At 45.9% G+C, this 72,089-nt stretch overlaps 1 protein-coding gene across 1 annotated transcript; it reads right to left on the bottom strand.

Annotated features, from left to right (window-relative positions):
• Positions 1 to 5,805: 5,805 nt before the first annotated feature.
• On the bottom strand, positions 5,806 to 33,694 carry LOC147712843 (hatching enzyme 1.2-like). The gene is made up of 9 exons (XM_086920383.1): positions 33,502 to 33,694; positions 29,412 to 29,475; positions 29,208 to 29,294; positions 25,624 to 25,776; positions 24,373 to 24,490; positions 23,288 to 23,466; positions 22,502 to 22,583; positions 10,127 to 10,248; positions 5,806 to 6,517 (listed from the first exon to the last, which is right to left on the bottom strand). The coding sequence occupies exons 1-9, from the start codon at positions 33,583 to 33,585 to the stop codon at positions 6,486 to 6,488; spliced, it is 921 nt and encodes a 306-aa protein (XP_086776509.1). The 5' UTR covers positions 33,586 to 33,694; the 3' UTR covers positions 5,806 to 6,485.
• Positions 33,695 to 72,089: the final 38,395 nt, after the last annotated feature.

Raw genomic sequence — 72,089 nt, forward strand, 5'->3', positions numbered from 1 at the left:
TCAGAGAATCGGATTCATCAGATGTGGAGGGGCCTGCTCCAGGACGTATGCCATCTGGTGTAGCTGGTGCAGCTGCTGGGCGCCAGAGGTGAGATGAGATTACACACAACTATTTCTAGGTAAGAAAATATGACACATTGCTAAATATCATTTGTTAGACTGTGTTTTATTCCTTAACTTCAGGATGAATGATGTCACAAAGCCTGAATGACACCCAAGGTCTCTCCCAATGTCCAGCACATGTTATCGTCACAGTGCAAGTCTTACATCAGGAGCAAGTGTACATGTAAGTGGGTAGCTGCACCCATCCAGTTGTCACATTTGGTACACCTCAAATGCGGCGCTATCGTGAGGAAGCCCCTGTTTGAGGTTGCACAGTGCCCTCCTCACTAGGCCTACTGGTACGGCCACCATGGCGCCTATCCATGGTGGGCGGGGGGTGATGATGCTCCTTCCTGACTGTGGATCCTCATCTGTGGGAGTCAGGACTCCTGGCCCAGTAGTGCGAACTGCCCGCAGCTCGTCTACTGCAGATGTTATTTGGACCAGTGCCCTTGCAACGTCCTGGCTGCTGTGTGCCACCTCGCGCTGCATGCAGATACTGCGCCTTGATAGGACATTGGTGGTAGAGGACAGGCGGTTCACCGCTCGTGTGTACAGGTCTAGGCGCTGCATCTCTCTGCGCCTAGCAGCACGGTCAGCCTTAAGTTCCGCACAGAGTGCCTCCAGGGCACCCGTCATGCCCCTGAAGCCTGCCATGACTTCCCTCTGTAACAATATTATATTTTTTGCCTGCAGGCGCTTAACCTGCAACATGTGCATCTCCAGTCCGCCAAACACTGTGTCATCCCCTGGATCTGCAGCACTGCTGGATGTACGAGACCTGCGCCTGGTTGGGACTGTTGGGATTGGATCAGCACGTGCACAGTGTTGTCGCTCTGGCTGTGTTGGTTCAGGTTGCACATCGCCATCGCTGTCCTGGCCCTCGTCCTCCAATGGGGTAGTGGTGGGACTACATGTCTCCTGCGGCACTTTGGAGGGTTGACTGGGCTGTCCTCCTCCTCTGTGTCCTCCTCTTGCCCTGCTGCTTCTCTGTTTGGGGAATCACCCTGTCTTCCACTGCCTATTGGCTGTGTTCTAGATGGTGCTATGGACTTAAATGCACACATCTATTTACTGTTCTGACTTGGACTTGTCAATTATTAAATATCACTGTTTGGGATTACATGTGTCTTGTATTTGCCTTTCCTGATGTGCACATGCTATTGGGGACTGGCTGGGTGTAAATGCACCACTGTAATGTGCATGCAACTTCATCTCCCATAATGCATTGCAGTGTGTGCTTGTGTACCTGCACTGGACTACTAGTTTTGTCCTGCCCCCGGGTCGCTGCTAGGTGTGTGGGGGTGGTTGGGGGGTTTCAGGGGTGTGATGGCATGATTCTTACCTTGTCCTGGTACCGGGGGGTTGGAGCTGTCTAGGTCAGCCACGCCCATTACCCTTTCAGGAAGCAGGGTCCCCTTCACCAGTTCCTCAAGAGGTGTGGAGTCAGTGGCTGTGGAGGTCCCTCCACCGGGCTTCCTGGCCTGTTCCAACCTGGCAGCCACTTTCTCCTGGAGCTCTGGCGCATATCGTACCAGCGCTTTCTTAAGTCTTCCACACTCCTGTGTGTAACACCAACAGCGTTCACTTTCTGCTGGATTTATGCCCATATACGCCGCTTGCGTGTCTCAGGCACCCGGAGTGAGTTTTTGCCAAATAGGTGCTTATGGCTGACCATCATTTCTTGGATGAGCACCTCCAACTCTACCTCAGAAAACGTGTGCTTCCTTTTCCTCTGGCCTTCCCCCCTGCTGCTGCTGCTGTGTGTTCTGGCTGGCCATGTCTCCAGTGTCTGCCATTCTTTTCACCACTGCAGAGTTCCCTCTCCACCACTCCTTCTCTCTGACTGTGCTCCAGAAACTCATGTGCAGCATGGGTAGTCACACTTCCTTGTTGTGATGTCATCAAGCTGCACCTGAGTTTCCGATTAGCAGATTTGGGAAATTCGCAAAATTGCGATTTTTTACGTTAAGGAATCGCAAATTTGCGATTTTTTTACCTTAAGAAATCGCTATTGGGGATATCGCAATAAAAATAGCGATTTTTACAGAATCGCTATTTTATTGCGATTTTTTTACATACATACCATTTTGAGATTCTGAATTTGCGATTCCCGAAAAATCGTAAATTCAGAATCGCAAAAGGAGAGCTTGATACATATGGCCCATAGTTAACCTCATTCATTTCCAACAGCCCCAAGCTGGAGATAACTGAACACATGGGTCTACAATTCTGTCATTTTATAATGGGCCTCTGGAGAAGCCAAAAGCTGGTGGTGAATCGCCCCACTGATTGTGAACCAAGCCAGCAGGCTTGTCATTTAAAGAGCAAACCCCGGACACACCCCTGCTATCAAAAATTCTAATTTTAACATATGGATTACCTATAATACCCCTATGGGGGGCATATTATCAAGTAAGGGCGTTACATTATCGCCGCTTTTATCGTCAGGAAACTGCCGATAAAGCGGCGATAATGGGCTTGATAATATGCTCTATGAATTCCAATCGAAGCCCATGTTGGTTTGTTTCTGGATTTTTTCATTGTAATAATAGAATTCAGATGGATACAGGCAAAGCACTGTCCAGCTCCGAAGGCAATTAAACAGGTATAAACATTTCTAGGGTTTGCGAAGTCAGATTAATAAAAAATTATAACTACGTTACACAGCAAATTTGTAAGCAGAGTTCCACATAAAATATCCACATTATGGCGAGAATTGCCATCATTATGTCAGAAGTGCACTTCATCAAGCCAGAGATGGTTCAAAACTAACTGCCACCCACCTGCCTGGAGATTCCACTGGGCAATGATAAAGCCAGGAGTGCTAAAGACCTGAGATAAGGAGGGCGACAGGGATAGGGAGGGATTGATGACATGGATGGGGTGGTGACAGACACAGGGACAGTGAAAGTGATTGTGAGTGTCACAGGCAGGGAGTGGGTGATAATGATTGGAAATATGATAGACGTGGGGATGGTGACAAGGACTGGGAGTGGGACATGGTGTCAGGGACGGGGAAGGTGTTACCTATGGGTAGAGTTAAAGGTAATAGGGATACTTAAGCTAAAACTGGAATGTAAGTGTGACAGTGATAGGGAGCAACAGGGAAGATGGGGTGGTGGGGAAGAGGAAGGTGCTAGGGATGTGCCAGGTGACACGGAAGGGACGGGTAATAGAGTTTGTGAGTGGGAGAGGAATTGGCATGGTGCTAGGGACTGGTAATGTTGTGAGTGTGACAGTGACTTGATTGGCGAAAGGGCCTGTGAGGGTCAGAGGATGGGAATAGTTACAGGGTGTGGGGGGTTGATAGGGACTGGGTTCAGACAGTGATAAGGAGGGCGGCAGTGATGAGGAGTATAAGCACCTGTCACTACCCAGGGAGACACAGGTGGCAGTGATAGGGAGGGCGACAAAGTTGAAGAGAGTGACATGGATGGCAAGGGTGATGGGGAATAGGAGTGTGACAATATTTGGATGGTGACAAGGAGGGAAGGGGTGACTGGAAGAAATTGGAATTGTGCAGAGATGGGAGCGTGACAGTTACTGTAAAATGACAGGGACTGGTAAAGTGATAGTGACTCAGAGGGCGACAGGGACGTGATGGGCGACAGGGACTGTGACAGCACGAGGGACTAAAAGTGTAGGATGGACAAGGAAGGGAACAGAGAGGGAGAGACACAAGGGGGCTGGCAAGGATAAGGTGGGTGATGGGGACTGGTGGGTGTGAGATGGGGAGGGTGGCAGTGATATGATTGTGATTGGCCTGAAGACCTGGCTTTTTGATAAATAAACTTTTTCTTTTTTCTAGCTATGCATTAGGGAGAAGTTACTAGTGCCTGGACACCTCCAGGTAATCGTGCGCTTTAAAATTTGCCATAACATAACATAACATTGGGTTGCCTAGGAGTGTGACAGGTATTGGGATGACAAAAGGGACTGGGAAAGTGATAAAGTAAAATGAAAAGGGTTACAAGGATTGCAAGAGTGGCAGGGATTGCAGGTGTCAAAGACAGATAAAGGAACAGGGAGAATGGCACGATTTGCGGTGAGATTGGGACTGGGACTGTGAATGAGGGAAGGTGATAATGGTAGCGAGAGAGGTAGGAACTGTGTGCAGAGATGGGGAAGAGTGTCAGTGATGTGTTATGACAGCGTTTGGGACGGCAAAGTGACAGGGACTTGGAGGTGACCGGGATGTAGAGAGTGGCAGGGACGGGGAGGGTAAGAAGATCCAGTAGGGTGATAAGGAGGACAACAAATCCTGAGAGCATTAGAGGTGGGGATGGTGACAGGGATGTGACTGTGATAGGGTTCGAGAGCGAGGCGGGTATTGGGATGGTGACACAGGATTGGGAGTGCGATAGGACTCAGGAAAATCCACCTGATCCCACTGCAGATGTATCAGCCAAGCTAGCCACACGCTCCCTAAAGCCCCCCTACTTATTAGCGAAATCTTTTTCCCCTACCCCCAATCAAAACCTACCTGCACCCAGCTCCGTCACCAGCCACCTTGTTACTTACCTGAGCCATTTCCCTCCACACACCCCATCCCACCCACTAGTAGCTGACTGGAACAACTCCCTCCACAACCCGGCCCACACCTCATTCACTAACCTCAAGCTCCTACACCCTTGGCTTTACTTTAGCCACTCGCCTACCTCACTCGTCACTCACAACCTACTTGCTTCCACATCCTCTACCAGCCTTACCTCTACACCCCTGCCTCACCTCAGTAACAATCCACCAGACTCGCTTCAGTCACTACTCACCTGTACCAAAATGTATTGCTAGCCACCTCTTACTTGGTGACTGGCTGTCACAGCTCTATCCCATATCAGTCACGACCCAGTTGCCACCACACCCCCTGCCACCACCTCAGGCACTGCCCACTCCAAGCCCCTACCCTACCAACATAACCACCACACACCAATCCCACCTGGCCGCCTGCACTCCTTCCCCCACCAAGGCTGCAATATAGCTGCCCCCAGTGGGGTAACATAGGCCCTTGCAGCCCCAGTAGTGCGGGAGAGTGTGGGGTGGGAGCTCCAGGCCCCCCTTCAGTGCAGTATCCTGGCCTGAGATCTCCTGAGTAAGTCCGGAAGGGTGCCCCTCCATTCACTTTGCAGTGGGGCCCCCTCAAGTTTCCTTACGGCACTGCTTTCCAGACAAAGAGAGAAAAACACCCCAGCCCTGCTGGCCCCAGAGACACCATACAGCAGTGTACAGCTACACTTCTCCCTCGCTGTGCCCCTGGAGATGCCAACACATGTTCCCATCCATCCCCAAAACCCGAGATATCACCTTATTTCCACTTTTCTTAAGCCCCTCTAACCCAGAGGCCCTCAGATCACTGAACATCCAGCATTACCCCCATGCACCGAGCCAGCCTGCTGTGTTCTCCTTATAACTTACACAAAAGGATATTTGCCTGACCCCTTTCCTAGGGGTCTCTGTTTGCCTGTCGGTAGCAGCCCAGCCCCAGAGACACTGCACCTGATGCTCTATCGTCTTCTGGATGACAGTACCTAGCCGTGCCCTGGTAGATCACGATGCGGCATGCACCCGCACATGCTGGGGTAACCCAATAAGACGACCCACACATGCTGAGGTAACGCAAGAAGACAAAACCATGAATTGCACAGCATTTCCTTTAATGCACAAGTAATAAATTTGCAAAATGTAAGGCAGAAAGATAAGGACTGGGTCCACTTTTGCAAGCTAATTGCTGACATTTTAGTCTTACATGCAATTTATGTTTGTGTGAATTTTCACAACCCCTCCCTTCTTCCCACATACTTCAAAGGACACAAGGTTATGGTAAAAGAAAAGGCTGCAATTTATTGCGTATCACATAAAGCATGGATCAACATCTCACAACGTTCATGGTTGGTCATCCGGGACCCGTTCATGGTTGGTCATCTGGGACCCATGCTTTGCCATAAATTTGCATCTCTTGGTAATCATGTCCCACTAGTCATGTTTCGTTTTAGCAGACAGTCTTTGCAGACAGTCTCACAGGCTTTGCCCCACGGGTTCCCGGTGGTCCCCAATTGGTCAGCTGCAGTTCCAAACCACGCTACTTCACACCAGCCCACAGGGGAGACACCAAAAACAAAATGTAAGCTGCAGATGAGGGGGAGAGGGCGTGGCATCTTTGATCTCCTTTTAAATCTGCCACTGACGTGACACTAAAATAAGTGGTGCAAGCATGCCTAAAACACAGGGCAGTAGACACACACATTCTTTCCAAGAACCGGAAGGCAGATGTCCATATAGGTTTATTATTTAGGAATGTTGAGTATGTGCTGAACAAAGACAACGTGTTATCAGATGCACAGTCCAGTTCTTTGAAGCACTTTTCATCTTCACACCCGCAGGCTTTAGAGTAGAGTTCTTGAATGCGTCCCTCTCGCTGCAAGAGGGAAGAAGAAGGCGGATTATTAGGTTTTACCAGTACATTGTTTGTGACAATTGTATAGTGAAAAGATTTTACCAAGCTTCAAGTCACAGTATGGGCAGCAGCCGCAGGGCAAGCTTCCTTCATACACAGACAGTATAGTACAGCACCAGTACTGCAGACTTCCCCTGTGCATACCGAACAAGTACAACGGGTGCAATGGCAGTACATGCCTTCCTCCTGCTCACTGCACAGTAATTAAACAACAGGGGGTGAATCTTGAATCCTGATGGTGCAAAGAGCAAGGGACTCACGTCTGAGTATACCCTTCCACGCTTATGGTGGACGAAATAATTAAACAACAGGGGGTGGTGATGGACAGAGTTTCTGAATTAAGCAGAATACTCTCACCCAGTCAAGAGATCAGGGCTTAATCCAACACCGTTTTTTAGCTCACTGCACCATCCCAGCTCAGAACCTGGCTATATGCAAATTAGTCTGTCCCTGGCCCAGTGTATCATGGGAACAGGGCAAACCAAACTACCAAGACAATTCTCTCACTGGGAAGGAAACAAGCTACCGGGGAGAGGTGTGCTACATCCAGGAGATCTGCACTGCACAAGAGGAGAGGAGGTAAAGTATGAGCAGCAGCCATCCAAGCATCCATCACAGGAGGAGAACAGTCCCAGTACAAGCAGCAGCTGCGCAAGCTTCTAGCAGACAGACAGACGACAGAGAGCACAGGCAACATGTGCTATCTTCCCTTGCGCTAATTCAGAACAGTCTCAGAACAAGCAGCATTTGTGCAAGCTTCTGTTAAACAGAGACAAGACTGAGAGCACAGGCAACAGTGCCAGTTATGCTTGCGCACACTCATAACAGTCACAGTACCACCAGCATGTGTGCAAGCTTCTGTTAGACAGACACAAGAGTGAGAGAACAGGCAACAGTGCTAGCTTCCTCTGCGAACACTCATAACAGTCACAGTACCAGCAGCATTTTTGCAAGTTTTTGTTAGACAGACACAAGAGTGAGAGCATAGGCAGCAGTGCTAGGTTTCCCTGCACTCACATAGATCAGTCACAGAACAAGCAGCATATGTGCAAGCTTCTGTTAGACAGACAGAAGACAAAGCACAGGCATACACAGAACAGTCACAGTACAAACACCATTTGTGCAAGCTTCTGTTAGACAGACAGAAGACTCATGGCACAGGCAACAGGGCTAGCTTCCCTTGCGCACACATAGAACAGTTGCAGTGCAATGAGCAGCTGCGCAAGCTTCTGTTAGACAGACACAAGAGTGAGGGCAAAGGCAACAAGTGCTAGCTTCAATTGTGCTCAGATAGAACAGTCACAGTTCAAGCAGCAGCTGTGCAAGCTTCTGTTAGACTGACCCAAGAGTGAGAGCACAGGCAACAGTGTTAGCTTCCCCTCTGCTCACACAGAACAGTCACAGCACAAGCAGCAGCTGTGCAAGCTTCTGTTAGACGGACACAAGAGTGAGAGCACAGGCAACAGGGCTAGCTTCCCTTACACTCACAATGAACAGTCACAGTACAAGCAGCATTTGTGCAAGCTTCTGTTAGACAGACACAAGAGTGAGAGCACAGGCAACAGGGCTAGCTTCCCTTGCACTCACAATGAACAGTCACAGTACAAGCAGCATTTGTGCAAGCTTCTGTTAGACAGACACAAGAGTGAGAGCACAGGCAACAGGGCTAGCTTCCCTTGCACTCACAAAGAACAGTCACAGTACAAGCAGCATTTGTGCAAGCTTCTGATAAACAGAAGACAGAGAGCACAAGCAACTGGGCTAGCTTCCCTTGCACTCACAAAGAACAGTCACAGAACAATCAGCATTTGTGCAAGCTTCTGTTAAACATAAGACAGAGAGCACAGGCAACATTGCGAGCTTCTCTTGCGCTCACACAGAACAGTTATAGCACGCTAAGTGACAGTGCACACCCCCACGCAAAGACCAGTCACATCACAGGCAGCAGCACTGCAAGATTTCCTTGCTTTTGAATATTTTCAAGATTGAATGTAGGATGACCTCAAAGCAGGTAAACAATATGACAAGACCTTGTGGAAAGTAGAAGGAATGTTAAAATGTAAAGGGAGAGAACAAAACCTGCAGAAAAGGGAGGATGCGTTACAGCTGTTCAGTGTACAACACAATATACCTAGCTATGAAATAGACAGGGATGTGGAAGGTTTTCTATACTCTAACGAGAACATTAAAGGTCATATTTACAAGGGCTTATCGCCACAGGAACATGACTTTTAGTGACGTTCCTGTGGCGATAATCCCTTCACTTTCTTTACAAGGCGGCGTTAAACTACATTAAGTGGCTTAACACCACCTTGTAAATAAGGCCCCCTTCCATGCTACACTTTGCGTGAAAGGGGCGGGTAATGGGCATTGTGGTGGGAATCCCACTGCAACACTAATTGATTTTGACGCTGCCCCCTACTAATGTGGTGTAAATATAGGGCAGCTCCAAAATTAAGACCAAGAAAAACTTGGTGAACAGCCTTTACGACGCAGCTGTTACACCGCCGTGCCGTTACAACACGGTCTTTTCAACGCAAGTCGTTTCCACGACTTGCGCTGGAGGGCGCTGCAGGACAAGGAATTATTTAATTTACTATCCAACACATTCCCTACTGTACGTAGGCTGGTGTTGGAATAGTACATTAAAAAATTCCTAACTCCGCACCCTCTCCAACGCAAGTCGTGTTGCGTTGAAAAAAACGCGTTCTAACGGCACGCGATGTAAATGTACGCGTTGTAAAGCCGTAGATCCGAAAAACTTGGTCTTAACATGGCGAATTGAGGTAAAAAGTTTAATTTCTCCCCTTTTTTACTGTTTCTATGTGTGCTGCATTGTGCAGCACACATAGAAGCAGCAAATAGCCATGAATGAGTGTTTATGTGCAGGAAGGTGTCCTTTCCTGCACATAAACAATCATTAAAAAAATGACGATTTGCAACTTCTATGTGTGCTGCACAATGCAGGACAGATAGGAGTTACATATCACCATTAGTGATTGTTTATGTGCAGGACAGAGCACCTTCCTGCACATAAACAATCATTCCCTCAACGCAGACACCCTTGCACTATGGTGCAAGGGTGCAAGGGTGCGGGCGTTGGCGATAGGCAGCTGAGTTTAGTGCCAGCACTAGGGAAAACGCAGGGATGTGTTGTAACATTGTAAATAAGGCACGTCCCTGCATTTTCGGAATGGTGGAGCATGGCGTTAGCAATTTTTGCTTAATGCCACGCTTCGTCATTCACTTGTAAATATGTCCCAAAAACTCATGAATGCAGAGGGAAGCAAAGCATACATTTCAAGTAGGATCAGCATTGAGTTAGTACAGATCTGAAAAGTCATGCAAAATGTGAACACTGCTTTACCGATAAACCATAAAATAACATGACATATATTATTAGCACCAAGTGACAATGCTGGGTACACTAATAGTATAATACTGAGGTATAAAGAAGGCACACTCCCTGGGTGCCTCTGGGTATTACAGTAGTCCCCACACCATTCCATAAATTACAAAGCATCATAAACTACATGAAGTGAGTCGCTTATGACGTACTTGTATACTTACAGCAATACAACCTGTTGATCTTTGTGATGTCAGTTTCAGTGAACTGTCGAGATTGCCCAATAGGGACATTAGGATCAGGCTTGGGCAAAATGGTGGGCCTCCCATTGCGTGAGAAAGCATCCCTGTAACAAGACACAAGTATGAGCAGATGCAACAAAATCTTCTACTATTGTGCCTTGTCAACCTAGAGGCAATGACCCCTCTGAGAACACTCTAAGTGAAAAGGCTAGTCAACTTGCACATACATTGTAGGAGTATTTGATAATACTGCATGTTGATGTCAGCATGTGAGCTGGAGTCAATGTTAGTTTCCATTAATCATGAACACCAATTGTGTTAAATCTTAAGAGCTGAGTACATTTCCATAAACTATAGCAAACTCATTGATTTCAAGATGGGGTACAACCTTCTACATCCAGTAGCGAGGGTTTCCAATAACCTGATCTCAGATATGTTAGCTTTAGACAGAACTTGATGTCTTTTTGGTAAAGCATAATATTGACCACTCTTTCTAGTAGGATTTTCCTTGATTTCATCTTCGATTTACCTAAGTGAGATTGCATTTCCTGCACCATTTTCTGTACCGCTTCAGAAGACAATGCAATAGTTTGTGACTCAAAGTCAAAGAAAGCTTTATTCGATTGCTATATCAGACAATCATAAAAGCACATGAAAAAGCATTAAAAAACATATCAACGAGTACATAAGTTAATAATATCCTACAAATGTACACATAGTCTCTGGTATGGTACATGGTTAAAAAGAAGCAGTTAAAATGAAAATATTAAAAAACATATCAGGCAATACATTATTTACAAAATAAATGAACCTACACATAACCAATAGTATAATACAACATTTAAGAAACAGTATTTAATTAAGACAATATTAAATTGAAATCTTTATCTGATTAGAATCGATTAAATATGCATGCTTTTCCTTTGACTCGGAACTTCCTTCAGAAAGATTACAATTCGAAAAACACTATGCTCGTTATCTAGGTGTTGTAGTGCAAGAAGAGCAGGTCGACATTGGCGGAGCCAAAACAGTTGTAAAACTGGTACTAAGTACATTTTCCTTACATGGGTATAGAATCTACAAAAAAGAACCACATGTATTGTAGATTGGCTGGAGTTATTGTCACAGGGGAAGGGTCGAAGGTTACGAGTCCAATCATTTATTATGGGTAAAGTAACTAGTCTGTGAAATACCTCCATCCTGAATCTGGTTAATAAAAACCTATTATATACTCCAGGTACGAAAGTCAAATAAGGTTAAAGGCTAAAAGTGGATAAAATCAGCTAGTGGTGCAGGACTGTTGATTTCAGTATCTCGGAGGACAATCTAATAGAGTCCAGCAACACAAGGCCTTCCTTTCGTAATTCTTTTCTTGGTATTGTCCCAATAGTTTGGGGTTTTTTAAAGCAGTCTATAAGATCAAGATCTTGTAAGAAGTTGCGGACCTACCGTATCCATGGGATCATTAAGACCCCTTCTAGTTTCAGAATATCTAGTAAAATGTCTCCGTTTAATTTAGTCTCATCTTTGGCCCAAAGCCTGTGCCATAAAAGCACAGTCTCAAGCTTTATCAAATCAGAGATGAAGGGTAGTTCCAGCTCTGGGTGACATATACAAGATGATATACTGTTTGGGACAGATAAAATGAACCTTAGAAAATGATTTTCAATACTTTGGATAGACAGCAAGTCAGGGAACCCCCAGGCCCCTGCGCCATACACTGCTGAAGAGACACACTTTGCCTTATTTTAACAAGCTTCTCAGGTGGCCTTTTTTCAAAGTTTCCTGGCAAAGTTAGTAAGGGCAGATGTTGTTCTAAGGAGTACCAATTTTTTCGTTCCCAAAGTTTGTGCCCAAATATCATTATGAGCAAGAAGGATTCCCAGATTTGAGAACCTTTTGGTTACCCGATCTTCTGACCTGCCACAAACATATCTTTAGAATTCTTAACACCAGATCCACATTGCATAATAAAAGTCTTAGAGGAGTTTACTCTTTACCCTAGATCTTTCATAAAATGGTAAAAACTGTCTAGCACTCTCTATAGACCTACTTGTGGGCGGGACATCAGCACCGCGTCATCTGCATAAAGAAGGGCTGGAATTGGACTTGCTGCTACCTGAGGAAAATCATTATTATCCTTCAGGAGGGCCTCTTCCAGGCCATTGGTATAAAGATTAAAAAGGAAAAGAGCCAGGACGCAACCTTGTCTGACTCCGCTCCAGATCGGGAATGCAGCCGAACACTCAGCCCATTGCAGACGCGCGCATCACAATAAAAACGGTTAAGAAAATCAATGATCTGGACATCAACCCCAATAACTTTTAAAATAGACCAGAGTTTGCTGTGGATGACACAGTTGAAAGCAGCCGTGAGATCCACAAATGCTAAAAATAGGTTCCCCTTCTTTGCCCTTGTGTACTTCCCCACCAGTATAGACAGATTTAAACCGAGTTCCACCGTCCCTAATCCTGCTCGAAATCCGTATTGCAGGCTGGTTAGGACAGAGTTATCCTCTGCCCTGTCCTGGAGGCATTCTAAAATAATCCTACCTATAACTTTAGTTACTGCGTCCAGCAGAGAGATTAGACTGTAACAGCCAGGGTCCTGTCTGTACCCCTTTTTAAAGATGGGGACAATTGTAGATTCTACCCAAGTTGATGGGAAGGTGGTGCTGCAGCTTGCGGTAATAGCCTGAATCAGAATGGGTCCCCACAAGGAAATGTTTGATTTGAATAGATCTATGGGGGCCCCATCTGGTCCAGGAGCCTAACTACCCCTGCTTAAGGATAAGGCCCGCTCCACCTCGTCCAGGGTAAATAACAGGCCAGAATAGGGTGGAGGGGACTTCAAGTTACAATCTTCCAAAGTAAAAAACAAATCACACCAGGGTTATTCTCGCCACTGTATACTCTAGAGAAATATTTGATCCATTCTTCATCAGCGATTGCAATTTCAATAGAAGGACCAGCCTCACTTTACAAGACAGGAACTTTAACTACCTTTCAAAAAGCTGAACTGTCATTCGTTATTGAGGCCTTATGTAAGGTCTCCCAGGCCTAATTTTTCAGGTTAGTTTTTCTGGCCTTTATAGCTTTTTTATATCCCACTCTAGCACTCCTCACATCATTTAGATTTCTGCGAGTTTTATGTAACGCCTTTTTTTAAGAGGGAGTCTGGCCGGGTACACCTGGAATCAAACCATCCATTTGAGTGTCTCCTGCTGCTTGTACGTTTTAGAAGGGATTCTTTTATTTCGTTGGATATCACTTGGAATGAGGCCATAATATTATCTAGGGCAGCTGACTCATTCAAACAAGTCCCGATGCCAGATCTACATCTGTCCACCACTATCTTTGTTGTTGCAACCTGGTCCACCATAGCCCATCGCAGGGAATATCCATTCGATCTTCTGATCGCTATGTTTTCTAAAAGCTGGTCATTTTTATCAAATCTAAGTGCTCTACTCTAGGGTAATATGATATCACTGACAAACACAGTGGAAAATGATCGCTGAGAGAGTTATCTGAGACCGTAAATGAGTGCAACCTATGCGCATCATTACATGATGTTAAATTGTAATCTATAGTGGTGGGAACACCCCTACCATTAAATGTCCAAGGCATGGGGATGGATGGCTGACATCATTCGTTTACACAGCCCAAGTTAAGGCTAAAAATGAATTCATTAAGTTGCTCTTCCAACACAGAATGTCGAAAGTGGGATGAGCATGCCCCTTCTTCAATCAGAACACCACATAATTTATCATTGTTGATGCACAGTTAAAATCCCCAGCCAGTATTACCATCAAATCTTTTGCCTTATTTTTACAAGCAGATTTCAACGATTTGATCATACCTTTTACTACATTTCCAATGTTATCAGATGGAATATTATTGTAAAAGTTGGTCAGAACTATACAGTGATTTGTGTCCAATTCTAGAATGACCATTTGGTAGTAAGGATCACTAACAAACATCGTTATTACCTCTACTTTTAAGTGCATGATATGTAGTTGCATAGCCCACCCTTAGCCCTACCACTTACACTATCTATGGCTGGAGTGTGGTACGTCCTATAACCATTCATATGTGTCGCCTCCCTTGACCAGGTTTCTTGAAAGCATAAAACTTTGAATTGCAACATAAAGTCTCACCACAAAGAATTATTTAGCTTGAAAGTGTTGCCCACAATGTTCCATGAAGCAATATTACAAAAAAATAGTCTACCAATGTCGGGATGTTAGTAGGGGTTTATAGCCTCTGTGATTCCGTAGGTGTGTTACTATGTAGATGGAAGTTATCTGTACAACCCACTGGATCCATTAGGACTACCGATTTCGGAACTGTTGTCCCTAGGTCCTCATCTGTATGGCCTTCACCAGTGAAAGTGGGCAAGTGAACAACATTTCTTGCCTTAGCTAACCCGCCATTGCCCCTAACTTCAGACCAAACGGGTAGGGTTTTGGATTGACCATACTCCATTGGGCCCAGTCAATCAATCTCTTCCAGTGAGCTCAAGAAATTAAAATGGTTGCTTACTGGTACCAAATATCTGGGTTCCCTGTTACCCGTAAAGTTTTCACCTACAGGCGCACGCCATCGTGGTTTGAAATGGTTGGGCGGTTGGTAGTAAAAGCCCAATGGTAGGATGTTGATGTCATTAGGATTCACAGACCCATTACCTCCCCTCTCCAGAATTGTATATACCAGAGCTGGCAAACCAAAACTTAGAACAACACAGTTTCCCTTGAAAGTTTTTGCCGAGGTGCCCACCCACCCTATTCTCCGTACCATTTTAAATTTTTGAGAAAAGGGTATTACTAATGCCAGTCCTTGAACTTAGGAAGTGCAATAATTTATTTTTTAAAGTTGAACAGTGTTTGTGACTCAATTGAATGGTCAAAAGTCAGAAAGGTAGCTAATTAATTATCCGGTGGCCACCTGAGGTCTAACAAAACCAAGATTTTAGGAAAATAAATGCAGAATGAGTTTTTAGCCCTGAGAGAAAATTCTATTTTTCAGTGTCCTGAGTACTGAGGAATTTTAAGAGGAATGTTTTCAGTGTTCTTTCTTGTCCTTAGGAGCCTGTGGGCTACACTGGGGATGTGGAATGATACATGACACTATTCTCATTTGTTCACTGTTTACCCTTATACACGCTTGGTATAGCAGTTGCACCAGAGCGAAAGTGGCAGATACCCCAAGCCCGCTTTTTGTAAAACCCCGTAGTGAGATTTAAGAAGCTTGCTTTACATCTCATTTCCATACTTTATCTGTGCCGTCTAGAATTTTTAGAATGACAGTGAATAATAGGTGTATCGGTTTAGGCGAGTCGGTGAAGGCATATGCAAGTGATATTAAGAGTAGCTCTGATGTTGAGAGAAATTTCTTAACCAACGCGGATTCGAACACACCAGCCATCACCACGCCACTAAGGCTCTCTCCACAATGCCGATGTGACGGTCTACAATGTATACAACCGTTTCATATATCTTCATGAGCTGCTGGCGTGATAGTACAGCTTAAGCAAAACTACCATAAAAAAGTCCCCTGATGAAGCGTTAAGCCCGAAATGCATTGGGCAGAAATGAATGAATAATTATGAAAGATGTGCATACTATGGAAAGAATAGTATCAATTTGAAACCAATAAAAAAACACAACTTCATGAACAAAGCACACAGAAACTTGGAATTTATTTGAAATGTATTGAAAGGTGTGGCAGTTGGGGACGCTTCTCCTACAGGAGATACCATTTTTCGCGGGTAGCTATCAGGAGCCATATTACACCAAGTGCATTGGGTGTGCAACGGGCGTTTGCGCCTGCTTTGCAAGCCCTGGGGCACTTTGGTATTACATAAGGGGGCGCAGATGCTTGTGCAGCCCATTGTAATACCAATAGCACTGGCACTTGTTGGTGTACATAAAACACCAGCGCTATCTTCAGGGGGCCTTCCCTGATTTGCCTGGGGGCGTGCCCCATGCAAATGAAAAAATCAATTTGCCTCTGTGCCTGTGTTGTATTACAAACGCGAGCACAGAGACAAATAAGCTGTCAGGAGGCAAACTGACAGTGTCCCCCCAAAGAGAAGCTCTCTGGAGCAGCAAAGGGGGTCCTATGGACCCCTAGACATCCCCTTTGAAAGTACAGGAGGGTGCCGCCTGCACTCAAAAAACACGAAGCGGCTTCAAAGCAGACTCTTGGTTTTTCACTTGAATGCACTGCCCCCAGGGCATCACAAGTTTGTGGCTGCCCAGGGGCGACCCCATTAATCACAATTAAGGCTCCCGGTTTTCCGTTTAAACGGATTTTTACATATAAATACAGACAGAAACCTTTTTTGTTTTTGTCTGTATTTATATATAGAAACGGGAAAATTCTTACAACATAATCCTGCCGCCTCTGTGCTCACTATGAAATCTGATGCAGAGGTGCACAGGGGCTGTCAAAAGAGATGGGAAACTGCTGAATAAGTGCAGCTGAGAGTGCCTTGTCTGCAGAGACCCTCCAACACCCCTCACAGCGGGGTTTTAATTGTTCGAGCAATGCAAGCAGCGATGTCCATTAAGAGGTGTGAAAACACCTCAGGACATCGGCTGCAGGCTCAGCAACCTTTTGTTTTGTTTTGGGAGGGAGACGGAGGTTATGTGGCAGGATGGGGGTCCGTACTAGGGTGGAGAGACGCACTTGAACTGCGGCGTTCAGAACAGAGGGCTAACTTTCTGTGCCAAGAGCTAGGTCCACATCGGGTGTAAAAATATATGAAAAATTAACAGTAGTCTTTTTATAAAAATAATTTTGCGGCCCAATGCATTCTGAAATGAAAAAACACCTGAGCTAAGTGTGTACTAAGAAATCCAGGCATGGCTCGGATGACTCTGCAACCCTGACTTCTCCCCTTCCCCTGCCAGGATCCATGTGTAAACCGTTTGAACCCCCCAGAGAAGTGGTAGCATTTTTACAGCGTGAAATATCATTAAATGATGTGAACACGTCCATTGTGTCGAAGCTGCCAATCACCTGAGCGGAGATGCAACACAGCCGCGGCTGATGGCAGCAGAAACCGATGAGTGATGAGGCATGCAGGTAGGGAGCAAGCAAACTAGTGAAATGCCTGGACTGAGACACAAAAGCTTACATCAAACGCAAGCATTAACAGATTGTGGAACTACTCATTCATGACACAGATGAAGACACGATCTGGTCTGTGAAAGGGAAACTCGGAGTCAGAGAACCATGGAGGTGACGTCACTTACACAGCAAAGGCTCCATGGCCCCTGGTGAAAGTGAAGCAAATTGGTCCCTCCCATCCACTGGCAGAACAGTAAAATATAGAGCCAAAATGGGGTGTATCTTGCTCTCATCTGCCCTGGCGCTACTGCACCTGCTGCACCCTGTGAACCATTGCAACACTGTGAGAAGAGCAGACATAATTTCCAAGTCTTATACTTCTCTTTAACAGGTGTCCATAACTTTGTATTTAATGGGATCCTGGTCTACCGTCCCCCTGGCCCCAGAGCAGGCTTCGGACAGCAGCTGCTCCATGTCCTAGAACCCTATTTTGGCCGTGACAATCTTACTATATTGGGAGATTTTAATTTTCATCTGGAGCTGTCGGAGACCGATGACACTCTCTCCCTGTTGGATGCTATGTCTGCCTGTGGACTCACCCAACTGGTGAAAGGGGCCACCCATCAAGCGGGACATACGCTTGATGGGATTTTCTCTAATGATCAGAGGTTGATGGTGAAAGACCCCTTTTTCCTCTCATGGTCAGATCATCTAGCCGTTCCTTTCAATGTGTTCTGACCTATCTCGGGGAGAACTAGTAAAAATCCGAGCAAAATGGAATCTCGTAGGAATTTTAAGAACATCACGGAAAGTTCCTTTGCTCCCTGAATATCGAGTCTGTCCATATCCCAGGAGGACAATGTCCAGTCAGCGGTCTCACAATACGAAAAGACCGTAACCGAGGCTCTGGAAGAACTGGCCCCCATCCGCCAGTGTTACTCAGCCAGGAAAAGACCATCGGCCCCATGGTTCTCGGAGCGCTTAAGACTCCTTAGACAGGAAGCTAGAAGACGGGAGCGTCTCTGGCACTCCAGCTGGGATCTAAAGGACAAGGAAGTCCATAAGATCCTGATAAGGAAGTACAAGCTGGAAGTAATAAGAACAAAACAAGAATATTTTACGGCTCTCACTACCTCTCTCTCTTCTCCAAAAGAGCTATTTAGGATAGTGGACTCCCTCACTACCCTTCAGACTCCGGACCCGGTTATTGCATCACAGGAGCTTTGTGACAGTATAGCCTCTTTCTTTCAGACCAAAATCTCGGACATCTACACCGCCTTGGAATTGCAGAGATCTTTTACCTCTGAGCCTCCTGCCCCCGCTGACTTGGTCCCTGCTCCTTCGGAGAAACTCTCGTTGGGAAGCTTGGAATTTTTCCCTCCTCTCTCTTTACAGGATCTAGAGACTCTCCTTAATAAAACCAAATCCGGCTCCCCCCTAGATGCCTGTCCGCTCAAGTTCCTGAAGAAGTGTAGAGAATCCCTCTTGCCCCCCCTTGTTGACATCATGAATAGGGCCATGAGGGATGGCATTTTTCCTCAACAGTGGAAAAATGTGGTTGTAAAACCCTTACTCAAGAAACCCTCTCTTGATCCTGGGGTATTAAAGAACTTTTGCCCCATCTCACTGCTCCCGGCTCCTGCGAAGATGTTAGAAACTCATCTAAATAAACATCTCGCTGCCTTCGTGGAAAGCTCGGGTTGTCTGGATCTTTCCCAGCACGGTTTCAGGAGGGAGCACAGTACTGAGTCTGCCCTGACCATAGTGCTGGACAATATCCGCACATGTGTGGATAAGGGTCAGACCTCCCTCCTGATCCTTTTAGACCTTACGGCGGCCTTTGACACCTTTTCTCCCTCAGTTTTAACATCTCGTCTGGGGGAGATCGGAGTTCAGGGGGCGGCCCTTAGGCTACTCACCTCTTTCCTCGATCAACGAGAGCAAAGAGTGATGCTGGGCAAATTTCTATCTCCATCTCTGTCTGTGCAATGTGGGGTCCCTCAGGGGTCGGCGTTAAGTCCGACCCTCTTTAACATTTATGTGACCCCCCTTGCCAGACTAATTAGATCTTTCGGGATGGAGGTAGTCTCATACGCGGATGACACGCAGATCCTCATCTCTCTCTCCCAGTCAGTAACCTCGACTGCCTCCAACTTTAGATCTTGCATGGAGGCAGTCGGGCAATGGATGATATATAATTTGTTGAAACTGAATGGGGAGAAGACTGAGGTGATGGTGTTCGGAGGTAAGGAGGAGATATGGTCAGCCGATTGGTGGCCAAACTCACTGGGTGCCTGCCCGGTTCCTGCCTCTTCCGCTAAAAACCTTGGGGTCGTTATTGATCCCACCCTCACTATGTGCCAACAGGTTAACAGAACTGTTTCTACCTGTTGGGGTATCATTCACATACTGAGGAGGATCAGGTACTACCTCTCACAGCAGGCAAGGAAACAACTTGCTGTTGCCCTTGTTGGTTCATGTCTGGACTACTGCAATGCGCTGTATGCGGGTCTGAATAAAAGCCTGCTGCAGCGCTTGCAGGTGGTCCAGAACGCAGCGGCGAGGTTTGTACTTGATCTACCACGGCGCACCTCGGCCAGAAAATCACTTCACTGGCTTCCTATAGAGGACCGAATAGTGTTCAAGACCATGTGCATGACCTATAGGGCCTTAGCAAAAAGCAGCCCCACTGGAATAGGTTCCATTCTGTCCCGCTATAGCCCCGGCAAGGACCTGCGCTCCTCGAACAGACTCCTTCTTTCAGTCCCCCGTATTCGGAGAACCAGATGGGGTGGTAAAGCTTTCTCTAATCTGGCTCCCAAGTGGTGGAATGCCCTCCCCCCTGGAACTAAGGTCCCTTCCTACTCTTCAGCTTTTTAGGAATGCTCTTAAAACCCATCTCTTTGTGCGGACATACCTATAGTTGTGCCCTGCCCTTTTTTTTTAATCTGTTTTGGTAGGCGCCTTGACACCTTCGGGTTTTAGTAGCGCAATACAAATTGCTTTTCATTCATTCATTCATTCATCACGGCGGGCAGTGATTGGCATTGGGGTGTGGGGGCATACCTATCAATCCGCACGGTGCCGCTGGGTGACCCACAATAACTGCTCCCATCACACGGTCACCCGGTGAGGAGCCGACATCACACTGTAGAATGAAAAAAACGAGCTTAAAACCACTGGAAATAGTGGATTTACAGCTCATTTCCGGAGGCTTTAAACTGCTGATGCCATTAAGGGAAAAACAACACAGGACATCGGCACCAACCTCTGTACGTTTTTCTGTTTTAGGAGGAGGGGGCTTGGGCGAGATTGGGTTCAAAAGTGCCTCCTAGGTACTTCCCGGCACGAGGCCCCGCCCCCTCCTCACACTGAGGTTGTTCTTCAAGTTGGCAGGTATGTGCTGGTGAAGTCCCCAGGAAAAAGGAGCCACTTGTTCAGCTCTCGAGTTGTTTTCTGATACTGTGGTAACGGACGTTTGCACCATACATCATCCTATCCTGTGTAAACCTTCCTTCCACAGTAGACAGTTTCTGGCACATCCAACACGCATGGCTGGTCGACGAGGGAAATTGCATCCCTTGATCTATTGAGCCATTGGGAGGCAAATGCCCGGTTAGCGACAATATAATTTTATTTACCACTACAATCCTTTTTGTTGTACTCCTGAGCAAGGTCTGTTGATGCCACTGGGAAAATCCATGCAGCCCCTTGCAACGGCGACGGTGCATGGTAACTGCGCATCAATTTAGGTGGTGCAAAAAATGCCTTGGACACCGGAGGGCCAGCTCAGTGCAGAAAACTGTTTACAGGATGCTTCTTTACCACTTCCTTCCGGACAGCAATCCACCTGTTACTTTTGCCGAGGGCGCCTTAGCTTGTGGGATCTCACACTTTCCACCTTTTCAGCCCTCTTCAGTGTGTAGGGCAGCCCGAAATATGACATGTCAGAGGAAGGAACTCCATAAAAGGAGGTGGTTTGCTCACGCCTGTTTGTAGCCTGGTTTCCACAGAGAGAAATCATATATATAAATTGGTTCTCTCGCATTTGGGTGAGCAGCTAAACTTCGAATATTCCTCCTGTAGTGATTGGTGCTGAACCCCTTCCCAGCACTCTCAAAAATATTTAAATACTGGTCCTTCAAGCCAATATTTGGATGCTTCTCATAGTTCGAGTTCCTGCATGGCTTCTGTGCCAGTACACTGTGGACAGTGAGATACATGCTATGCTTTCCCCCTAGGCTGAGACCAATCCTGAATAAGAATCGGTTTTAAAAAAGACCATATTCCTGGAAGTCTATGTGGAAGCTCCAAAGATCAATACAATTATGCCAGTTGCTGGTAACGGAGATAAATCAAGTATTATTCAGTTTCGATACCAAGTTGGGACTTCATTGCTATCTCACAGAAAACAAGCATTTGCAATGCAATAGGTCTCGCATTTGCGAGATTTTAAGCTATTGCCATTGTAAATGGTTATGCCTTTTATTTATGTTTTAAAAATCAACGCGTAAATAAAAGGCATTGGCGTTTACAGCAGGGACATTTTTTGCATACTTCTTTGTGGTAATAGTAGGTTGTTGCATATGATCTCTGGATCTTGTTCGGCCCTATACTACCACTTGCCCTTGCCTCCATAGGCCCTAGGCGCTATGGAGGTTTCACTTCTCTGGGCAGTGATGGGGAGGGACTCCCCTCGCTGATCAGCCACAAGGCAGGAGAACATGCTTTCTTTCCATCAGTAGGGGCATAGGGGTGGGACGATCTACATGCCTCCTCAGGGCAGGAAGGAACTGGCCTGCACTCTCAAAGGAAGGCAGGGTCACTCCCAGTGTGTAAAGTGCGCTTAGCATAGGCTCCAATTGAAAAAAAACAGTTAAACAACCTAGTGCACGTGTGCATGTCAATTTAAAAAAATGAAAAATACTAGCTGTGGTGTCTTTTTTTTCTTGCTACAAAAATAAATGTGGATAAATACAGGTAAAACGACCGAAAAATAAATATGGATAAATACAGACGGAAATGCTAAAAAAATAAATACCATAAAACCGGGAGCTCTAATCATAATACGGTGTATTTTCCTTCATTGCACTAGGCAAACTTTTTAAAAGGTGCGCTCAGGGCAATGAAGGAAAATGCACTGCATGTATAATGCGGCCCCTGGTGCCATATCCAACCCAAGATTCCCAAGATTCGATAAATCATTTAGGTAATATTTCATGATGCAAAAACCGCTGTTCTCTGTTAAGCAATGGCATCTTGAATGTTGTTTCACAAAACGTACCTTGAGTAGTGCATAATTGAGGCATAGTCATAACGTGTGCCAAGATTATTGGTGTTCACCTTCTCAAAAGCATGTTCCAAGCCTAAGAAAAAATAATTACAAGCAATCATTGCTCATGTTATTAAAATACAAGTTAATCAAGTCTCAAGTTCAGTTTCCAATGATATCATGACAAATAGTAAATTAAGGTACTAATAAGAAGAAGTGTGCTTCCACATTGCATAGAGTAAGGAATGAGACAAAGAAAGCTGGATGAGGAGGCCTCTCGTTCTCAAGACAACTGAAGAATTCTCTGAAGCAACTGAAAGTTCTGTGCAACTTGGAGTAACCCTTGGTCCCCTTAATGTGGAAGAACATAGGAGGCACAGAGAGAACAAGGAACCTGTTTGCATTGTCGGTGCCATCTTTCCGTGAACATCTTAATCATCTTCAGGAGCGGCTTGTGTTTAGGAAAAGAGGTGAGACAGGGAGGGTGCAGGGGGGTGGATGGATGGGGGCACGATAGAGACAAATAAAAAAAAACGTACCTGCCGCCCTTCAGGATTGCGATTTACCTGCTCCTCTCCTCTCCACTGCAGGCAGGCACAGGCTCCCAGATGGTCCTGCGTCCAATCCTGAAGCCCATATACCCTCGCCCTCACAGCATCCCAAAAAAGTAGATTTGCAGAATAAAGCAGTTCACCAAACCCAGGTAAATAAAATCAATATATATTCTATGACATCTACAGGGCACATAATAGATCAAGTTTTAACCCAGCTTAGTTACCTTGCACCATCTAGACTTACCCGGCATCACATTCTGGAGGAAGATGGTGACAAAGCCATCGCGGTCGCTGCGGTTCTGTTCATGGTAGAAGCCCAGGGCATGGATGAGCTCGTGCTGCACGATGCCGGTGGAGATACATCCATTCCTCTGTAAGGACACCACCTGACGACCCCCGATCCGTCCAATGAAGGACCAGCATCTGCAGAGGTGGAAGGGCGCACTGTGATGAGCACTCTTACATTGGCCGCTCGCCTATACTAGACTCTCACCCGGCTACCTGTAGGCCTCACTGCCCCTCAAGACATGGAACTAAGGGTAGTGGGCGAAATATATGTGTCCAAGGATGTCCTTTAACAGGTTCTCACCACTTCAATAATGAAACCCTACGTAAATACTGCATCCCTTTCCTTCTTTTCTAATGGTGTTTTAGTGAACCTCCTTACGGAATAAGTTTCTTTATGTTGCCACTCCTAACATAGAGAGCCCATCGTTCCTCTATTGATAACCCCCATATGCCTGTTACTAACAGTGCAAAGTGAGACCTTCACGTATTGGCTTGTGAATCAATGCAAAACCGTCCCACTGTACCAAAACCTGCCCACACCACTCCGGCCCAGCGGGGGAATGCTCGCTGCCCACTACGGCCAGATCAGCCCTGTCGGGATTAGTTGAGAATTCTATCCCTTTAGTATCTTAAGCCCGCAGGATCCACAATTCGATTATCATTTATACTCAAGTTGTGTTAGCCCAACTTTGAGTTCACCTGACTCATAGCAGTAAAGCCACATTACGCTTATGCAGCACTTACAACCTTGTACATTGTCCTTATTTTTTTAGGGCTTCCAATAATTGCTATACAGTTGCTATATATTCTTCATCAGATGTGCTGATGTTAAACAGCATCACTCACATATGCACATGCACTCACCTGAGAATCAGCCATTAGACACTGCCATCAACTGCAATCACATAACCTGTCATAAAAATGTCTCATCTGGCACTATGCCAACAATGCCCTATCAGACACTGTGCCATCACATGGGCTGTCGAGAAATACCCATCAAACACGTCCCTTGAAAATGCCCCATGAAGAACACATACTGACCCACTCTGTGGTTCGATGAAGAGATAGTCGCGTTCGTTTGTTCGAGATCTGAACGAAATACAGGTGCGTGCGGCGAATGATTGTATGGCGCCCATTATCACTGCTCTCTCATTCGGGGCTGATAGGAACAAAGAATCAGAGAAACAAGTCAAAACACTAGTTGTGAGTTCACAATATTATTGCAAGAACATCCACACCTAAAGAGGCAGTCTATAATATTTATGACAAACTCAATGAAACTGTTGGCATTGAAGCTCCACTTAAGTTGACCATATGTGATTGCAGGCCAAAGAGCAGGCTAAAAGTCCATGCTATATCTGCAATAGCCACAGCTGGGTATGGCCTGCAGTAATGGCAGTTATGGGTCTCTGATTTGCTCATTCATGCCCATACGATCACAGAAATAGCTACATCATTGACATTGGTGGGGTTGGATAGTATTAGGTATTTCGTGGATCGGGGCAAATTAGCAGCCCTGATCCTTTTAGATCTGTCTGCGGCTTTCTACACAGTGTCTCATCGCCTTTTGCCTCATAGGCTGCATGAAATTCATCTGCATTCCTCTACCTTGCAGTGGTTTAGCTCGTTTTCAGGTAAAGATCTAATTTGGTACAGCTTACCCATTTTAAACCTAGCCCTCAGGGACTGAAATGTGGAGGTCCTCAGGGATCCTCCCGAAGTCTGACCTTGTTTAACATCTATTTGTCACCTTGGACTGTCAAGGCGTTAGGCCTTGAGATCTTTATGTATGCTGGTGATACTGAATATTTCCATAGATGATAAGTACTCTGAGACTCAGGGGAATTCAAGTGACTGCCTCTATGAAGCAGCTGTGTGGTTGCAGGCATATTGTTTAAAACTTAATGCAGACAAAATAGAGCACTAAATGACAATGGCCCAGTAATCCTATGTGACAGAGTTACATTTTATAAGCCAACTCTCTGCTCTGCTATTGAGACTTTGATATACTGTAAACAAATCAAGAAATCCAGAATGGGTGGATTTGGTGAAGGTTAGAAATGGGAGGTAAGAGGTCTACCACTGGGATATCTCTTTGGGAACGAGGATGCGCTTAATAAATCCTTTAATTATGTCACAGGACATCAGTCAGTCTGAAACGTTAATCAACGTTTTATTTTTATGGGACTGCATGCAAGTGATGAGACCAGGTTTTTCATGAATAATATCCAATTGCAGGAACAACTTAAAATCCATAAAAGTTTGTTAAACAAACAATGACATATTACTTACAGTAAGCGGGAGAGATCTCAAAGGGCACTAGCACCTGCCCGTTGGCAGCGCTGGGCCAGCGGCACCGGTCGGAGGCACATCGGTCTGCGTTTCCCAGGGGGTCCACTGCGATATCATCAAACACAAGGGCTGGCGAACCAAAGGGAGATTCACCTGAGAACAATGAAGACAGGAGAAGAGCAACTGAGGTTATATTCTGAATATTTCAGCCATCTACTGCAAAAGCTACAGGCTTCATGCTTGTTATGATTTCCTTTGCAGTTAATGCTTGCACCCTCACCACTATAGCCACAGAGTACAAGCAGCTTCATGGAAACCTCTTTTTCGAACCCTTCTGCCTGTAGTTGTCAGTTTATGAACCCTACAAGGTCCTCTGTAACATTGTTCCATGCCTGGAGAGCAGGAATATGTCAGCATGTTACTACAAATTGTGAAATAAAAACAGATTCTGAAAGCAACTCACGTTAATGGTTTCAACTGAAGGATTTGCTACAAATCTCTAGATGAAAGTGTATTCCCTTCATTTCCATAGGATAGGGATGTAGGTGCCTAAAATACACCCTGTCATAAATAAGTGGGATATGAATTATGCTAGAGGTCTTGCAGTTCCGCTGCATCAAACACATCCAGCCTTGTTCCTCCATAGGGTGACCACACCCCTGCAGGACATGCACGATGGAGATGAGATATCAGCCATATGTATGTACAGCCTGAATGTCCAAGGAAATGCATGGTATGGCATGGTCTGTATTGCATGTATTTACCAGCAGGATCAATTCCGTACTTTGCACTTGGTCATCACACTGTATATACAGTTTGTTATTTATAGTTTAAAAGAAATTAATCTATAACCTCCCACAGAGTCCTCATAGAATTGTTAATGGTTCTTGAACAATTAAAATGGGCCTGTGTGTCATGCCAAAAATGCAAACGTCATCTGTGTGAGCTTGGGAGCGAGAAAATATCAAACTGCCCATTCTTTTGGTTCTTTGGTGGCCCCAAAAAGTGGTGGGGTAAGAGGTGTTGGGGTGGCATTTTATTTAACTGGTCTTGTTGTGTTATCTTGCTTTCACCCATGTTGTTATTCCATGTTACTTTCATTGTAGCCTGTAAGAAGCTTCTCCTGATTCCAGAATGATTAAGGTTTGAGGGTCAGCAGTTGCCGCAGGGAAATCGGAGACGTTGGACAGGCGTTTATGTACTGCCGTTTATGAGGAACAAACTTGGATTTTGATAATAAAGATAACGTCGTGTCTTTACATTTGGTGACTCGTATTAAATGCCAGGAGAACCATGCGGTGCAGTGGCAGAGCTACAAAAAGGATTCATTGGCAGATTTATAAACCTTTCCTACTGAGAGTGGAGACTAAGTGGTGGTCAGAAATAGTAAAACGGAATGCGGCTTATGGTAAACCCGAGAATACATTAGGACATTTTAGACCTACAGTATTTTTTCAAACTATTTTTATACCATAGATGAGGAAGGAAAGATGTTGGAGGATCAGAAGAAGATATTTTTGCATTTTGTTGGTCCAGAGGGATTGAAAGTATATGAACATATGGTTAAAGATACAGGGGAGGGAGGTGATGCAAATGTTTTTGAAAAGGCACAAGTGGCTTTGATCGATATTCTGCACCTAATCTGTGTAGTAGTATGAATGATTTGGAAAACACAAGAGGGCTTATTTACAAGGCCCTTGCGCCACTTTTGCATCATTTTTAACATGGAAAAGTGGCGCACGGGGCTTGTAAATCTGCCCCATGGTGTTTATCAAAGAAATATCACTCAATCATGGCGGATAGTTGTGGGACATTTAAATTGCTTCCACTTATCTAAGAATATGCTAAACTCGCATGTGTACTAAAAGTTACGTGACTGTCAAGGATGCGTTAGGTTTGCATGCTGGTGAGGCACCTTGAGGAAGGTTTGACTACAGGGCCCACCTCCTCACAGTATCCCACGGTGGAACAAGCTACCTATAATTAAGACCGGATACAAGTACTGTCTTCACTAACAGTGGGTGTTCTGTAAGTATTGACTGCACAACAGCGAGAGCTTATCATATTCTTTGGTCCTGAAGAAAGCCAATCTGACCCTTAAAGGCAAAAAATCTAGCTGAAATATGATGACCACATCAAGGATTAGCAGAAGCAATTTAAATATCCCACAACTATCCCCATTGGTTTTTTAATATTAACCGGGAGTCCTGAAAATAAAATCACAACATGTGGATAGGAGTCTCGAGTTAATTTTATTTTCACCTCACGCTGGCACACACACAGCCACAAGATCACTCCATCATAGAAATCAGCTCTGCTGTAATCAGGTGTTGCAGCACACCCTGAAAGCACTTGGCCACCAGGGTGGGAACCCAATGATGAAGCATATCACCTACTAGGTAGGTGAGTGAGGGTTTGTTTATAAACACTATGGGTCTAATTACAAAGTTGTTCCTGGGACCGACCAACCTCCAGTCAGTGGTCCCAACCACCTAATTAGGTTGCGACCGAACACTGTTTGGTTACACTCCTACATTTCCCTATGGTTGCAAGCATTATGACCATAAAACGGCTGTAATACATGCTCCCATAGGGAAATTAGAGGTGATGTTAATCCTTGCACCCTGTCCCAGGCACCTCAAAGTGCCTACCACGAGGTGAAAAGATCAACGGGAGGCACCATAGGTGCCCCCTGTTCTCTAACCAGAGGCTGCACACACAAGGGGGCCATGCTGAGGGCCGCCAAACACACTTTCCGACATAATTTCCATGCTGTATAGGCCGGCAATAAAACCTTTCTGAAAACCGAGCATCATAATCCCAAAGGCGGACAGGCCCGCACTTTGGGATTACGAGCCGGTTCCGACTGGCTGACAGGCTCCTTTAGTCCGTCGAAATCCATCTGAAATTACTGGCCAGTTTTTAATTCCGACCTGCTGATACATAATCAGCCAGTCAGAATTGAAACCGACGATTCGGGTCGGAAAGCCTCTGACCGAAGGTCGGGGGCTTTCCGACCTCCATCGTAATCGGCCGACTTGAGTTCTCCAAATCAATGACACTTTGAACAGCAACAAAATAAGGTTACGGAAAAGACAGAAAATATATAGGTAGAAGACTCATTTTATTGTTTTTGTAAATTTTTTAACTATTGGGAAAGCAAACAAGTATATACTTCTCCCTCTACCTTGTGGTAGTGGTATAATTTGACGCAAATTATTAAAGTGGAAACAGGAACTTAACACACCAATTGATGAATATGTGGCGGATCTCAAAAGATAAGCACTAGATTGCAAGTTTAGATTCATACAAGAAGAATTAGAAAGGAAAAAAGTTGTAATGGATGATAGAGATCCCCCAATTCAAGAGAGGTAAATAGGGATGCAGACTTAAAGGACATTTTAGCTATAGTCCATGTGAACGGGTCAGGACCAATAAGTGCTGGTGCCGACCACTGGCAAATACTAGCTCAAGTCAAGTACTACCCATAGCAGTCATCATGGCACCTTGCAGATCTTCTGTAACCTCTACCTATTGCTCCCAGCCATCGCCCTTGCTCTTAGCCATCCATTACCAGGACTCACCAGAAGCTTCATTAACTTTCAGGATTTGAGTTGAAGGTTCAGGGTCTTCCTCTCCAGATCCGTACTCCCTCTGCACATCGTACCATCCTACAACAACAAATCAATGATATTTTAAAGTGAGGATTGGATAATGGGACTTTGACATGAGAAAATAAAGTGACAATCAGCTCTCCCTCAAGCATTCATATGGCATTGAATCATTACCTAGGTGGTGTTTCTTCTCCCACGAAGCACCATGCCATCCTTTGACAATGGGCAAACTCTGTTCCTGGGGAAAATAAACATATCTGTGAAATACCACACCTCACTAGCCTCGACTTTAAAACCATTAACCAATTGATAAGGTAGTTGTCAACATCAAATGACAAAGTTTGGAGAATTATTGTGCTAACAAGGCACATATAGGCATCAACTGGGCTTCATATCATTAGCCGGTTAAAGACTAGATAATAGGAAAAGAACACCAAACCCTTTATCATAGCCCAGAGAGGAGTTAGGACAAGTACTTCTTGGAAGAAGAAGATGTTGCATTTGTCAGGAACATCGAAACGCTCACTGTGGCTTTACCGGAACGATAACGTTTACGCTGTTTCGCACATTTAATGACTCTGCAAACATTCAGCCACCATGGAGGCATTTGGCACACTTTAACACGAAATCCATTGGAAATGCTTATTGAAAAATTTGGTGCTTATTTGTCATGTGGTATGAAACCACTGCTTCTGATAGTGAGAATAATTGATGAACAACTGCATGGAAAGTTATAAATAAGCCAGCAAAACGTCACTTGCGTCCACATCTGAGCCCTAGCAGGCAGACGCTTTTGTGGGGAATTGACATTACATTTTGCCTATACTTTACCAAAGGGAGACAATCGCCCCGGTGGCAGGCATCTCTTTATGGTAAAGTATAGGGAAAAGTAAAAACACTTAATAAGACTTAAAAAAATTGTTAAAAATATTTGTAATGTTAAACAGTAATGCAAATTAATGTGATATATTTATTTTAAATGTAGAACAAAATAAAAGATGCTAAAGCACTATTAACTTATTTGGAATTAAATATTAAATTAATTTAAATATATTACATTAAATAGAAGTTCGTTATTTAAAGTTTAATTCATAAAATCCTCATCTAAAGTTTAAAATATATATTTTTGAATTTTGTAGTAATATTCAATGAATGTAATGTATTGAATTATTTAAAAGTAATAAAACTAACAACACTGATACATTAATTTTACATTTTTTTTAAATGGTTGTGAATATATTTAAAAAAAATATATATGTTTTCTTTTTGAATATTGTTTTAATTTTAAATTACATTTATATATATTATTAAATAGTTAAAATCACTTAATTTACTTTAACATTATTTCCTACAAGCCTTTATTTTAAGTCTTTACCTTCATTTTTTTCTCAGTACATTTTAATAGAGTTTTTACACAGCAACAATAATAAGTTGCATACATTATCAAGTATATGTCCTCTAACATACACAGGAGATTACAGAACAGGGGAAATACCTAATCTTGCCTTACAGAATTAGCAAATATTTCTAATTGCACGTTTATTTACCAACCAACATTAAACCATGAGAAAATAGGAAAGTGACTCATCCGAGTACTGTAGCACTGCACCCCCATTCAGTCAGCTTCCCAGTCCATTTACAAGCATGTCTGTGTACAATTTCTTTGAGCCCTTTCATCGCACAAGCTTAGCGACAAAAGTGTTTTTCAGTGGTAGGGCCAAATCCAATATGTTCCAATCCACACGATACTCATCTTTACTTCAATGATTTTGATGCGAGGGTATTGCAGTTCCAGTGGTTGGCCATGTGTGGTGCTGGACTTACTCCAGTGCTGAATTGGAGCATATTTACTACTGTTTCGGGTCATTTTTGGCTGTAGTAACTTTAGAATGCAGTTTGTAAATAGCAATGCATTTACTCTTTTTGTGTGTGAGTGCACACCCCTTTCATATTCCTCAATAGACTCCCATAACTTGTTCTTACTACTCCCTAAACCCCGCTCATTTTGTAGAAACTACATCCCATTTATTTACCACCCCCCTGGTCTCTCCCACATTTACTAATAATTAATAGACTGGCATGCGTGTTGATCGCTCATAGAAAAGAAACGAGAATTTAAAGTGGGGATTTACACTAATAGGTTTGTGAACAGTATTTTGTAGTAGTTTAGTAGTACCACTAAAAGTACATTAAAATGCAGTTTGTCACAAAGTCTTAAAATGAATCCACTCTCAATGCTTAGTACCCATCAACACTGTGACTGTCTTATCTCACATACACAAGGGCTTCAGTGAAAGTCATGGCCCTTGACATCTTTGTCACACTCCAGAGACCCACAGCTCACAACTTACTACATACTCACACATGTAGCAGTCCTTCTCTGCTTGCTGGTCAATGGCTGTAGTCATGGTAACCACCATTACAGCATTGGCCAAAGAACAGTTTGTTGCATCCTACCAAACCTTGATCTCGATGCAGGGTGTTATAAGCTTCAGCTCCATCCACACTCTCACCACACCGCAATGTTTACTAATCACTCCAGCCTACATATATAGGAGTGCCTCAGCTTCAGAGTCGTATCTGCAGCAGATAATTCCAATAATGAATTTTGTGAGAGTATTGGTGGCCTGTCGACTATCATGAAGGTTAGTGATGCCACTGGGGTTCCTGGACAATTCCAATGACAGCACAGACTCGTTCTGACGCTTCAGGAGCTGCGGCTCAAGCTGCCTAAAGACAAGCACCAGTTCGGGTTTGTCACATCAGCAGTGGGCACCTTCGACCCCAGCAAGGCCAAAGCCAGTCACCAAAATACGCATCCTTAAACCTTAACCCTGTACACTGCAGTGCCAGGGTCAGAGCCAGGCTTACCGCCGACTAAATATTCGGACTCGCTCAGCCATGGTATTGTATACACCCCCCCCCCCCCCAAGCCCCCTCCCCCCCACCCCCATACAGCTTTACATTTCTTTGTTTCATTCGCCTCTTTTTAAGGCTGGTAATATCAATGGGGGGGGGTCTCTCTGTGTTCCTCAATCAGACCAAGCTGACTGCCTCCCAGCAGAGAGCAGCCTGTGAACACACAGCGACCCCTCCTCTCCCTCCCCTGAATCATCAATGTTGTGCCCCAGCTTCTTTTCGCCTGCACAACATTGGGGCCGAGGGGCAAGGAGAGGGTGGTAGGATGATGGAAGGAAAGGGAAACAGGAAAAGTAAGGAACTGATAAGAGGGCCAGGACAAAGCAAGCATTGGCATAAGTGAGCTTCATAACAGATCTACAGGATGCGGAGCCAAGGCCATGATTTGAACCTGGGGCCGCACAGGCGTCGGCGGCCCCTTCTGTAATACCTAAGTGCCCCGGGGGCACACATGCCTGTTGCACCCCTAGTGCACTTTCTATAATATGCCCCAGACTGCATCACTGCATTGAGACATTTATTAAAAGTGATAGTTATTAAAAGTGAACTAAAAACATTTTCACCCATCTGCCCCGCCCACACGACAAAGCCATTGCGTAACTAAGAGCCAAGTTATATTTTGTGTACCCTTCATGTGGCCTAGGTTCTAACTAAAGATTGAGCAACCTGATAGTCCATTAAAACAAACACAACAGGGTTTTGTACAGCACTGATCCTGAACGTATTTGAACGTGCTCTTGGATTCGATAATGAAGAAAAATATGGTTAGGCAAAATAAAATATTTGCCCAGGATGACACAACTTGGTTAAGCAGAGAGGTCGGATTGATTGCCAGGTTTCTTGTTACGCATTTGGCAATTCAGCCACTAGATGGAAATCTCTTTCTCTTGCGTATTTAGTATCAGGAGTTAATGATTTGACGTTAATTCTCAGTCCGTGAGGTGAGAGTGTGTGTAGCAGGTTGAAGCCGCACTCTAAAGCTCGTTTTGGGTTCGACGGTCCAAGGGGCGCTAGCGCGGAGCTAGAGCTGAGCCAGGCGGGATCCGGCGTGGCCTTTCAGTGGCTCGCACACCTCTGCTAGCAGATCCTACCTGGCCTACACCATCTGCCCACGGCCCTCTCTTTGCCCGTTTGATATGACTGTCGAATTCTGTCCCTGATGTTGTATTTCCCTTTAAAGCGACCTAAACCTACCAAAAGGAGGCACTAAAGCATACATGAAACCCCTAAATCCATACTAAGACGACACATAAGTCAATACATAAAGGAGTTAATTGGAGCGCTTAAAAACGGAGTAAGTTTAACATGAGGCGTTTTGAAAACCAGCTATTATCATCCATCTCACCTTTCTGGCGTGACCCGGCAGCGGGCCTCCGAGGGGCGTGGCCGGAAGCAGGGCGAGGGCAGCGCACAGGAGCAGCAGGGTCATGGTTCCTCGAGGTTCGGCTGGACGTCTGGCGCTCTCCGTGACCCCTGCTTTATACCCCTGTCCAGGGTGCAGCAGGAGGTCTCTGGAAGGGAGGAAGTCTTTGGTAACCCTCTGTGTGTCCCAACCGACGGACCCCCCGCTGGCCAGAGCCGTCCTAAATGAGGCGCCAAAATCCAAGAGCAGGGACATTTTAAGGATTTTGGTGGCCCCTGTTCAGAACCGCTTTGAAATAATAATCCAGTTTCGGCTCTTTCGTGCCCTCGTTGCACAGACACAGGTCTACATTCTAATTGTGTTTACATCTAATATTCAGAGATGGTGACTTTTTGGTGATATTGTAACACAGGAACAGCTCACTAATATTACTGCAAAAAATCTCTGTGACCCCCTTCCATTTCTGATATACGAGGTCCTGTTTTGAACTTAAAGAAACTTTTTTATGGATGAGCATGAAGCATGAATACATTTCTCTGAAAAACGTCTGTAATAGACTGTCAAACATCACCCACATTAAAAAATAAATTTAAGGAAAACGGGATTTAAAACAATCTGTTTAAGAATTATTCAAGGTCACCGGGGTAAGACTCCCTGCAAAGCAGAGCTGCTTCTGCAGGTGGCCGGGTGGCCCCCTATAATGCTGGGGCCCTGGGCCACGCCACTTTGCCCATGGTCTTAAAACGTCTCTCTCCACGAGTGGTGCCAGAGCAGAGAGAGTTTAGACGCGTGCACCAGAACTGTTAGTCACTATCTTTATCTCCCAAAAACATATCACGCGCCTGCACCATAATGCCGCTCAAAAGTTTTAATTAGAAACGATTTGAAAATATGAAGTGTGCTTTTTGTAATCCAGTGAAATAAACCAGCAAAAGAGCTTCAGTGTTGCCGCAATAAATGTATACTTCATACAAGTTGACATTGTTTTGCTGAGACATTTGTGTAGCGCTTCATAACCCCTAAGAAGACCCGAGGCGCTTTCTATGGAAGTACAGCACCGTAAGCTATATATGTTGGGCCGGGGTGAGAAGTAATTGGGCTAATATGGACTTTTTTTCTTTACCAAGTCGGCAGTGCGACAATTATCAAGTGCGCTTCAGGTGAAGGAGGCCTTCTCGGGGGCGGGGCTCGGATGGGCCCTAAAACCATATGTGTTGGATCCTGTGGCAGAAAAGGGTTACATTTAATAGGGGGCAGACTCAATGAAAGCCATAACATAAAGAGATGCGGTGTCTTGTGTAAAGTCAAGAAATGAGTGCCTATGGTTCACCTGTTCTTATGCACTGTTTTCACAGGCTCTGCTCCCAATTAAAACAAGTAGAAAACGAATCAATTACTTGCTAATTTAATTTGTAACCTACAGTACGTATTTAATATAGCTCTGGTGCTAACAGCACGTGCCACAAAGATGTAAGTTTATCCAGCAAATCTCTGTGTAGTACTAGTACGATAGTACAAGTGGTTAATGCACTCGCTGGCGAGATTTGTGTATCATCTCTGATCACAGATGATTAATGTACCCACGGGGCAGAATGAAGTGTAACATGTAGGTCACAGATTTCAATTTGCACGATAGCACAGTGGGTAATGGCGTTTGTTTGAGTTCCACTGTAACCCAAAGGTCAAAAGTTACAATCCATGTAAAATATCCAGGCGTCTCCAACCTTATCAGTATCAGTATCAGTAATAGGAGCTACTTAATAAATAAAAAAGCATCCCAGTCTACTAATATTATTAGAGTTGTAATAGTGACCAGGGTTGGATTGGGATTAAAAATCAGCCCAAGGCACACTAAAAAAAGTGGCCCACATTTGCTTTCCGCAAAACACTGCTACAGCGAAATTTTAGAACAAGCATTGGCATAGTCAATGGGTCTCGCTTTTGGGACTTGTGGGTATTTAGTTATGCAGTACAATATCCTTGTTGCAACAACATCAACTGTTGCATGGCTGAACACTTATAGGGTCCCAAAGGCGAGACCTATTGACTATGCCAATGCTTGTTTAGCATAGTTACACGGGGATCTACGAGCCAGAATCAGAATTAACTCACATAGGGAAGTCTCAGATGGCATTGGTGTTTTTAGAGGAGTAAGGCCGGGGTGTGTTTTAGCTGCATTACTTTTTTTTCTGTTTATTAATAACTTACATGTGTTTTTAACGACTCACTAAAGATGTCCCAAAAGTGACCGCCTGCATACCTCTATCCATATTATATGCTGCTGATGCAGTTTTAATGGACCGCACTCCTAATGCCTGGCGTATTTTAATACAGGGCTTTGTGAAATTTATGGCCTCTTTAGATTTATTTACCAATTAAACATTTTTTTAATAATATTCTGGGGCCCAAGGAAGTATTTGTTAAATGGAATTTCTGTTGGTAAAGAACGTTTACAATGCACAAGCACTTTTCCATATTTGGGGCTGGTTTTCGCAGCAAATGGTTTATGGACAGACCACACCATTTTTAGTAGGAACAAGTTTTCTAAAGGAATCAACACAGTCCTTAGCCTCCCCCAAACCAAGGAAGGGAGAAGCCATTCTACCAATCAAATTTTTTTCTATCACTCCCAGTTGCAACCTATGGTGTTGGGGTATGGGGCATTTCTAATTGTAACAACATACAGTACGAAGAGAATAGGTTTTGTCGTAAGCTCCTGGGGGTCACTATTTCCTCTTCCAATATGTGTGTGTCATAGCGAACTAAAGTTGCACTATAGCGAGGATTTTATTAGATCACGTCCTTCTCTATTTTGGCTAGCCATATAGCAGAACAAGGCGGCATCTCTTACCAGAGATATAACAGGTTGCCTCCAATGTGACAGGGGAAGGGATATCCCATGGCTAGCAGCGGTGAGAGCTAGTCTGTGCAAGATTAACTATTGTCATGTCTTTGATCGCCCTTCTGAGTTTACAAACGTAAGGAAGACAGACCTTCTGGTGGCCCTATACATGTGCTATTGGGAGGACAGACTTGATAAGAAGTCTAGCAAACCTAGTGTAACCAGGTTCTTGAACACTGAGCATGATCGACAATAGGTCAGCTATCTGACCAAAGCTATGGGCGGCTTGGAGCACAGTCTTATTTTCCAGTTAAGGGCAGGAACTGTGCAGTACCTGTTCTGTTTCCCTCTGGGTTTCCAAAACAATCTTGATTCTATTCCTTGTTCCTGTGATGGACGCTCCGGGCACACTCTATTACACTTTGCATTTTACACTAACTTGTTTTTACTCCCTATTTAGGAAATATTCACATATCACTCAGAGTGCATATAGAACCCTTCTTGACTTAGGAAATAATCAATTAGTGTTTCGCGAGGCAGCATTTGTGAAAAACGTTGTTCAAGGTCGTAATTCAATGCTTACTGTTTAACTGTATTTTATTTGTCTTGTAATGCATCAATAATTTTATTAAGTACTCTCTTATCACGAATGTTAAGAATTTGTGTGTTTTACTGTATTATCTGAATATGCTCTTTCATGGATATATTTTTATACGAATAAATTATCTATGATAAAGATATATGGATTCATAAGCTAGGAGATGATAAAGGAATTTGTGATAAAGTAGAAAACGAAAACCTAGGAAGCTCAACTGAAGATCACCCAGATGGCTCAAGTATTAAACGATCAAGAACATTTAAGCATAGTTCTCTTCCAGGGGATCCTCATCAATAGTCATAAGCATAAGAATATTCCCGCCCATGCGCGGGAATATTCTAATGCTTATGACTTTGATGGGGATACCCCTGGAAGAGAACTTGGATTACAGGTAAGTAACTAATCCATCTCGACTACTCTGCTGACAAAATGGATATGTCTTTTGTTTAAAAGACCTCCAAACACCCTTAAGAAAGCCAAACATTTTGTCCACCTGCCTGTGGTGGAGGGTTGTGAAGGGGAAGTGGCTGCTTCAACCAGGTTTAAATGCATGAGAAACACCCCTGGGGGTAGGAAATTTCCAAATAGAGCTGGCAACAAAATGTGTGGAAAGTGTGGGAGCGCTTACCATGCGTCTGACTCAAGACAATGTTGGGCCATTGGGAAAGAGTGTTTAAAGTGTGGCCGCAAAGGTCATTTTGCTAGAATGTGCAGAGATGCAAACAAAGGAAAAGTAGCGATGTTATCCGAGGAGCCTGCCATCCCCTACAAACCTGACAGAATCTTGTGTGTGGAACCATCATCATATGATGGAAGTGAGAATGATTAAATCCTTTTCACTGAGTCTCATGATTCAGATGTAAGGAGGAAATACAGGCCCAAAGCAGGATTTATCATTGGAGATAAGAGCGTTGAGCTTATGATTCAGGGTCACTGTACACTAATATTCAAATAAAAACCTTCAAGCAGGAGTGGCCCAACAGGAAGCTGATGCCCAAAGACATAAATCCTTGCGGGTATCAGGGTGAACAACTAGACATTTTAGGGTACATGACAAATATTTGCTTTAAAGGAAGAACTGTGAAGGGGAAGGTGTATGTAGCAGAATCTGGACCCCCCATATTAGGATGGTATCATCAATTTGATCTCCACATCAAAATTGACCCACATGCTATTGAGCAGGTTATGGTAGTGGATGACCTCTCAGTAGGAGACATCTTGGAAGGAGGAAAAGGTGTATTCAGAGAACAACTAGGCAACCTTGAAGGTTACATGCACAAAATTAAGCTCAAACCCAATGCCGTCCCTGTACAACACAAATTGAGAAGGGTCCCCATTGCAGTGAGGGGGGAGGTGAAGGTGATGTTGGATGAGATGCTGTCCAGTAGAGTCATAGAGCCTATTGAATGTTCCTCGTGGATTTCCCCGTCGTGATTTCACAGAAAGCTGATGGCAGTCTACACTTCTATGTGGACCTCAGAAGCTTGAACCAGAATGTTACTCCTGACACGTTTCCACTGCCCAATATAAACAAAATGATGGTTTTGCTTAAAGGGGCAAAGTACTTTTCAAAGCTTGATCTTCGTCACGCCTACCACCAAATACGTTTGCACAAATCTTCAAAACACTTGACATCTTTCATCACCAACAAGGGCATATTTCAATTCACGAGGATGCCCTTCGGGTTATGTTCAGCTGCAAGTGTATTTCAACGGATGGTCACAGAGGTTTTCAAAGGTGTGAAGAATGTAATCTATTTTCAGGATGACATTTTAGTGTTTGGTGAGAGTGTGAGTGACCACAATGCTGCCTTAAACAATGCCCTTGCAAGAATTCTAGAATCTGGTTTGACATTGCGGAGGGAGAAATGCTCATTTTTAGCAACAGGGGTGGAATATCTAGGGCATTCCATCTCATCAGAGGGCGTGAAACCTATAAGAGATATTTTGGCTTCCATAAAGTTGGCCCCTATTCCCATAAATAAATACCAGGTACGCTCATTCATTGGGCTTATTGAGTACTACTCGAAGTTTGTGAAGAAGTTTGCAAGCAAAACAGAACCACTCAAGGTGCTCTTGAGGAAAGGGGTCAGATTCAGTTGGGGGGATGAACAAGAGAAATGCTTTAATGAAATCAAATTTGAGATATGCAATGCTGGCATTCTAGTTCCATTTGATGTACAGGAAAAGGCCATCATCACAGTTGATGCGAGTGACACCGGTTTAGGAGTGGTGTTGTCACAAGTGACGGAAATAGCGAAAAAACAGTGGCATTTTCATCCCGCACTTTGACTGCTACAGAAAGATGCTATTCTGTAATAGAAAAAGAGACCTTGACAGCTGCTTGGGGTGTAGAGTACTTCAGAATGTATGTGTGGGGGGCGTAGGTTTAAACTTCGCACTGACCACAAGCCGTTGTTAAAGATACTCTCTGCAGGAGAAACAGGAAAGGGGTCAGCCAGGCTAGCAAGGTTAGCCTCAAGATTACAGGAGTACAACTTTGATCTGGAGTTCATACGGGCTGGCGCAACGTTCAGGCTGATTGCATGTCACGTTTGTCGTTGAAATGAGAGGATGTGGACAAAACAGGAGTGTCGAACAAGGAGTGCGAAGGAGCTATCTCGTGTGTGGATGACGTAGTTCTGTGGAGTTGTGGCGCAGTCAGCAAGAAAGAGTGGGCAGAGGCTATGTCGCATGATGAGGTTTTGAGGAATGTCAAGAATCTCATCTCTAAAGGCAGACGTAGAGAAAGTACCTTGCCAATCAGTGTCCGATCCTATAATGCAGTCATTGAGTTATCCATCGTTGGTGATCAGATCATCATGTGTGAGGATAAGTTAATTCCCCCTGTTGATGTTTGGGAAAAACTCTTTGACTTGGTTCATGAAGGGCATCTGGGCCAAACTATAACAAAGAAAAGGCTGAGAAATGAGTTCTGGTGGCCAGGAATGGATAGTGATGTGGTTAAGTGGGTGGAGAGGTGTCGTGAATGCTGTGAATCTGAAAAGCGGCTTAAAGTGGGACCCCAATCCACCCCTAGTTCCATCCAGGATCCAGGTGTGGTGTGGCATAGTATATGCCTTGACTTTATTGGACATATGCCTGGTGTCCACCCCAGCAAGAGATTTGGTCTAGTAGTTATGGATGTTCATACCCGATGGCTCATTGCTTATCTTCTTCCTGAGATAACTACATGCATTACTATCAAAGTTTTGCGAACGATTTTTAAGGAGGAAGGTTGTCCCTCGGTCCTTATCACAGACAATGGGACCCAATTATCTTCCAACGAGATGAGGGGATTCCTGAGTGAGTGTGGTATAAAACATGTGTTCACCACTTTGTATAACCCACAATCCAATGGGATTGTAGAGAGAGCCAATCGCATGATCATTGGCGCCATAAGTCTGGAACTCGCAAATAACCTTGACATTGAAAAAACTCTTAATGAGTTAGTCTTGGGCTTATCGCACGACAGAAAATTCAACTACTGGTGTGGTTCCCTTTGTAGCCATGCGGGGCAGGAAACCAACCTCAAAACTGGTGCCTCCGTGGATCAGAGATTTGATTGATGGAAAGAATGGTGGTGAGTGTGATGTGATGTGAGCTTTCCCGTGCATGATTCCAGGAAGGTTCAAGAAAAGGGAAAAAACTGGTCTAACATTCTGGTTGGTGATTGCGTCATAGTACGGTCTGGACGTTGGGTCAGAGGTATGCATACGTTTCTTGGACCATTCAAGGTGAAGGAAGTGCATTCCTTCTAAGTGGTATTGGAGAATGGAGAAAAATGGAACTTGCGTAGAGTGGCAAAGTACAGCTCTGGAGAACATTCTCCAGAAACCTTTAATAGAAACGAAATCACCAAAGATACGTGCTCAGGGTATATGCTATTCAGAAAAGGGGGTGGTGATGAACAGAGTGTCTGAATTAAGCAGACCACTCTTACCCAGTCCAAAGATCAGGGCTTGATCCATCACCGTTATTTATCTCACTGCACCATCCCAGCTCTGAACCTGGCTATATGCAAATCAGTCTGTCCATGGTCCAGTGCATCATGGGAACAGGGCAGACTAAACTACCAAGCCAATTCTTCACCAGAAAGGAGACAAGCTACTGGGGACCGGTTTCTGGCATTTCAGCCGTCTTCGGCCCGGCTTGCTTGAATCCTGATGGTGCAGTGAGAAAGGGACTCATGTCTGAGTATACCCTGCCACACCTATAGTGGCCTAAAAATGATTCAGAAAAGGGGGTGGTGATGAACAGAGTGTCTGAATTAAGCAGACCACTCTTACCCAGTCCAAAGATCAGGGCTTGATCCATCACTGTTATTTATCTCACTGCACCATCCCAGCTCAGAACCTGGCTATATGCAAATCAGTCTGTCCCTGGCCCAGTGCATCATGGGAACAGGGCAGACTAAACTACCAAGCCAATTCTTCACCAGAAAGGAGACAAGCTACCAGGGACTGGTTTCTGGCATTTCAGCCGTCTTCGGCCCGGCTTGCTTGAATCCTGATGGTGCAGTGAGAAAGGGACTCATGTCTGAGTATACCCTGCCACACCTATAGTGGCCTAAAAACGATTCAGAAAAGGGGGTGGTGATGAACAGAGTGTCTGAATTAAGCAGACCACTCTTACCCAGTCCAAAGATCAGGGCTTGATCCATCACCGTTATTTATCTCACTGCACCATCCCAGCTCAGAACCTGGCTATATGCAAATCAGTCTGTCCCTGGCCCAGTGCATCATGGGAACAGGGCAGACTAAACTACCAAGCCAATTCCTCACCAGAAAGGAGACAAGCTACCAGAGACCGGTTTCCGGCATTTCAGCCATCTCCGGCCCGGCTTGCTTGAATCCTGATGGTGCAGTGAGAAAGGGACTCATGCCTGAGTATACCCTGCCACACCTATAGTGGCCTAAAAACTATTCAGAAAAGGGGGTGGTGATGAACAGAGTGTCTGAATTAAGCAGACCACTCTTACCCAGTCCAAAGATCAGGGCTTGATCCATCACCGTTATTTATCTCACTGCACCATCCCAGCTCAGAACCTGGCTATTTGCAAATCAGTCTGTCCCTGGCCCAGTGCATCATGGGAACAGGGCAGACTAAACTACCAAGCCAATTCTTCACCAGAAAGGAGACAAGCTACCGGGGACCGGTTTCTGGCATTTCAGCCATCTTCGGCCCGGCTTGCTTGACTCCTGATGGTGCAGTGAGAAAGGGACTCATGTCTGAGTATACCCTGCCACACCTATAGTGGCCTAAAAACTATTCAGAAAAGGGGGTGGTGATGAACAGAGTGTCTGAATTAAGCAGACCACTCTTACCCAGTCCAAAGATCAGGGCTTGATCCATCACCGTTATTTATCTCACTGCACCATCCCAGCTCAGAACCTGGCTATATGCAAATCAGTCTGTCCCTGGCCCAGTGCATCATGGGAACAGGGCAGACTAAACTACCAAGCCAATTCTTCACCAGAAAGAAGACAAGCTACCGGGGACCGGTTTCTGGCATTTCAGCCGTCTTCGGCCGGCTTGCTTGAATCCTGATGGTGCAGTGAGAAAGGGACTCATGTCTGAGTATACTCTGCCACACCTTTAGTGGCCTAAAAACGATTCAGAAAAGGGGGTGGTGATGAACAGAGTGTCTGAATTAAGCAGACAACTCTTACCCAGTCCAAAGATCAGGGCTTGATCCATCACCGTTATTTATCTCACTGCACCATCCCAGCTCAGAACCTGGCTATATGCAAATCAGTCTGTCCCTGCCCAGTGCATCATGGGAACAGGGCAGACTAAACTACCAAGCCAATTCTTCACCAGAAAGGAGACAAGCTACCGGGGACCGGTTTCTGGCATTTCAGCCGTCTTCGGCCCGGCTTGCTTGAATCCTGATGGTGCAGTAAGAAAGGGACCCATGTCTGAGTATACCCTGCCACACCTATAGTGGCCTAAAAACGATACAGAAAAGGGGGTGGTGATGAACAGAGTGTCTGAATTAAGCAGACCACTCTTACCCAGTCCAAAGATCAGGGCTTAATCCATCACCGTTATTTATCTCACTGCACCATCCCAGCTCAGAACCTGGCTATATACAAATCAGTCTGTCCCTGCCCAGTGCATCAAGGGAACAGGGCAGACTAAACTACCAAGCCAATTCTTCACCAGAAAGGAGACAAGCTACCGGGGACTGGTTTCTGGCATTTCAGCCGTCTTCGGCCCGGCTTGATTGAATCCTGATGGTGCAGTGAGAAAGGGACTCATGTCTGAGTATACCCTGCCACACCTATAGTGGCCTAAAAACGATTCAGAAAAGGGGGTGGTGATGAACAGAGTGTCTGAATTAAGCAGACCAGTCTTACCCAGTCCAAAGAACAGGGCTTGATCCATCACCGTTATTTATCTCACTGCACCATCCCAGCTCAGAACCTGGCTATATGCAAATCAGTCTGTCCCTGGCCCAGTGCATCATGGGAACAGGGCAGACTAAACTACCAAGCCAATTCTTCACCAGAAAGGAGACAAGCTACCGGGGACCGGTTTCTGGCATTTCAGCCGTCTTCGGTCCGGCTTGCTTGAATCCTGAGGGTATATGCTAACTCAGGATCGCCAATTGCTTGACAGTGCCCGCACAGGTACAGAGGTGAGGGCACCAGGCCCTGGAGGGGATAACTTGGGCACTGATCAAAGGGCAACCAACGCAAGTGATGTGTCTCAGAACCTTCATGGGGCCCAAGCCCATCAGAGACCCTTACGGATCAGGAGACTTCCTCCCCATTTGAATGATTTCTTTGTTGGCTGAATTGTTGTTTACTTCCCTGCTCCCGTCTCCTATTAATTCTGTACTTTCATTGTTTACCACTCAATTCCCTACCTTCATGTAGAGCAGAGGTCTTCAAACTTTTTGATGTCGAGACCCCCTTGTAAAACCTTTTTAGGCGTAAGGACCCCCTTCCGACAAAAGTTTCTAGAAACTGGTACTCCTCGTCATCAACTTTTGACAACCATAAATGCGCCTGTTAGACCTCATCACATTCCTCCATCATTCATCCACCCACACTTTCACACATCCATCCATCCACCCTTTCATCCTTCCATCCACACATCCATCATTCATCCATCCATCCACCCTTTCATCCATCCATTCACCCTTCATTCATCCACCCATCTTTTTACACATCCATCCATCCATCATTCATCCATCCACCCTTTCATCCATCCTTCATCCGTCCACCCTTTCATCCTTCCATCCATACATCTATCCTTCACCAATCTATCCTTCATCCATCCACCCCTTCATCCTTCCATCCATACATCCATCATTCATCCATCCACCCTTTCATTCATCCACCCACTCATCATTCATCCACCCACCTTTTCACACATCCATCCATCCTTCAGCCTTACATCCATCCATCCACCCATCATTCATCCACCCACCTTTTCTGTGCCTCTCTCATGAGGGGGGGGGATCAGTATCTCTCTGCGTCCTCTTCCTTCTTCTTTCCCGCTCATGGGAGGGCATCTCTGTGCCTCCCTGCTCGGGGCGGGGGACGTGTCACAGGACCCACAGCTCCAGGTGCGCAACATCCATTGTCCTCAAAGGGCTAAACTAACGCCACTCCCCCAGTCCCCCCCCCCCCAGCTCCCCCCAGCTCATGTATGTGAGCCCGGCTGTAACAGCTTTTCCCTTGTTAATGAGGTGTTGATGTTTTTCACACCTCGGTGTGAATTAGGCCTCCACCCAATGCCAGGAACTGCACACTGCAGAATCTGCGACCCCCTTCCCAGGACTCCACGACCCCCCTGGGGGTCGGGCCCCACAGATTGAAGACCGCTGATGTAGAGGAAAGTGACTTGACTGTGGTCGCACCCCCGCGCCACAGTGGAATGTCCCGACGCTCAACATTCCAAGGTGAGCGCCGCCGGTTCTCGGTCAGTGAGGCTTCGCTGGCGGAAGAGAACAGGCACGCTGGCGTTGTGTTGTGTCAAATAAACTACAGTGAACTCTAAGGTGTCTCCGCTCATTGATTACCCACTACAACAAAAAGCATGGGGCTCCCAACACCTTCTGAGCACCCTGTACCTGGCCGTCACTGAGCCGCTGGTGGTGTGGACTTGGTGGCCACCTGGGACCCACTTTACCCTGACCTTAACCCTAGGACCATGGCTCCTGAGACTGCGTGGCCTGCCCTTGAGTAATCTCCAAACAAGGTGCTCCTTGCCCAATTGGCACACATTTGCACCCTGCACTTTGCACCCGCCCATCTTAGTCCACTGGTGGTGCCTCTTGAGTGTCAACCTGAACCTTGGAAAACTTTGGTTCTACCCCCCAAAATTCCAATCCTATTGCCTTCACAAGAATTAACCTGCATACAAATGTCCTGTGCTGTATCAACTGTGTTAGGAGTGTGTTTCATGCAAAACTAGAAAAGTTATCTAAAAGAAATTGAAGAATAATCAAAAAGTAATTACAAACATTTTTTAACAGTTTACACATCATTTTCTCACTTTAAAAAAGTAATCTGAATGTTTTTACAAAAACCAGTGTTCACTGTATTTTGAAAAGTCACATTGCAACAAGGGTTTAACTTACCTGCTACTAAATAAATCTTTAAAAGTTAATGGGGTGACCCTGTAACCCTCAGAACCTGGGCGGGTAATAAACAAAAAAATAATGGTTCTGTTGGGAGGGTATGTTTCATTTATTTATTTATTTATAGTCTTGTATCTCCGCGCGTGGCTTCTGAATGAGGAATGCAAAACTATAAGTCGGAAAGGGCAAAGGGGAGGCTAAATTAGTCCTGTGTAAATAAGTAGGTCTTTAGTTTCTTCCTAAAGTTCAGAAGGTGAGGAATTTGTCTTAGCTGGGGAGGGAGTGAGTTCCACAGCATTGGACCTTTAAGAGAGGGGGCACGACCACCTTGTCTTGCTCTATTTATTTTAGGTACGTATAGCAACATGGTGTTGCTGGAGCGTAGGGTACGTCCAGGAGAGTAAGGAAGAAAGATATCTTTCAGATATTTGGGACCAGAACCGTAGATACATTTATGCATAATGCAGCACAGCTTAAAATGAATACGCTGTTGCACCGGGAGCCAGTGAAGATGGGAGAGGAGGGGGCGGGAGGGGGTGCGGGGCGGAGCATTCATGATAAGTCTTGCCGCGGTGTTCTGTACTACCTGCAGTCTGCGAAGTTGTTCCTGGTTGGCAGAAATGAGTAGACTATTGCAGTAGTCCACTCGTCCAAGGACTAGTGCCTGAACCAGCGTCTTCCTATAGGTGTTTGGTAGGAGGGGGAAGATACGCCGTAAAAGACCAATTGTGCGGAAGCATGTTCCTGCAACCTGACTGACGTGATCTTTCATAATCAGGGATTGGTCCAGGCGTACCCCCAAGTTTTTGATGGTTTGCTTGGGCGCTGGGACAGGACCGAGCTCCATTGGCCACCATTCCGGGGACCAGAGCAGGGATGCCCCTCCAAACAACATGACCTCAGTTTTGGTCACGTTGCATTGGAGGAAATTCTGGGCCATCCAACCTGCCACCGCTCTCATACCGTCTTGGAAAGACTGCATGACTGCAGGTGTAATGGTTTGAAAGGGGAAAAGCAGCTGAGTGTCGTCAGCATAAGAGATTGGTGAAAACCCGTGAGATCTGATGATCTCTGCCAGGGGGGCCACATATACGTTGAATAACGTGGGGCTTAGACATGAGCCCTGTGGCACCCCCTTGGTAAGCTTCCTGCAGACAGATTTATAGGAGCCTAATTTGACACCTTGTTGTCTGTCTCCGAGGAAGCTCTTCAGCCACGCAAGGGCGGTCCCTTCTACTCCTGCTCCCTTCAGACGGCCGAGAAGAACTTCATGCGACACCGTGTCGAAGGCAGCGGACAAATCCAATAGCACCAGAATCACTGAGCTCCCTCTGTCAAGTAACATTCTGATGTTATCTGTCACTGACAGAAGGGCTGATTCGGTGCTATGGTTGGGCCTAAACCCAGATTGTGAGTGGTCTAGGCCGCCCACTGCCTCGATGTAGTTGGACAGGTGTGCATTAACATGCCTCTCGGCCATCTTGCTGTAATAGGGTAGGAGCGAGATAGGACGGAGGTTGGGGAGCTCCGTCCAAGGAAGGGCCGCATTCTTGCGGATTGGGTTCACCACTGCTCTCTTCCATTCAGTTGGTACTTTTCCCTCTTTAAGGGACTGGTTGATGATATCTTGAATGTAAGGGGCTAACAGGGTACGAAGTGGAGTTAGGATTTTAGCGGGAATAAGATCGTCCGGAGATCCAGATTTGACTTGAGTCATTATTGTGTCAAGCTCTTCTATATTTATAGGAGGGAATGTGGTTAAGGTAGAGTTTATATTCAGATTGAGTGGAGAGGCTTTATGGGAGTCGCTATTGGGTTGGGATCCTAGGATTTTGCCATAAATGGATTCTATTTTATTCTCAAAGTAAGATGACACTTCTTCACATAGACTTAGTGAGAAGTCGTCTGGGCATATACATGCCATGGGTTTTACAAAAGTGTCAAGAATCCTATACAATTCTCTAGGAGAGTTATCAGTTTCCATGAGCTGTTGAGCGATGTTGTTTTTGCGGGCAGCCTTGATGTGTTTGTAATAATTAGCTTGGGCTGCACGATGTGCTTTTTTATTATCCTCAGAATGTGTTTTCCTCCATATTTTCTCTATCCTTCTACATTCTTGCTTCTCTTTTCTTAAGGCCTCGGTGTACCATTTTTCCTGTTTGGCCACCGGAAGCTGTCTGAATGTTTTCATAGGGGCAATTTTGTCGATGGCTACCGTCAGAGTTTGCTGAAGCACAGTTAGCTTTTGCTCTACTTCGTCAGTATCTCTGATCTCGGGTTTTTTCCACGCCTTTTCTAGCGCATCCAGTGTGAGTTTGTGCCACTGTCTGCGTGTAGTGAATGGGAGGGGTTTCTGTGGGGGACCTTTATTAACTCTAAAAATGCTGAACTGCATTAAAAAATGGTCTGACCAGTGGACTTGAATAGGTTTGTGGCACCGAATGTTATCGAAGTTGGTAAATATCAAATCGATACAATGACCACCTTCGTGGGTGGGATCCTGATTCTTTTGTGTTAGACCAATAGTAGTCATATCAGTCGACAAAGTTTTTGTCCCTATAGAGTCACATTGGTCGGTATGGATATTAAAATCTCCAAGGAGAAGAAAATCCTCATTGGCCCGCATATAAGGGCCAAGTATCTCTAAAAGAGATATGGAAAAGCTGGGGCATGGGAGAGGAGGACGGTAAACAAGTGCACCTTTGATGGTCTTTCTATTGGGGAGGATAGTTCTGAAGACCATTGTTTCCATATCTCTGCAACATTGTCTATCTAGGATGTCTAATTTCATAGACTCTCTGTAAATTATAGCAATGCCGCCGCCAATTTTGTCAGGGCGGTCAGAGTGGTGAAGTTTATAACCCATAGGTACTCCTAAAGTAATGGCAGCCACCGTGTGGGGCTTTAGCCAAGTCTCAGTGATAAAGCATAGATCTGGGGATAGAGAGTGTAATACGTCCCAGATCTCCGTCTGGTGTTTGGGCATAGAACGGACATTCATGAGAATGCATTGTAGGTCATTAAGAGATTTACAAGGTTCATTAGAATTGTTTAGTACCAAAGAAGTATAGTGACATTTATTGCACAATGTAAATGTTTGGACAGTATGAGTACCATGCGAAATTGTGCATAAAACTGTGAGAAAGTATTTCAGTAAATAATTGCTTTCTCATACCTGAGGGAACTGGGTTTAATGATTAATACGAATACGTATGTACCCCACCAGGGACACACAAACCATATAATAGGTATTTAAACCTTGTCAACGTTGTTTATTTGTCCTCCCAACAGAACCATTATTGTTTTGTTTACTAAATAAATCTTTGTTCTAGAAATTAAACAGCAAAATAACAATGCAAACAATTGGTCTGGATTAAGTCTTTGAGTGTGTGATATTATTTATTGCCTGAGTGTGTAGAACAAATGCTTAACACTACCCTCTGATAAGCCAGACTGCTCAACCACACTAGCACAAAAGAGAGTGAGGTATTATCTACTTTAGCCTCTGCGATACCTCTGGGGATCCACTGGACTCTGTGTACACTATACCTACATTTTTATAGTATATATATTATATTAGGGAGTTTTAGAAAGCGCCTGGTTTTTGCCCAAAGGCGTGTCCCCGCGCTATGGTAAGTAGGGTAACAGTCTAAACAGCCATCACAGTAACCTAGCGTCTGAAGAGATGAGTCTTAAGTTTCCGCCTAAACAAGGATTCTGAAGGCTCCAGACGTAATTCCGGCGGCAGGTCATTCCATCTCTTCGTGGCTAGGTATTTAAATGATCTGCCCCCCATGCGTGCTTTCTTAATTTTAGGAATTGTCAGAAGTCCTGTACAGGAGGAGCGCAAGCTCCTTGTAGGCTCGTACCAGGTGACCAGACTCTGTACCGGGGCAGGGGCTTTGCCTCTCAGAATGCGATGACATGTGGCAAGAGCCTTGAATTCTACCCTGCTCCTGACCGGAAGCCAGTGCAGAGCCTGGAGCGCTGCCCTGGAGGAAGATCTTCTAGGAAGCCTCAAAACAAGGCGAGCGGCAGCATTTTGCAGTACCTGGAGGCGATTGAGAACATTTCCCGTGGCCCCCAGATACAAAAAATTGCTGTAATCAAGGTGCGAGGTGACCAGCGCATGCACCAGCGTCCGTCGAGCTGTGATAGGCAGGAGATCCAAGACCTTCCTCAGAGTTTTTAAAACTCCGAAGCATGTCCCCACCACTCGGCTGACCTGGGAGCCAAAGGCGAGATCAGCATCCAGCCATACCCCCAGGTTCCTTACCTCCTGGCAGGGAACAGGTACCTCCCCTAGGCAGGATGGCCACCACGCCGACGACCAAGCAGATGGGCCTCCCCCTACCACGAGCACCTCGGTCTTACTGCCATTAAGCTTCAGGCAGTTGGCGGACATCCAGGCTGCCAGTTCTTGCAGGCATACTCTGAACTTGTCCGCCATAAGACCAGGTGCACGCGGGAGGGATATTACCAGCTGCGTGTCGTCGGCATAGGACACAAGACGTACTCCATAGCTTTCAACAATGGCCGCCAGTGGGGAGACATATTGGTTAAACAGGGTCGGACTCAGGGATGAGCCCTGCGGTACGCCCTGGCCCAACCCAATCTCCCTGGAATAGCAATCTCCCTGGCGGACTTGGAAGCATCTGCCTGACAGGAAGGACCGGATCCATCGAAGCGCAGGACCTGACACCCCTCCGTCATTCAGACACTCTAGCAAGGTGGAATGAGCTACAGTGTCGAATGCTGCGCTTAGGTCCAAGAGGATCAGGGCCATGGTTTGGCCCTCATCCACTCCCTGCCGTATAGACTCTACTGCCATGAGCAATGCTGACTCCGTTGAATGCCGTGGACTGAAGCCAAATTGAGAGTCATGTAGCAGGGAATCTTCCTCTACAAAGCCCATCAGCTGAAGGTTAACAATTTTTTCAGCAATCTTTGTCATGTATGGCAAGAGGGAAATGGGGCGAAGATTGTCTAATCTGTCATAGCTGATATTGGGCTTTTTTTGGAGAGGAAGAACTACCGCTCGTTTCCAGGCATCTGGGACAGTATAAGTCTCAAACGAGATATCTAGGAGATGACGGATATATGGCTCTAAGACATGCAGACTACCCAACAGGCGTCTGGGTGTAGTGGGATCTCGAGGGGAGCCTGATTTGATTGACCCACAAATGTGGATGTATAGAGCTAGCTTCCTACAGCTTTCTACCCACTCTTTTTACAGGGTGGACACTGTCTCCCGTCAAGAAGTTGTGCCCCACAGAAATATACTAAACTCGTCCTGGGGACACATTGAGCAGCACCTGCATGTTGTCTGCTTTCATTCCGAGCAAAAAATGTGTAGGAGGTGTTATTTTAAAGGCTGAAGTTAAGGGTCCATTAGACCTCCTTTCAATTGAGTATCCAGACTGGGAACTATCTTAAACCACACACCTACCTGCAAATGCAATTGAGGGGAAACAAAGTCTCACAGCTTATTATTTGACAGGTACTTAAGAGAAGCATGCTCTTGACTTTGTTCAGTCCCTCTTTATAACACATGTGCTTGCACTGTAAGAATGCCAGATGTGTTGGTCTGTCTCAGTATTTACTCAATTTAACCCATTACCTGCGCTGAACGTTCCGCATTAGTGCGGAATGTTCTATTGCGCGGGCGGGGCCGCGACGTCCAATGGACATGCGCAGCACTACCGAGGTAGTGCACGCGACGTCCGTTGGACGTTGCCAGCAGCAATGGGGTTAAATGCCACTATTTTGTTTTATTTTTTTTATAGTGCGACTCATCCCAATCCAGTGTGTGGGAGCAATTTACATTAGGTACACATTATACATTAACAATAAATGTTATGTGTGTAAACCAATTTACAAGATATGTTACATAAGACAGTGACGGTTACAAGGTGATGGAGTCAGATGTTCTTCGTAGCTCACTGTGCTCTAGAATCAGCGACGGCTCGTGGAGGGAGTTACGGTGAGGCAGGAGGGTGGGGAGGGGGAGGGGCAGGGTGGAGGTTGCTAAAAACCGGCATATGGATACTTGCAGGTAAGTAAACAATTTAATTAATAAAACGAATTTCGTAGCTCGCACTGCATTGCATTTTGCGATGCAAGGCGCACTACGAAATTCGTTTTATTAATTAAATTGTTTACTTACCTGCAAGTATCCATATGCCGGTTCTTAGCAACCTCCACCCTGCCCCTCCTCCTCCCCACCCTCCTGCCCCACCGTAACTCCCTCCACGAGCCGTCGCTGTCTAGAATAAGAATAACAAATTATAAATAGCAGGTAACAAAAGGATCTCTGTGTTAAAAGCAGTAACCCACTTACCCATCTACATAAAATAACAATTGTCAACTTTGTATCACATGATGTGCTTTGCAGGAAACATTAACCCTCTATGCTACTTTGATTCAAAACTCTAACTCGAAAAAACACAGATCTCTGCAGCAAGTGCCTGAACGGCAACAGATGTTTTAAAATGCAGACTTTGCAACCAATTAAGCAGAACAGATTTACTCCCACATTTCTCCTTGCTGTCAAATTCTTTGTGGTGGAGTTAAAAAAATAAAATACACACACACACATATATATATATATATAATATATATATATATATATATATATATATATATATATATATATATATATATATATATATATATATAGATGCACAGATTTTGTGTCGAGTTTGAACCACTTTTTTAGCACAACTCCGATGAAAAATCTCATTTGTTAACCGTTGTAATGTGCTCAAATGTACTCATGATAGATCTACTAAACATATGTGTGAGGTCCTAAGATCTGATGTCACTTCTTGTAATGTAACTTCCTGTGAGGTCATGGTTTGTGATGCCACTTCCTGTGATGCCATGCTCGCCAATGTCTTGCGCCATTATGCCACTTACATACTGCCTAACTTGATTAGACCTCCCACTTCTTTTAGTAGGGACTTGTGCTCTGGCCACACAGCACATGAGAAAAAAAGAAAGAACGAGGGAGGGAAAAAGGAAACATGTAAATAGCTCAATGTCCCTGGTAGGCTTCTTCAACAGCAAAAAGTAACAGATGTGAATGCTTGAAATAACTAAAAAACATAAGCAGTCCTTGTCTGCAGTCATGAACTATCCAGCTAAACAGGACATGTGCTCTCCGAATGGAAAGACAAGTTACTCCTGATGTACTTAGGTCTTGTGAAGTCTCATCAGTAAGGTGCAGGTTAGGTTCCTATGGCACAGCATAGAAGGAAGAGATGCCTGGGCATACCCACACCTCTTAAGGAGAGCCGCTTAGACAGCAAACAGGTGATGGAGGGCAATTCATGAACTTATCTGAACCAGTGTTAATTACCCTGTGTCAATTCCATACAATCGCCTTTTAGCTTGTTTGTGCCATTCCAGAAGAATGACAAACTACAAGCCAGCCTGCCATGCTCCATTAGGAACGGTCCTGCCAAGGTGTAGGCCACATCCCCAATGAACGAGAACATAAGCAGACCCACCTGGTTTAACTTTGTTGAGCCTCAACAATGTGTTGCAGCTGGAGTGCCTATAGCACAGCAAGCAAATGACCCTTATCTGGGTAAACCCACAACACTGAGGGCAATTCTAACAGCAAATAAGTCACTGATTCCCTGGTAATTACACTGGGGGTATTAGATAACACTGTTTGTTATCCTTATCTGTGCCATTGCAGAATTGCACCAACCATATGCAAATCAGACTTGGTCCAAAGCTGATGTGAACAGTTCTGCATTAGCCCCTGCCCGCTAAATGGCAACACAACAACCATAGACTGGCTTCAGCCTTGTTGGGTCTCATCAGTGCGGCCCAGGGAGCCAGAGGGAAGGACTTGCTCCTTTGAAGCACTACAGGGAAGAGGAGAAGGGTGTAGACAGAGTTGCCAGGAGAAAGGAAGGGAGGGGAAGGGAAGGGAAGGGAGAGAGGGGACAGTATGTGTTTTCGGGCTGGTTGCTTGCATGACCTTTGTGATGTCTCCAAAGTGTTGAGGGGGGACCTAAGGATTAGCTTGGAACGCGCCACTGACTGACCCATGTTTTGGAATATGATCAACAGACTGCAAGAACCACCTCAGACAAGAATACATTACAGGAGGTTTTGTAACCTTAAGAGAACTCTGCCTATCCCAATATCCACTATACTTAGGACACGGCATCCAATGCTGACACTTCCCATGATACCCAAGCCATTAAGATGTTTGAGCATGCGTGCTGCTCTTGCTTGCTTTGTACAATAAAGAAGTGACATTAAACGCTCTCCGGGCTGCCTGAGGCTCTTGCTAAACCCCGAATATATTCCGGCCAACACCCCGAGCCCCCAGTTTATCAACAGCCCTTGTCTTTGCTGTAAAGAACCAGCGCGCGCTCCTCTCTCACTTATGTAATAGACACTTAATGGCTTCTGATTACAAACAGGAGGAAACGAACGGAGGTTGAGAAATTCACAATTGAACAAGCGCCTGAAACCACGTCCACCCACAGGGCAGTTTGCAAAATCCCCAGTCACGACGAGGGAAGCGGACTACCGCCCGCAGCGCATGACGGCTGCACCAAACACTACCAAGAGGTTGGCGGCCTGTAGAGTCAGGTGACGAAATATGCAAACTGTGGTGAACACACGCACACCTCGCAAAACGTGACCAGCACCAACGAAAGGGCTCACTGCTTAATGTGTGCAAGTGGATACATGTAGAGGGCACAACTATTTTGGGACCAGGTTTTATTTTTCATCATCAGACTTTGACCCAGAGCAAGAGAGAAAAAGGCAGCGAGAAAGTTAGAGGAAAAAAAGAAAGGAAAACAACGAAAAAACGAGAAAGCAAGGATGCAAATAAGCACTGGCAAAGTCAACACATTTTAATACGAGAATAGGCCACAAAATAAAATGAAAAAAGAAAATTCAGCACCTAATCGTGGACGCTGTTATGCTCGCAATAATTTTTATTACATTAAACATTCAGTCGCTTCCTAGTGATGTTTAGAAATAACAGCCATTTCAGTTGTACCATGCATTTTATTACTATTTCTTGTGAAGGTGATACAAATAAAATCACCATCAAATCAAACTCTCAGATTGCAGGCACAATGTTTTCTTGTCACTTAAACTTCACGAAGGAGATGGAAAATAAATCCTCGTCTAACGCAGCATCCAAAGAGCATGCAATCAAAATAGCCGGTTGTTAAAGTTAAAATAAAAAATAATAAACTAAGGCACACTTTGAACCAACTTTGTCTCTGAAGAGAAATTAACTATTTTTAGGCAGACGGGAGCAATATGCACAGGCTTTGTGCAGTCGCTCAAAGTGAAGGGAGCCAAGGGTTAAAGTGTGGTGACACATTGCCCCATGCTGTATGCTGCAAGGAGGTGGAAGCAGAATGTGAATGAAAGTTTAATAATAGTTTATCAGACCAAAGGATGAAGCCCTCTGATTAAAAGCCCTTCTCCCTATGCATGTTACCTATGATTCTTTTTGGAAAAGCAATAGTCTGGCAAAACAGCTAAATCTGCCTCAAACTCAAAACCTACAGAACCTGCTGAGTGACAGGGCCGGACTAGCCGTAGCGGGCATCAGGCGTTTCCCAGGAGGGGTCTGGTTTTGCAGTCGTGGGGGCCGGTTTTGTTACTAGGGGCCGGTTTAGCAGCAGTGTTGAGATATCAGCCCCAGGTGCAAAAGTAGCAGTGCTTCACACTTGCACCCCTCACCAGCCCCAAGGGGGCTGGGCTTACAAAATTGCCAGAGCTGCTTTGGGTTCCCAGTCCGGCTCTGCTGAGTGAGACAAGAAGTGTGGGGGTGGAAAAAGAGGCACGTGGCTCAATCAAAAGTAGTCTTCCTTAGTACACAGTTTGCTCCTAAGAAAAACTTTGAGCCCCTGAACATATCATTTTTTGAAAATTATTTTTTAAATCTTAAACACTGGCTGCTCTTTAGAAAATTACCTGAGCACAATGAGTGTAGTGTGCCGAGGCTTCTCCTGATGCTGTGGCGCATGTAACATTGGCAAAAAGAACACTTGATGGACAGAAAGCAGAAGAATGTCATACATTCACCCCAGTACAGAGATCTGGGCCTAAATCCACTGTTTTTTTGCTCACCATGCCATTCCAGTTTGGACCCAACCATATGCAAATCAGTCTTGACCCTGCACCCAATGGGAACAGTCCAGCCCGAACTGCCAGGCCAGATCCTCCCTGAACTGGAAACAAGTATCCTAAGACCGGTTTTGGGCTTTCAGCCCTCATTAGCCAGGATAGCTTGACTCCAGTGGCATTGAGAGCACGGCACCCATGACTGGGCATACCCGTCCCACTCGGGATGACAAATGCAAAAAAGAACAATTGATGGACAGAATGCAGAACAAGGTCATACATTCACCCCAGTAGAGAGATCTGGGCCTCAATCCATCGTTTTTTTGCTCCCCATGCCATTCCAGTTTGAACCCAGCCATATGCAAATCAGTCTTGACCCTGCGCCCAATGGGTACAGTCCAGCTCCACCTGCCAGGCCAGGTTCTCCTTGGACTGGAAACAAGCATCCTAGGACCGGTTTCGGGCTTTCAGCCCTCATCAGACAGGATAGCTTGACTCCAGTGGGATGGAGAGCACGGCATCCATGTCTGGGCATACCAGTCCCACTCGGGGTGACAAATGCAAAAAGAACAATTGATGGACAGCATGCAGAACAATGTCATACTTTCACCACAGTACAGCGATCTGGGCCTAAATCCATAATATTTTTCTCACCATGCCTTTCCAGTTTGGACCCAGCCATATGCAAATCAGTCTTGACCCTGCGCCCAATGGGAACAGTCCAACCCGAACTGGCAGGCCGGGTCCTCCCTGGACTGGAAAAAAGCATCCTAGGACTGGTTTTGGGCTTTCATCCCTCATCAGCCAGGATAGCTTGACTCCAGTGGCATGGAGAGCACGGGACCCACGTCAGGGCAAACCCGTCCCACTCGGGACCCAATCAAATGTTACCCAGAAACCGTTCCCAGGTTGCTTGCTCCCGGTCCAGTGAAGACATGGCTTGGCAGTTTGGGATGGACTGTTCCCATGAGGAACAGTGTCAGGACTAATTTGCATATAGCTATGTTTGAACTGGGGTGGCAAAGTGAGCTAAAGAATGATTATGGATTCAACTCAGATCTGTGACTGGAGGTGAGAGTCTGAAAAGTTTCAGCGCTCTGTTCATCATCCCTTTGTGCCCTTTTTTTTTAGTGTGTTGTATTGCATGACTAAGACCCTGAGTAGGGTATCAGAGCACTTTACAATACAAAGCAAAACAAGTATAAACACATTTTAGTAAGGTTCGGCAGACAGTAGAACGATAATAGAGATGATTTGTTCAGTGAAGTAGGAACAAGTTCAAGTGCGAGCAAATCATATAAACGAGGGAGTCACCACAGGAGCTATAGAAACAAGTTTGTAGTAGTAGATTGGTTTAAAGCAGGCTGGAGTGAAATCGAGAGTAGAGTTTCAAGGACAAGTCAGAGAGTTAACTGGTGTGATTGATAGGGCCCACAATGGCGAGGATTGTTAAGGGAGGAATTTGCTGATCAGGAATGATTTGGCTTCCCTTTTGAATAATGGTGCTGAAAAGATTTTGCTGGTGCTCGGAGGGAGTGAGTTCCATATTCTTGGTGCAGATCCGGAGAATGCTCTTGTGAGAAGTTGGCCTGATATGCAGTGCTCACTATTCTAGTGATCACTATGTATCAGTCCAAACAACCCTTATTGATGATTGGTTGTAAGTCAACCTTATAGACCAGCTATCCTAGTAGCGTGGATACGAGCAGTCTAAGGCTAAATACTCGAGAGGGCGTGTTAAGCCAGCTGTTATACCACACATATACCCCTTGAACACCAAGTGAAAGGACACCACACAAGTGTTATGAAAATAAACAGTGTATTTATTAAAATCACAACAGCCCTGTACTCTTTATGAGGACAGGGTACTAAGCACAAAACAAAACTCTTACGAAAATACTTAAGTTAGCACAGTATATACAAATGCCCGAGGGGCACGGAAAATCATATACTCTGAAAGTGGAATGCGAAATTACTAGCAGGTAAGTACTGTACTAATAGGCTTTGGAATCGCTAGGACTTGACTACTGAACCTTCAGATTACTAATAGGAGGCCTAGGGGACTCGGGTGCAGAGTGTGCACTCTCACGCGTGATGCGGGACAAAGTCTATGGTAGCTAGATCTCACAAAGTTAGTGTTCTCGGGCGAACCCGACCTGGTAGGAGAAAAACGAAAGTGGATTCTGACCCTTGGATAGTGAGGCTATGCTGGGGCACCGAAATGCCGAAGTTACCTAGCCCAGGGGCTGCAGCTGCATATGTCTCAAAAGACGTCGGGAATCCTCGTAGACGGACCAGGAGCCTGGAAGAAAGATGCTGGCAGGCGACCAGGGGAGAGAGTTCGAAGTGATCCAAGCCTGGATCTTGAAGATGGACGATACCTGAAAGCAGAGGGGACCAAGTTCGAGACTACTAGCCAGTAGTCAGGTGGCACCAGGAGGGCACCGGATGGTAGTCACCTCGACTAGGTGAGTGGGTGACGCTGTGCTCTGCAGATCTCACGGACCAGGAGGCGTTGTCGGCGACCAGGATGGAGGAGCGAGCTGTCCCATGATGGATGAAGCTGTCGGCGTCGCTGGACCCAGGATTGGGCAACAAAGCCTTGGCAAATTCAAGCCCACGCGGTGGACTCAAAATGGCGTCTGGAGTGGACCAGGAGGGTCCGGGGTGCTTCTCTTGTGGAAGGAAGCAAGGGCCAGTCTGGAGCAACCAGACCAGCAGCAGTGATGTCGTCGGGCGTCGTGAAGAAGGCCACAAGCCAGCGGGCTAGTAGCCAAACAACGCAGTGAGCAGGTAAAAGCAGAAGGGCCCCACGCAGATCGTGGAGATGCTGGAGGGCTGATCTTCGGTGCTGGAGCTGCTCAGGGTTAGGGCTTCTCGGACCCCAAAGCACTCACCAGAGGGACAATCAGCGGGCTTGTTGTTAAGAAGTCGTGCAGTCTTGGCGATCGTCAGTCCCTCGAGGTCTCGTCGCACTCACGGTTCTCAGCTTGGCTGTAGAGGTGAGTAGAGGTCAGAGGTGCCAGGGAAGCCGGGTCTCATCGAGCTGTGTCGTCGGATTCCTGAGGAAGGACTTGCAGCAGACCGCAGTGTTCTTAGGATGGTGCCTGCGGATACAGCGTGACTACTCCTTAGCCACAAGGGAGAATCTTGAAGAAGAAATCTTGATGTCCTTTCGCAGAAAGTCGTGTCTTGATTCCAAAGATGATCTAATTTGAACAGGGGGCCCGCTCCTATCTTTATACTAAGAAAAGGGGCTGACCCGGTGACTAGGTCCTGCCTATTGGTAGGACTAGGAGGGGGGTGGTTACACCCCTCTCCCATGCCGGACTTCCCCCAGGCCAGGGGCTGGTGTGCCCCTGGAACTGGTTCTGACCAGCCTATGCGTAGTGAGCACCGGGGTGCCACTCAGCAGTCACCTTCCTGTAAAGCCCTGCCTACCCAGGATACACAAAACTCTGTCTGGAATGGTGCTAGCACCGCCCCGGACAGGAAACCCTTTGTCCAGGCTCTCCTCGCTGGAAGGACTCCCAGCAGCAGGAGGTCAGACTCGTGTCTGTGGTGGCAGCATCCATTTTGTGGAGCTGAGGCTTTGTTTAACTTTAACCGGGGTTCACAGTTACATACATGTCGTGTCCCTCTAGAAGGGTTGAATGCTAACCCCGTCACCAGAATTGGCGAGGGGTTAGTATTCCAATTCGTATGACACCTTACTCGACATGTTTTGATAAAGCAATACCAAAGATAGCATTTAACCGCGAGGATTATAATGCACTTAAGAGTATATGGTATGCGTTATCATGGAGCAGCTATTAGGACTTGGTTCCGCAAGCTGCAGACAGGCTCAGCTCATGCCAGAGCACCATCTCACACGATTCCAAGCACTCTGCCTTCAGGATTGTCAAGGCCTGCCATAGGAGTGACTGATAGGAATCTGTGTGTCCATTTTTAGGGTTAGATATAGGTATACTATATCTACAGCTAAGGGTGATTACATGACTTTGCCCCAGCTGTCATGCAGCCAGTTGTGTCAAATTTAGGAGGCCAGCCAGGGGTGGCATAATACATGCTTCAGCCCCTGGTAGGCCCTGGGTACACCTATGCCCTGAGTTACACGGTCTGATAAGGTGGCCCAGTACCAATTGGAAATGTACCTAAGGTACATGGAATCCATTTTACAGAGAGAGCAGTAGGCCTGGGGTCCTGATTGGCAGGGTCCCAGGTCGACTATGTCAAAAACCAGTTAAAACACAGGGCAAAAAGTTGGGGGCAACCATAGTCAGGAGGTACCTTCCTACACAACCCCCCCCCCCCCCCAAAACGAAAGGAGATAAGGCTATCCTTGTCCAGGTAAGCCTCTATTACCTAAGTGGCCATATAGGGAAGGACCAGCTCTGGCTTGGTTTCCCCCTGTGTCATGGTCCATTAAGCAACCCCTCACCCTAAGGGTATCTGAGGGTCTCCACCATAGGGAATCTCTGTCTTTGGTGTGTCTTGGGAAAGAAAAAGGCTGATGCTGGGATGGAGTACTGAAGTGAGGCTCCTCTACCTTTGGGCTCAACTTCCTCCAATCACCATCCATCATGTGTGCCTTTCTTTCTTTAGCTGAGATGCACTGAGCTCTCAGGGTCAGCCTCTGGCTACCTAAAGCTGGAGGCTGAGTCCCTCTGTTTGGCTTACTGGAGGGACAGGTCAGGTCTGGGGTTTTTAGGCCCCATGTTTGGCTGTGCCCAACAGTGTCCAGCTGTGGGAGGTCCCTAACTACTTTTAAGGGGGATCCCTCAGGAGTCTGATTTATTTTCACTTGGCTAGGTCTACCAGCTTCAGTGATCCTAATCTGTTGATTAAGGAGTTCTGTTGGACAGGGGGTCCCTTGGGGTCCACCACTGGCCTCCCTGACCTCTTCAGCCCTGGGCTGACTGAGGCAGGGTAGAGAGGGGCAGGTTACCTGCTCCAGACTGGGTCCCACCTTGGAAGGGTCCACTGACATCAGGGGCTCTGCCAGGCTAGGCCTGACTACCTCTGGGGCAGTTCCTTCACAAGGGGTCAGATCAGTTCCCTGAGGAGGCTGATCCTTTCCTAGAGTCTGGTGGGAGGGAGATTTCTCTTCCTCCTCAATGCTCTCTGTCTGAGTGGAGTGATCCATTGTTTCAGGCTTCACAACACTATCTGTTTGAGTGGAGGCTGATACCATTACAGCCTTGCCAACCTTTTCAGGAGGGCACTCAGTTTGTGTTTGGGCTGTGACTGTCACAGCCCTCCTATCCTGTTCAGGAAAGTCTGTCTGAGCCTGGGCAGTGGCTACCACTGCTCTTCCAACCTTTTCAGGGAGGAATGGTGCTTGGACTGGGGCTGTAGCTATTACTGCCCCACTAACCTTTCTGGGTAGGCCTATCATCCTGGAGTGAGTTTCTTGCTCCACCTCAGCCCATGCTGAGAGTTCCAGGTCATTCCCCAGTAAGCAATCTACAGGTAGGTTATCTGTCACTGCCACTCTCATGGGCCCTGTGACATTACCCCAGCTGAGCTTGACTACTGCCATGGGATGCCTTCTTTTCACTCCATGAATGTCTGTCACCTGATAAGTAAAACCAGGGGTCAGTTGAGCAGAGGGGACCAGATGGTCAATCACCATGGTGATGCTGGCTCCTGTGTCTCTGAATGCCTCAACTTTCTGACCATTGACTAAGAGTTCTTGTCTATACTTTCCCAAAATGTGGGGACCAGTAGTGAAGTTGGCAAACCCCATGCCAGTCTCACAGACAAGAGTGTTGTTAGGGGACCTGGCTAGGCCATAGTCCTCCTGGTTTCCCAAAGTAATGCCCACCACATTCTTGGGGGCACTCCCACCACCTGGGGGATTACCACTAGTGGCAACAGGAGGTCTGGGAGTATTACCTGGGGATATATTTTCCTTATTGCTATTTTTAGGGCAACTGGCATCACTTTTGTAATGGCCTACCTGTTTACAGGTATGGCAATAAGGTTTCTTCTGTTCTGAAGGAGTGTTCTGGGACCCACCACCCTTGTTGGAGTTTTGGGGCCCTTGGGAAGTCTTCTCTGTGGATTTATCCCCACCCTTCTCTTGAGGCTTGGTTGATTCCTTCTTTTGGTCACCACCCTGGTTCTTAGGCCTGACCCTGGTTCTGACCCATTTGTCTGCCCTCTTACCCAATTCCTGTGGAGAGGTCAGATCAGAGTCTACCAGGTGCTGGTGTAATAACTGGTTCTGACAATTACTTAAGATTTGCTCCCTCATAATTAGATTGTACAATCCTTTAAAATCAGTAACCTTACTACCCAGTAGCCAGCCTTCAAAAGCCTTAGTGGCGCAATCAACAAAGTCAGTCCAATCCTGAGACTGAGTTTTCTGGGTGTCTCTGAACAGCATCCTGTACTGTTCAGTGGTTAAACCAAACCCATCAACCAGTGTATTCTTCAGGACTTGGTAATTGTTAGCATCCTCAACTCTAGTAGTGAGGAGCTTATCTCTACCTTTACCTTCAAAGGAGAGCCACAAGATAGCTGCCCACTGACTTTGGGGAACACCCTGCACAGTGCAGGCCCTCTCCAAAGCAGTTATCCATTTGTGGATGTCATCCCCTTGTTTAAAGGGGGGCACTATCTTATTCAGGTGCTTTGTATCAAAACTCCTTTCCCTATTGCTAGGTATATTGCTGCCACCAGTGGGTTTTGACCCACTCAATTCTTGCTCTCTAGCAAAGGCAAGTCTTTCTTTGGCCAAGGCAAGTTCTTCCCTGGCAATCCTCAGATTGACTTCCCTTTCCTTGGCTTCATATACTCTCCTTTGAGGGGAGGTCATCCTCCTCAGAGCAGAGGCCTGAGAGCCATTGGTTTGAATGGATCTGTTAGAGCCTCTTGATAGAGACCTAACTCGTCCATTCCCAATGTTAAGCTGGCCTGAGAGGGGTCCCAGGGATCTCCTAGTACCATTCTCATGCCTGCTTAAGTTGTCCCTAGTTAGCTGACTAACTACTTCTGGACCTTTGTCTGCCTCATCCCCAGATGTCTCCTGATCATCATCCTCCTCACCTGAGAGATGGATGAGATCTGGGTCACCCCTGGTTCCTTCTAGGGCTGGCATGTCCCCTTCTGGATGAGAAGAGCTAAGGAGTTTCTCAGCTTTCCTGGCATAATAAGTCTCTAGGAGACCAATCAGAAATGGGATTGTGGGGTTAGACCCCTGTTTTATCTTCCTGGAGGTACACACTTGTCTCATCTCCTGGAAGCTAAGGGCTGCATATCTAGAAGAGGCCTGTGGAGGGTCCTCAACCATCAGAGGGGTCTCAGCAGACTCTCCGAGGTTAGACATGCTTCTAGTGTGGTGTAAGTGATGCACCTACCTACACTATGTGTTTGCCTACTGATCCCTTGCTAAGAGTTGCAGCCAAGGTGTGCTAAGCCTTGAGGAGCTGCAACAGCTGGTTCAGTAGAACTCAGAGTATTCTAAGCTAAGTTATATGTACCTAAAAGTACTTATGTGATCTTTCAACAAGATATTCTTAGGATACGTGTGGTAAAATAACAGCAAGCTCAAATCCCAACCGCTGCTCACCAATGTGAGAAGTTGGCCTGATATGCAGTGCTCACTATTCTAGTGATCACTATGTATCAGTCCAAACAACCCTTATTGATGATTGGTTGTAAGTCAACCTTATAGACCAGCTATCCTAGTAGCGTGGATACGAGCAGTCTAAGGCTAAAGACTCGAGAGGGCGTGTTAAGCCAGCTGTTATACCACACATATACCCCTTGAACACCAAGTGAAAGGACACCACACAAGTGTTATGAAAATAAACAGTGTATTTATTAAAATCACAACAGCCCTGTACTGTTTATGAGGACAGGGTACTAAGCACAAAAGAAAACTCTTACGAAAATACTTAAGTTAGCACATTATATACAAATGCCCGAGGGGCACGGAAAACCATATACTCTGAAAGTGGAATGCGAAATTACTAGCAGGTAAGTACTGTACTAATAGGCTTTGGAATCGCTAGGACTTGACTACTGAACCTTCAGATTACTAATAGGAGGCCTAGGGGACTCGGGTGCAGAGTGTGCACTCTCACGCGTGATGCGGGACAAAGTCTATGGTAGCTAGATCTCACAAAGTTAGTGTTCTCGGGCGAACCCGACCTGGTAGGAGGAAAACGAAAGTGGATTCTGACCCTTGGATAGTGAGGCTATGCTGGGGCACCAAAATGCCGAAGTTACCTAGCCCAGGGGCTGCAGCTGCATATGTCTCAAAAGACGTCGGGAATCCTCGTAGACGGACCAGGAGCCTGGAAGAAAGATGCTGGCAGGCGACCAGGGGAGAGAGTTCGAAGTGATCCAAGCCTGGATCTTGAAGATGGACGATACCTGAAAGCAGAGGGGAACAAGTTCGAGACTACTAGCCAGTAATCAGGTGGCACCAGGAGGGCACCGGATGGTAGTCACCTCGACTAGGTGAGTGGGTGACGCTGTGCTGTGCAGATCTCACGGACCAGGAGGCGTTGTCGGCGACCAGGATGGAGGAGCGAGCTGTCCCACGATGGATGAAGCTGTCGGCGTCGCTGGACCCAGGATTGGGCAACAAAGCCTTGGCAAATTCAAGCCCACGCGGTGGACTCAAAATGAAGTGAAGGCCACAAGCCAGCGGGCTAGTAGCCAAACAACGCGGTGAGCAGGTAAAAGCAGAAGGGCCCCACGCAGATCGTGGAGATGCTGGAGGGCTGATCTTCGGTGCTGGAGCTGCTCAGGGTTGGGGCTTCTCGGACCCCAAAGCACTCACCAGAGGGACACTCGGCGGGCTTGTTGTTAAGAAGTCGTGCAGGCTTGGCGATCGTCGGTCCCTCGAGGTCTCGTCGCACTCACGGTTCTCAGCTTGGCTGTAGAGGTGAGTAGAGGTCAGAGGTGCCAGGGAAGCCGGGTCTCGTCGAGCTGTGTCGTCGGATTCCTGAGGAAGGACTTGCAGCAGACCGCAGTGTTCTTAGGATGGTGCCTGCGGATGCAGGGTGACTGCTCCTTAGCCACAAGAGAGAATCTTGAAGAAGAAATCTTGATGTCCTTTCGCAGAAAGTCGTGTCTTGATTCCAAAGATGATCTAATTTGAACAGGGGGCCCGCTCCTATCTTTATACTAAGAAAAGGGGCTGACCCGGTGACTAGGTCCTGCCTATGGGTGGGACTAGGAGGGGGGTGGTTACACCCCTCTCCCATGCCGGACTTCCCCCAGGCCAGGGGCTGGTGTGCCCCTGGAACTGGTTCTGACCGGCCTATGCATACTGAGCACCGGGGTGCCACTCAGCAGTCACCTTCCTGTAAAGTCCTGCCTACCCAGGATACACAAAACCCTGTCTGGGATGGTGCTAGCACCGCCCCGGACAGGAAACCCTTTGTCCAGGCTCTCCTCGCTGGAAGGACTCCCAGCAGCAGGAGGTCAGACTCGTGTCTGTGGTGGCAGCATCCATTTTGTGGAGCTGAGGCTTTGTTTAACTTTAACCGGGGTTCACAGTTACATACATGTCGTATCCCTCTAGAAGGGTGGAATGCTAACCCCGTCGCCAGAATTGGCGAGGGGTTAGTATTCCAATTCGTATGACACCTTACTCGACATGTTTTGATAAAGCAATACCAAAGATAGCATTCAACCGCGAGGATTATAATGCACTTAAGAGTATATGGTATGCGTTATCATGGAGCAGCTATTAGGACTTGGTTCCGCAAGCTGCAGACAGGCTCAGCTCATGCCAGAGCACCATCTCACACGATTCCAAGCACTCTGCCTTCAGGATTGTCAAGGCCTGCCATAGGAGTGACTGATAGGAATCTGTGTGTCCATTTTTAGGGTTAGATATAGGTATACTATATCTACAGCAAAGGGTGATTACACGACTTTGCCCCAGCTGTCATGCAGCCAGTTGTGTCAAATTTAGGAGGCCAGCCAGGGGTGGCATAATACATGCTTCAGCCCCTGGTAGGCCCTGGGTACACCTATGCCCTGAGTTACAGGGTCTGATAAGGTGGCCCAGTACCAATTGTAAATGTACCTAAGGTACATGGAATCCATTTTACAGAGAGAGCAGTAGGCCTGGGGTCCTGATTGGCAGGGTCCCAGGTCGACTATGTCAAAAACCAGCTAAAACACAGGGCAAAAAGTTGGGGGCAACCATAGTCAGGAGGTACCTTCCTACAGCTCTGTCAAAAGCTTTTTTCTTGCTGAGGCGTGAAGGTTTGAGTAGTAGATTGTCGGAACTCCTAGAGTGTCTGTTTCCTCCGGATATTGTAAGTTTCTGGATAGGTATTGGGGGGTATTGTGGTCAACGCTTTATGAGTGATGCAGGCCATCTTTAGGTGAATTCTAGCTTTGTAGGGTAGCCAGTTGAGCACTTTCAGGTGTAGCGAGATATGGTAAAATTTCCGAGATCCTGTTAGGAGTCTTGCTTCTGCATTGAGACAGGCTTTTAAAGGGGCTGTTGAGATTTTGGGAAGCCCCAATGGGAAGTACATCTGTACTCCAACCTCGAAATGCCTAAAGCTTGACCTGCATTTTTTAGGTCAGTTTTCTCAATGTATTGTTTCATTTTTCTGAGATAGCTGAGGTGAAAGCGGGGCATTTTTAGCCAACAGGTTGATGTGTGTTTGCATATTAACGTTCTTATGCAGTGTGATTCCTAGCGATTTGGTGGAGTCCACCAGAATTGGGGTGCAATTTAGGGCAGTGATCATCTTGGTCCATTTCTTTATCATCAGAGAGTTTTTTGGAGGGGAAATTTAAAGAAATTCTGTTTTTTGCTAGTTGTGCTTGAGGAAGTTAGTCGTTAGCCAGTGGACGTTTTTCTTAAGAGCTTGATTCATCATCTAGATCTCTTCAATTGAAGTGATTTTGATGTACAGTTGAGCGTCATCCGCGTACATGTGGAAGGAGAACTTCACCTTTTGTAGTACTTCGATTAGTGGTTCGACATAGAGGTTGAATAGCGCAGGGGACAACGTTGAACCTTGTGGTACTCCTAGTAAGTTAGGGGAAGAGGGAGAGAGATTTTTATTCACCATAAATGTTTGCGTTCGGTTTTCCAGAAAGGATTTGAACCATTGAAGGACTGTGCCAGATAGTCCCATCCTGTTTTCCAGTTTTTAGTATTTTGTCGTGATTGACAGTGTAGAAGGCAGACGAGAGATCAAGCAGGACTAGTAGACAAGTTTCATTAGGGTCGAGAGCGAGTAGAACGTCGTCGACTATATGAAGAATTGCTGTTTCTGTGCTATGCCCTTACTGAAACCCGATTAGCAGTCGTCCAGTAGTTTGAAATCATTTATGTGTTGGTTTAATTGTCGCTGAACACATTTTTTTCAAAAACCTTGGCTAGCATGGGAATGTTGGTTATTCGTCGGAAGTTATTAGGGTCAGAGGGGTTATCTGTCGTTTTTTTTAGAATAGGTGTGACTTGACAGATTTTTAGGCAATCCGGGATGTGACCTTGCGAGAGGGAGGCATTGATGATGAGGTCCAGAGAGGGGAGATGATATGGTAGTTGGGAGGTAGGCAATTTGAGGGGAGAGGGTCATTGAAGTGGTTATTGGGTTTGATAGTCGCTAAGGTTTTTTGTAATATCATTGAGATCGTAAAGTTTGAAGGTAAACCAATGAGAGTTGTTTTTATGCAAAGGCAGATCAAGTTGAATACTTGTGTGTTCTTTAGGGTAGCTAAGTTGTTTGCTGCAGTCCTGAGCTCGTGTGGAGGGAGTTGGTTTTAGCTGTTAAGAATGAAGAAAAGTCTTCACTACTTAGCTGCGATTTAAAAGTCATGTGTGCGGCTTTGCCAATTTGTTTGATTGCTGTTTTAGCATTTCAAAGAGTTTCTTTTGTCTATTTTTGGTATTGTCTAGTTACGATCTGAAGAAGTCTTTTTTTTGATTGTAGAATACTTTCGTTATAGGAGTTTCTAGATTTTCTCTTTTTTTTAAAATATATTTTTTATTATTTTCCATACAGCACAAAAAAAATTTAAACAAGACATCTACATTCGAAAGCCCTAAATTAATAAACGCAAACATAAATGCAAACGTAAATGTAGTCATGATAATACTTCATCTCAGACATATACATAAAAGAGAGAAAGAAAGTGAGTTATTCTATTTACAAATACAAACATTTTCTGCTCGTCCCCACGATCCTATCCAAGCCCCTCTCTCCATTTGCTAACCGGTTCCCAAATCCGGATTCCCAGCTGCCTTCTTCTCCTTCCTTTCCTTGCATAGATAGGTTTTTCTAAGTTATATGATGCTAGCAAATTAGATAGCCATATTTGCAACCCTGGGGGGTTCTTATCCAGCCAAGCCCTGGCAATGCATAACCTATATACTGCCATGGCAACAAAAATAAATTCCCGCTGTGGGATACCATCCTCGGGAACAACTCCTAGCAATATATGTACAGGTCTGAGACTTATCTTAATATTAAGAGAAGCCTCGAAGAAGGTCTCTATATCCTTTAAGAGTTTATGGAGCTGTGGGCATAGTGCAAACATTTGTATTAAATCTGCTTCTCCTGAGTTGCACCGTGGGCAGGTAGTACCTGTAGTCCCACCCCATTCCGCTATCTTAGCCGGGGTATGATAAAGTGAATAAAGGGTTTTATAATGTTGCGACTGCAGCGACGCGGAGCATAAAAGTGTCCGTCCTAACTCCAATGAGTCCTGAAACCACGCTGATTCACCCTCCAATTTGTCTGCCCATTTCTCACTGTACTTATCGATATCATCCTGCTTTGTATCCAAGAGACTGGCATAGAAGCTTCGTATCAAACAATCCCCCCCTAGCCTTATTTTCTCAATGATCTCGATTGTATTGAACCCCGCCTGCCCCCGTGCTTGTTCCCTAGATAACTCCTTATCTGCAAGTACTTAAAAAAGTCCTGTCTATCCAATCCGTACCTGTCCCTTAAGTCTGAGAATAATAGAAATCCCTCCGAGTTCCTGACATCTCCAATCTGAACAATTTCCTTCACCCCCCACCTTTCCATTGTCAAATCTTCAAAAATCTCTATCGGAAAGATCTGTTTTTGACCAACTTTGTGTACCGGTTAAATCTCCCTATGCCCAACTTCTTCATAAAAGCATTCCATATCTTAATCCCTGCCTCTACAGTCTTAAACCTGGTTCTTTTATAGTATCCATACTCTATACATTTTAAAAAACAATTTTCCACTTCCTCCCCCAGAACAGCAGCATAAATTCTAGTAGAGCAATCTGTTATTCTTTGATCTACCCCCCCCCCCTCCTCCTATAAGTCCCTGCATATACTGAATTGCTGCGGCCCAATAATATAATCTGAAATCCGGTGCCCCCCATCCACTTCTTTCTCTCGGTAGTGCCATAAACCTATATGCCCTGCGGGTCTTGCCATGTGCCCAAATAAATCTGTTGAGGATGCCTTCCAGTATATTGAACCATTTTGCTTCAAAAAAGAGAGGGATTGCCCTAAAATGATACAGAAATTTAGGTAATATAATCATCTTGATTATATTTGTACACCCCATTAGAGAAAGATGGAGGTTATTTAGCCGTTCCAGATCCGATTTTACACTAGCCATCAATGGAGCCATATTATTCTGCACAACAACTTCAACATCCGCCGAAATTACCACTCCCAAGTACACTGCTGAGGCTACAATTCTTGGGTCCGTCCCCCCTTGAACATTCTGATTACAAATTATCTGGGTCTTAGATTTGTTCAGACTGTAACCCGAAACCTGGCCAAAATTCTGAGCCTCTATCTCAACCTCCCTAATAGTACCCTCCGGGCTAGATGTTAAAATGGCAACATCGTCTGCATAAGCCAACGTTTTTGCTTCGCAGCCATTCAAACACAATCCGGGAATCCCTTGGTTACCTTCTAACTTTCTCAAAAAGGGATCTAAGTATAGCGCAAATAGGAGGGGAGATGATGGACAGCCCTGTCTGGTTCCTCTTTCTATTTTGACCGCTGCTGAATGCCCTCTATTGACCCTAATTCTAGCCGATGGATTTTTATATAAGGGTTTCATTGCTTTAATAAACCCTTCACCTATTCCACTCCACCTTAGGGTACCCCATAGATATTCCCAGGAGACCCTATCGAATGCCTTCTCGGCATCGAGAAATAGTGCCACCATAGGGTCTCCCAGGATACCTGCTGCATCAAACATTGTGATCACCTACCTGGTGTGTTGTAATGTAAATGTAAATAAATTTATTAAGCACGTTTGCTGCCCACGGGCGTCCAAGCGCTGAGTTCAAGCAGAGAAGAGACGGAGCAGAAGAGTTAGCACTCAAAGGATTTGGCAAACAGTAGCGTTTTCAGCTTTTTTCGGAACGAGAGCAGATCTGGGTTGGACCGAAGTGGAAGGGGGAGAGCATTCCAAAGCTTAGCAGTGTTCAAGGAGAATAGCCTACCCCCGGTCCTGGCTCTCTTTACTCTAGGAACAACTGCTAGGAAAGCCTCCGTGGACCGGAGGTTCCTGTTTGGATGGTAGGGGATGACAAAGTTGTCAAGGATTGCTGGTCCTGTTTTCCAGAAGGCCCGGTGCGCAATGCATAGCGCCTTAAAAGCCACTCTCTGCCTCACTGGCAGCCAGTGCAGACTCTTTAGTCCAGGTCTGGCTGACTGGGTTCGCGGAGTCTGTAGCAGGGTACGTGCTGCACAGTTTTGTACCACCTGCAGCTTCCGGAGGGTCATCTCGGGGGCCCCTACGTATAGAGCATTATTTGAGTCCAGGCGGGACTGGATGAGGCCTTGTACTGCTACCTTTTTTGCTTCCAGAGGTAAAAGCGGGAGGACCTTCCTCAGGATTCTGAGCAGGCCGAAGCATGTGGCGGACAACTTGGTAGCCTGGGTGGAGAAAGAGAGCTTTTTGTCGAGCCACACTCCTAGGCTCTTTACATTTTCCTTAGGGGTGGGAGGAGCGCCCAGCCCGCGGGGCCACAAGGAAGTGAAAGGTACTGGCGGAGCTGGGCCTAGAAGCATGAGCTCCGTTTTCTCTCCGTTCAATTTGAGGAAGGAGTTGTGTAGTCCCTTTACCCGGTATAAATTCATGTTGTGAACAACTTACTAATCTCTCGATTATCCCTGCAAGTCTCTTGGCCAGTATTTTCGAATAAACCTTAACATCGGCGTTCATGAGGGTAATTGGTCTATAAGAGCCGGGTTGATTTGATGGTTTCCCTTTCTTGAGAATCACTACTATATCTGCTCCTCCCCATGAGTCAGGAATTGCCTCTCCAAGTTGTGCTTGCCTCATCATTATTACTCCCTGAAATATTTTATAGAATTCCACCGGCAGTTGATGAGGACCGGCGGCTTTACCTGATGGTAAGGTACTTAAAGCCCATAAAAATTCCTCCACCTTAAAGGGCGCTTCTAATTCCCCCTTACATTCCGAGGTAATGAGTGACGGAGTGACACCCCTTAAGTACTCCTCAATCTCTGAGAGCCCTCCCAACCTATCTGCCTGGTATAGGGATGCATAAAACTGCCTAAAGACTTCCCTCACTCCCTCAACCCCTACCACTCTATGCCCTTGAGTATCTGTGATCTCCAAGATATCTGTTGCTGCGAGCTTCTGTCTAGTTCGAACCGCCAACAAATGTCCTACCTTTTCACTAAGCTCATATACCCCTTCCTTTCTAAGTAAATAGAAAAACAGAAGCCCGAAGCAAAGTGCCGGCAAGGGGAGAGCAGCCCGCGGAGAAGGAACCGACAGCTGCATCGGACGCAGAGAAACAGAAGGTGGGGGCGCAATCACGAGGCAAGGATGTCGTCCTCCGACAACCCACTTTGACAGAGGCATTTACCCCGAAAAACGGCCAGAGGCTGGAGGAAATCTTTTCCCGTACGGATGGCGTCCTCGAGGACGCTGCAGAGGAAGTTACTTTGGACACGAACGCGGCTCCGGACGTTGCTAGGCAACGCTCGCGTTCAGGCTCGGCTCCAGATTTGCATGGAGGTAGAGGAGGCGGCGGCGACGGCAGCGGTGGTAGCGATGGCAGAAACCTCGCAGGTAGCCCATTAAGGTTAAACAGGGCTAAGGCGCCCCCCACAACCCCTGAGAATTCCAGAAACTCGGGTAAGACATTTGGCATGGACAATGAAGGAGCACTTGTTGAACATGATGTGAAGGAGGCTAAAAAGACCAGTACATCAGGGAACACGGATATGCTCGATGCCCTTATGCAGGTCGAGGCTGAGTTGAAGGCAGGGGGCTCATGGGGCAGCAGTGTTAGCCTGGTCAGCAAGAAACCTCTGGTATCAAACAGCGTGGAGGTGGGGGATGGCGCAGAAGGAGGCTCAGCAGAGGGGGATTGCTTTTACTCTGTAGATGAGGAAACGGATCTCTCAGCCACAAGCGAGACTGGGACAGAGGGAGAGGACCTTGG

The sequence above is a fragment of the Lissotriton vulgaris genome, chromosome 5 (genome assembly GCF_964263255.1).
Source record: "Lissotriton vulgaris chromosome 5, aLisVul1.2, whole genome shotgun sequence".
In the NCBI taxonomy this organism is placed as follows: Eukaryota; Metazoa; Chordata; class Amphibia; order Caudata; family Salamandridae; genus Lissotriton; species Lissotriton vulgaris.

Coding starts and splice junctions, on each gene's coding strand:
- LOC147712843 (XM_086920383.1), bottom strand. CDS start 33,585: ATGACCCTGCTGCTCCTGTGCGCTGCCCTCGCCCTGCTTCCGGCCACG. Junction 25,777..29,207: donor GAAAGTTAATGAAGCTTCTG/GTGAGTCCTGGT, acceptor CATTGTTCTCAG/GTGAATCTCCCTTTGGTTCG. Junction 22,584..23,287: donor CCTCCAGAATGTGATGCCGG/GTAAGTCTAGAT, acceptor ATTTTTTCTTAG/GCTTGGAACATGCTTTTGAG.